This window comes from Nicotiana attenuata, chromosome 7 (genome assembly GCF_001879085.1).
Source record: "Nicotiana attenuata strain UT chromosome 7, NIATTr2, whole genome shotgun sequence".
NCBI classification, from domain to species: Eukaryota; Viridiplantae; Streptophyta; class Magnoliopsida; order Solanales; family Solanaceae; genus Nicotiana; species Nicotiana attenuata.
Window position 1 is genome coordinate 53,208,980 of NC_031995.1, and position 72,089 is coordinate 53,281,068.

The window sequence follows — 72,089 nt, forward strand, 5'->3', positions numbered from 1 at the left end:
TGTAAAGGAAGGTGGGAAGTGGCAGAATTATAAATGGTAGGTTAATATAAACCTTGCAACTTAGGCTTCATAAGTAAAACACTTAATCCACGTAGCTGGCTTTCAGATAAGTTTCCTTCTCTTACCTGCAAACCTGTTTTCATCTTTTCACCTCCATTGGCGATACAGTGTGATGTTACAACTATGTGCAGCATAAATGGTACAAAACAAACCTTAGCTAAAAGGCACATTCATAATACCAAAATGTTAGCTTTTGATCGTCAAAACCTGTTCCTCTAACTAGGACACTTATCAGCATCAACAACAAGATTCATACCCTTCCTATCCCATGTTTATTGTCTTACTTCGACTAGAACAGGTAAAGGTTGAAGAAAAATACATCTAAAAATAGAGAAAACGATTTTCAAATTATTTTTACAAGAATATATTTGAAGTAAAGTAATAGATGGAGTAATAAATACTGAACCCAAAAGGTTTCCATGTCGAGTTTTGGAACAAGAGTTTCTCAAAATGTAACTCCTGAATAAAACTTTTATAATTTCGAACAAAGTAATTAGAAGATTGAAGTTTCCTATTTGATTATGATAAATTAATACTGTGAGCTTCTCATTCCAAAAAGGAAGGCCCCATATATGATCTAACAATCTTCTCGACTATGATTATCCAGCTAAGTTGCTCGGACACGGGTGCGGATCTAGAGGTTGGATCATTTGAGATGTAAATTCTAAGACTCGGGGATGCGGATCCTAGTATGGTTACGGGTACAGGGATCCGGCTAAAAATAATTCAAAAAACAAATAAAAAATATCTCTAAATTATGAGAAAATTTTGTGGAATACTTAACTATAGCTTGTGAAGTGTGGATATTTTTCACGTTGTAGGCATGATTTATTGATTTTCGTCATTCTCGGATTCTCCTACAAGTTAAATTTTTTATAGTTATCTTTCGTTTACAATTAAATATTAATTTTCATAATTTGGATTAGTTCTTAATTATTATTATAAAAGTCAGATTTAGTGTGTGTCAAGCTTTCACTACAAAGGGTACAATATTATTAAGTATTAAAAATATCCAAATAAAGTCAAAGGTATGGCACTTTCCCAAATTGTCGAACGCTCTGTCTTCCCCAATCTCAATTGACACTTTTTGCTGCTCTTTCTGCTCGATCAGGAGGAGAAGCAGAAAGTAAGGGATTAATTTTCAAGATACGGTATGTCATTTTCTTCAAATTTACTCTAGTTTTGGTTCGTTTGACCAGATCCGATACGGATCCCATACCCACACCCACACTAGTATCGTGTCGACACGGGCGCGGCACCTAAATTGTCGTGTCGAAGCAACTCATTTATCTAGTAGTAATATAGTAATATACTCCCCTAGTCCCAATTTATGTGGCACCATTAGAATTTCGTGAGTCAAACGAGTTTTTCTTTGGCCGCGATATTTCATATACCTTTTAAATATTTTAAATTGTTAATTATTGTGACTTATAATACTTTCTAAATAGTTTCCAAACATGTAAATTTTATTGCATAAAACTGAAAGGTTCTATGTTCAAATTCACGGTCAAAATTAAGAAGTATGACTTCCGAAATCCGAATGGTGCCACATAAATTGGGATAGAGGGAGTAATTGATATCAGACACTAGTAGAAGATGTTCATAGTTTAAGACAAAAGCTACACACAGGCATTTATACCATGTAATAGAAGAACGTTCTAATTTATATTTTAAATTTTAGTGTCGGGTTCCATAATTCATATGGAAATAGTGCCTTTTACAATTACAGTACTTCCTAATATTGGAATTCTTTACACAGCCAAGTGGAAATACTTCCTTTCTACAGGAGATCATATGCAAACCTTCTATATATATTCAACACATCCCTTAAGAAGGGTTCTTTGTACACCTTTTCTATGAAAATTGAATAAATGTATCAAAGGATTACCATAATGATAATATTAATCTTACCGTAAATTTATTCTATTTAATCATCCATATAAAGGCCTGAGATGAATTTAAATGGAGAAACACAGTCAGTGATGATTCATATAACTAACCCTGAGGCTTAGTTGGTGTTGTTGTTGTTTAACCATGTATCCAAACATAATAAACTTACAAGATACTCAAAGCACATACATTTATAAATAACTTTCTAAAATAAAATCAAAAAATACACATACCTAATAGTTTGAGATTATACTATTAGTATCCTCAACGGGAAGTATTCCAGTTGAAGCTTTATGATCAGACTTGGAAACCAAAAGAAATTAGCGGTATAGATTTTCATGACTAACCATGTTCACAAAAGCAATGATTGATGAAAGCGACAAATATGTTCTCTTTGAACTACAATTTCTATCCCTTTGATTTCACTATTTGTATGTATTGTTTTGACAACTCATTGATTACGCTTTATTAGCCAAGTATTAACCATGTTAGTTACAAATTTTTGTATGATCACAATTATCTCAATTAAAGCCCATCTCTATAATGGTAGTCGCACTTGTTCAACTTGATTGAGATAATAGATGTCCCATAATCAATAAAGAATTCCGTCAGAGTACTTCAAAGTTCGGAGCAATTAAGCATAACAGCACCTGCTAATCTCTTTCTAGTCCAATATGTCAATAAGGTAAACTGTAGCTGCTGCGAAGAATCATTAACCTATTCCAGTCCTTCACATTTCCGTTTGGTTCCATTTCTTTTTGTTCTCCCACTTATTCTCCAAATAGATGAACCAACATTTCCCCTCCTTCGCCATCTATCACAACCATTGCACATTTTCTTCTGTCACCTTCTCATCTTTATCTTTTTGCTCAATTATCCATCCACCTAAAATTCAATGAAGCGGGTAGATATGTATACACAGACACACACAGAGAGAGAGACGGAAAGAGAGAGTTAAGGAAAGTGTTGAAAAGACTTGAATACAACCTAGAAAATTTCAGCATGAGGATAATACTTCAACTACCACTTAGCATAAAATCCTAAGCACGTCATATGGATCTTTGTTATACTAAAAGCTATCAAACCAAAGAATAAAAAAATTTCTAGTTAAGGGAAGTGTTTAATGGGGCTTGAATATAAAGCATTTCTTTCCATTCTGATAGACTAAAAAATGGAGAGAATTCCGAAGTGACATTATCTGCTTTACAAAACAACACATCACACATGAACCAAGGACCACCTACCGTATCAATTTTGATATACTTTACACTGGAAGAATAGTCATCCCCCTTCAAATTCTCTCTAGGTTTGCTAAGTTAGGACTTCCTTTGCACTCTAGAACTTAAAGATTGTGATTTTTAACAAATATTACATGTGGATTATAGTGCATACCAGAAAACTTAGGCACTAAATATAAATTAAATCATTCTGGTGATTCCATATACACATATATTTCATATCTGGTTGAAATTCACTGCTTTAATCATCTAATCATGCATTGTCACAGCAGATATATTCTTAAAAAACCCATCATGTAACAAACATTGGGTGTTCAGTTAAGAGAACGAGAGGGTGACCACGCCTCTCTACAGTGTACACTTCAATCAGTAAAGAGACCTAGAGGGTGACCATGCGTCTCTACAGCTCAAGGGATGCTTCAATCGGTTAAGATGCCTAGAGGGCGACCACGAGGCTCTACAGCTCAGGTACATATCAACGTATTCTTATTTTCATTTAAACAGTTACATTTCCACAAAGCTCCACAAATTTGGATTCGAACAATTACATCTATTTGAAGTGATGAAGTTTTTAGTACATGTTGGCATATCACGAGCATCAGAAGTTTGCAATTTGCATACATGGTAACGTGCCAATAAAGTTTTTCTATTAACCAATTGAAGTCCTTCTGCACTTTGACAAGATTGACAGGATGGTATCTTTTGTGGAACTTTCTTCACGCCTCCTAAAGAGCTAAACATGATCCTTTCTCCAAATTAAATTTATACACTTCGTTTCACTAGCCACACAGGATGTCAAAGTATGTTGTATTTCAAAAGAGAATCTAAGCCTAGACTCTAGATCTTCTTTTCTTTTTTTCTTTTTTGGGATTAACCATGGCATCCGGGCTAGCTTGCACATACCTCGACTAATTTCACGGGGTACTTGCTATCTCCCACCAGCGCAGGTATCGGACAACTCTGTTGACCAAGGCTTGGACACAGAGAAAAAAATCACCTAGTGTTTTTGCCTCCGCTGGGATTTGAAACCGAGGCCTCATGATTCTCAACCCACTGCATTAACCACTTGGTCACGCCCTTGGGTGCTAAAGTCGGGATCTTTTTATCTTTTCTTTTTCATAAACAATTATAGAGGTTTTCATTTACTGTCACAAAGGAGTTGCCTGCCCATTTACAAAGTGAAAACGTAACTATACTACCTCAACGGCCACAAGCAGGCTGTCCTTTACAAAGCATTTTGAGACTAACCAAACAGCTGGAAACATCTTCATGTATAACTAGTTTTTGCTCCCTCACAAAACAAAAAGATTTTGCATGAACCCATCACGTATCTGCTATTTGCATCTCTTAATCAGTTAATCCATAAAAACTCTATATTTTTTCCCATCCACCAACACAGTCAATGATCATTTCACAAAGTTTTTCTCTAGCTCCTATGCAGTATTGTTTCCTAGCCAACAAAAGATACTTGAAACAGACACATGACAGGAAAAACCCCAGCTGAGGAAAATTATGGACCAGCACTCCATTCATTCAAAATGCAACGATGTGATCGACTGCCTCCTTTGCCTTCGCAGACACCCTTTCATGAGAATCCTTTCTCTCTATCGTTATCACCTCTCAAGGGGGATTCCCAGGCTTCTTAGGGCTTTGCTTCTCCATATTATTTACACGGGAATCACTTCCCCGGAAATCGAGAGCTCCATAAAACAATCTGTGAAGAGACCACAGATTGTTATCACCTCTCAAGGGGGATTCCCAGGCAGCCTCTTATGAAAACACTAGTTCTTCTTAGGGCTTTACTTCTACATTCTTTTTTTTTTTTTTTGATGAAGTAAGATGTTATATTACTGGCATCAAGAAGATGCAAAACATTACAAAAGAGGTTGGTTAGCTCCATTTGCACAAAAATACAGTTCTAGTCAAGGAGCTAACCAAAAGCACCAAAAACCTAAGGTTGGCAATCAAGCCAAAGACAGAGGGGAAAGGTTGCTCCAGCTATATAGATTCCTAAGGCACTTTGCTTTCAGGAAGCTGTTGGGAGTTGATATGCCATCAAAGTATCTGTGATACCTTTCTTTCCAAATACACCAAAATATACATGCTGGGATCATCTGCCAGATCTTCTTGATGGTTCTGTCAACTTTCCACTGACTCCAACTTTCAACTGCTACTTTTATGCCTTGTGGGGTTGTCCAACTTATGCCAAAAACTGAAAGGAACATGTGCCACAAATCTGCAGCCACTCTGCAGTGCAATAGCAAATTGTTTATAGATTCTGAGTTGTCTAGACACATGTAACATCTATTCACCAACTGGAAATTCCTTCTACATAAGTTGTCTTGAGTCAAAATAGCACCTTTAAGAGCTATCCAGGTGAAGCACATGACCTTTGTAGGGAGTTTTGTCTTCCATATAAGCTTCCATGACCAAAGCTCAATTACTTCATTGCTAGCACACAATTTCTTGTATCCTGCCTTCACTGAATAACAACCTCTGTTCAGATTGCCCCACCTTAAACTGTATTGAGCTTGTGTATTCATTTGAAAGCTTTCCAGTAGCTGGAAAAGATCAAAGAGTCTTTGCTCTCCATATTATTTACATGGGAATCACTTCCCCAGAAAATCAAGAACTCCATAAAACAATCTGTGAAGAGACCATTACCAGTTGTGTTCCACACCATGATGCCATTTCCTAAACTCAAAGCGTGTAGGTTTATGAACTGGATAAAGGACTAATCTATTCGAACTTCCAGTCTTGTGATTCTCTTCTAGAATTCAGATTAAAGTAGTACTGGCCACTTTGGAGAGAAAGGGAAGCTTGAACCATGGCATTTTTGTGTCCTGCCAGGATACAAACGACAAGAGAAGTCTTCCTTCATTTATATGTCATGCCAAAGAAATAATGGCATATCATACCCAGCTTAAAGCAATATGAGGTAGGAACATACCGCATCCTTTTCTAATACTACCAACAAATAACATCCATAGGAATTGCCGTTACACTTGGATATTAATCCAGCCACCAAAACTCCAAATTTACTAACAATCAACTCTTTGTCATTGTTTACCTTCTTCTCTTCTAAACCCAGAAGTGCTCAGTTCATAAGACCATATCAGCGGATCTTCCATCTTGTAAATAAGGCATATCTGTCTAGGCAAATTTTGGAAATGATACGGGGGGATTCCATCCACAAATGCAAAGTTTATGGGTGACTGATATTGCCCGTCACCATTTAGCTATTGCATTTATTTTTCTCGTTGCTTGTAAATTCAAATTTCCTTGGCCTCCCCGATCCACCAGGACTCTATCGGTCCGAACCAATAAAATCTACTTGTTTCCTCAACAAAACCCTCAGACAAGGGGATCTAAGCGTAGAGTTAAAAGTTACTACTCTTCTTAATTTCTTTTATTTTTGGGTACAAGGAGAACTGTTTTGATGTGGGCGCAACAGAGATGTCAACATTTTACAGATACCATATAACTTTCGAAGTGTATAATATTCAAAATATGATAAATTTATGAAAATGGTTTAAAATAGAAACCAGAAAGCTTAGGACAGAAGAAAAGAGAAGGCAATATAATCTTTTTGGAACAAGTAAAGGTTACTTTGATTTATCAAAAGAAAGAATAAGAAAATAATCTTTTTGGAACCAGGAATTATTACAAGAGATAGTACATGTGGGCAACACTGTAGGCAAACCATGACAATTTAGCATGATTACTAACATCTACTAAGACATATCCTACATAAAGTTATGAACAAAATGTTAAGATTCATCCTCATAAAGTACTGTTCATATTCTTAAACGACAGAGTCCTTGCATGCACATTTATGGTGCAAGGAGCATATAAAGTAAGAGAGAGAGAGAGAAGAGAAGAGAATGTTGGCAGCAGCTCTGTGCACGTGAAGGAAAGTAAAAGGCCTGTGTTTAGTTAGAAGACATGGATGATTATGTTTCTTTCCTTGATACACTGGAAGAGTGAAGACAACTTAAAAACATATGAAACATTAAATTGAACATATAAAAAATATGTTTTCTTTTTTCTGCTCTATTTCTATTCTCTAGTTATTAAGAGGAGCCTTTGGAATTGCTTCTTTAACAACTATACAACAGGAGTTTCTCACACGCAATACATACTGCTTGCCTCCAATGAACTGTGCATGCAGAGGTCTTCACTCGCACAGATGGTCTCAAACAACAGGGAAAGATAGTTTGCAAATTCAAAGCTCCACTCAGATGGATATTCCATTTGACGACACTACTGGCATGTTGACCATCACAAAGAGAAAACTGAAACATTAACCATCAATATGGGGGACAATCTGAATTTAAGAGATTGTGGAAGAACATAGCAGATCCAGGTGCTTCAACTCAGAAAATAAACTTCACAGTAAACAAGACGCCATGGACGGCAAGATGTGATATCTTCCAGATACTTATAGCCCGTTTGGCCAAGCTTCTTTTTGGCCAAAAGTGCTTTTTTTTGGCCAAAAGCACTTTTGGCAAAAAATTGAGGTGTTTGGCCAGACTTTTGGAAGGAAAAAAAGTACTTTTGAGGAGAAGGATAAGCAGAAGCAGTTTTGGAGAAGCAGAAAAAAGTAGCTTCTCTCCAAAAGCACTTTTTTGAGAAGCACTTTTGAGAAAAATACACTTAGAAGCAGTTTTTTAAAGCTTGGTCAAACACTAATTGCTGCTCAGAAGTGTTTTTCAAACTAATTAGCCAAACACAAACTGCTTCTCACCAAAAATTACTTTGAGAAAAGCACTTTTGAAAAAAAGCACTTCTCAAAATAAGCTGATTTTTGCAGCTTGGCCAAACAGGCTATTAACCTCAAATAAGGAAGTTTGTACCAGGGCAGTGAAAGTACGCTTTAAAATTATTTCTAAAACCTCGTTGCAAATGGAACAAGGTAAGATTGAAATCTTACGGTCATCCTTTACAACTCATACCGTAAACTCTTGCATCTTACCGACTTCTTTTCTCAATCATTCTAAGACTAATGCCTCCCTGAACTACTGCATTTCATTTGCAACATTGGGCTAATTCTTCCAACTTTTGCCTAGAACCAGTGATGCATACATGTGCTAGATATTTGATAAAATTGGTAGTCCTGATGGATGCAGTTCTCTCAAGAATATTGTTTGGTCTCTGCAACTGTTCTTGAGTTTCTCGACAGTTTCAGATTTCCTATTTTTGCAACATTAGTGTTACTGCAATACTCATTTGATGCTTTTTTCCTACAGCTTGAAATCCAGTACACCACAGGATGACTTAGGAGCTGATAACATTTTATTAAACTAAAACAAACCAAACAGTGCTGCACAAGTAGCTCTTTGAGTAACTCTAAGGAGATAGTATAAGAGAATCAGTTCATTTATCTGTACTCCCCTTGTAGCTCATGGTATGTTTAACTGGGAAATAAGAACCTGGGAAATGAGAATCAGTGATTTTCAGAAAATCACTTGCATGGGATTTGGTTAAGACCTACTTACAACATTAGGTTCTCTTTTTCATAAGCAAAGTAATTTTCTTAATAAAACTACACCAGATAGTGCAGGTAAGACTACAGCGGAGGACTAGACTGACGCCTTTTATGACTGCAAGGAATCAATAATCAAGAATGCCATCTATCATGTTTACACTTTACAGGACTCAACTTATACCAAAAATGAAGATTTTGAAGACATTTCTACTTTATCACAAGCTATCGTACCCCCTACTCCATCAAAACATCTATGGTTTTTTTTTTGTTTTTTTTTTTTGTTTCACTACACCTCATAGTTGGATTGAAACATCATCGGCTAAACATCTATGGTTCCTGAAACACAAAGGGGAATTGTTCTCAAACCTAGTCTTTGGCCTTGTCAGCTGCATAATGTTTCTCTCAAGCTTCCAGGCATACGCATATCCGCCAGATCTGATTGTCGTGTAGGAAAAGGTGATTCACAGTCTCTATTGAAGATTTACAAAATAACACCTGTTATATAACCTGAATCCTCTTCTCAGCGGATTATCCTGTGTTAAGCATGCATAATGTAAACCAGTCCATCCAAAATATACCTCATTAGTGGAGCTTTTGTTCTCCATGACATTTTCCAAGTCCACTGTACTTCATTCCGTAGAATTCAGATTTGACAGCTGCTCCTAGCATGAATTCACTGAAAACTTCGCACCTGCCTTAGCTGTCCAGAACAATGAATCAACCACATCATCTTGAATCAACACAGGTTCCAGTTTCTCAAACAATAGATTGACCCTTTCAACTTCCCAATCACAAAAAATATCCTCCTGAACTATATATACCATCCTCGTGGACTATATATTACCAATACCTCCTTTGTGCTGAGAATCAGCAATAAAGTACCTTCCTCTTCTTTTCCTTTGTCTATTTTATCATTTCAATTACTGAAATTCTCTCTGTCATAGTTCTGCCCCAACTTATTACAGCGCTTAACACTCGTGGTAATTGAGGTCTATTGACTAAAATCACCCTTCACCGGGTGAAAGTCGTTGGAGCAAATAAGTACTATAATGTGATATTGGGCATGGAGATGTAAGAAAATATAGAATCAATTAATCACCTACATGTCAATCCCACAGTTGGAATCGGTTTAGACGAATCCTCTATATCCATTCTGCTCAATTCAGTTCAGCAAGGATTCATCATAAACTAATTTTATTACTTGCCGTCAATCTATCACAACCACCTCTTTTATCCAGGATAGGAAGTAGGAACCGGCTATGCTTTGCAAGCTCATATAGACGGAGTTTCCAGAAAAAGAAGTTTAAAATTATAAATAAATAAATAAATAAAATAAAAACTGGTAACTTTCTTTCACTCAGTTCAAACTAACAAATACACTATAGTGACTCTGCATCTTAACTGGCACAGAACAATATGATCTTTATCAAACTCAAGGGAATACAACAAGAAGTTTTAACTCCTTAATTGTCATTAAAAAGAAAAGCTTATATACATTCATTGATTTTAAAATACTTATCTTAAACACTTAAATTGACACCACCCACCAATCCGACCCTTTTGGGTAGGCATAGAATATGATCATAGCCGCACCCACTACCTTTGACTTAAACCATATATATTGTTAAACAATTTGGGGGGAAAAACAAAAACTAAAGTTCACGCCAAACCCCACAAATTAGTAGTCCAAATCATACTCTTATCTTTTTAATTAGTTGGTAAAACGATAACGTATAATACCGAAATGCGATGCAGACAAGAAGCAAACCGTCGATGGACCCATAATAATAATAATAATTATACTTGCTTGAAATTTGTGTATGTAGTATAATATACATGAGAGGAAAGCAGTACCTGTGAGATTTATGAGCTCTTCAATCTTCTACAGGATATAGCTCAATGAAGAAAATCTCTGGGCATAACAAGCTAATTTGGATTCTTCCTTGGCTAATTGGCTTGTCTTAACTTTCTTTTTCCTTTTCTTTACAGTCGTATTATTATGCGTTAGCTAACAATTAGTAGCACCTACCACTGGGGGAAAATGGCGCATCTGATTTTCTTTTATTTTCTTTTTCTTTGAAATATATTTTTCTAATCAACGTAAGAAATAATAGAAGAAGGAAGAATTAAACTATCATTGATCCACGCCTGGCGTTTGGTTCAAAAAGTTATTCACAAACAAAAAGGAAATAGTAAATTGATCCATGTTTTCTCAACAAAAATAAATTTTAATTTCTTTTGGAATATTGTGAGAAAAATTTGTATTAAAACATTAATCAAAAGGTTACGCATGTTTGGTTGCTTATATAGAAAATTGGGTTTTTGACACAGTTACCCACAAAAACAAAACTATTTACCTTTGTTCACTTATTTGTTTTTCTACCCATAAACTACACAGTTACCCATAAAAACAAAACTATTTACCCTTGTCTACCCATTTGTTTTTCTACCCATAAACTGATTACATTTCCTACCCATGGTAGGTTTTGTGGGGAATTTTTTCTTTATTCTCCAATTTTTTTTTATTTCTATGCTTCTTTTCTTTTCTTTTTTTTTTTTTCTTTTCTCCTTTTCTTTTATCTCGTTTTCTTCTTATTTTTTTCTTTTTTCCTATTCTAATTTCATTTAACTCTTTTTGTTTCTCTTCATAATCTAATTTCATTTACTATTTTCACTATTTTTTATTATTCTTTTTTTTTATATTATTACTAAAGAAAAATCAAATTGTGTATATAGTTATACCAACAGGGTATACAATTGTACGCAAAGAGTTAAAAAAGTTTAATTCAATTATTAAACTGAAATAAATATCAGTTGTCAATAAAGTCAAAAAATTCTAAAAGGATCTAATTGTAAAAGTATACCGTTACATTATATAGCATACTATAATATTTTATTTTTATTTTTTTTGCATTTTCAATTTGCCTCTCACGCTGGGTAAAAGCTTAAAGCAAATTAAAAGGGAAAGGGCAAGTGAATTTACGGGTAATAAGTATACTATTATAGTAGATTGTATACTACTACAGCACATTGTTACAGTATATTGTATACTATACTGTTGCAGTATAACTATATACTCTTTTAGTATATTGTATACTGTAGCGGTATACTGTTAGGTAACTGTGTTTGCAGTATAGCTATATACTCCTACAGCATATTGTATACCGTAGCGGTATACTGTAGCTGTGTTCTTCTTCGATTTTCAACTGAAAATTTCAATCTCAATCACCTCAAATCAGCTACAAATGCTATCAAATTTCAGTATGAACTTTCAGAAGGTACTATAAGCAATATTTAACAGCACCCACTTTGAATCAAACAAGAAATCTTCAAAAATAAAATTGAGCTTCAAGCCCAATAATGGTGGATATTCAAATACACACAAAAATTTAGATCTGGGAAGCTTACTCGAAGATACTATAAGCAATATTTATAGCGCCACATCGAATCAAACAATAAATCTTCAAAAAAACTATTTTCTTCCTTAAAACTTTACTATAACATATAAATTGGAAGTAAATACTATTGAAAAAAGAGATAAAGACAGAGGGGGGGTTGAGAGTGGGCAAGAAGTTGAACTAATGTTTTCGGAATGGAGTTTTGACTCAATTGGGGAGTTGAGCAAAGAATTGGAGGAAGGTAAAATGAGTAAGAAGAAGAAGAGGAACATAATAAAGGCGGGTAAATAGTTTGGGGCGAATGGGTAGGAGTAGTAAATAGTTTGGGCATGGACATTAAAGGGTAAATAGTTTGAAATTAATGGTATAAAGTGAAATTTTCTCAACTTAGTATTCTAAAGCAAAAGGCTAATACTCTGACATTTTAATTTCGATCTTAAACATGATTCAAACTTCTAGCTTTTAGAAATGAGTGAGTTTAACTAGAAAAGAAAAAAAAAGTTATACAAAAATAATATACTACAGAAGTGTGATTAAATTGGGTTGAAAATAATTAAAAAGTGTTGTGAACTAGTTCGTGATTTTTCTAAATTCAAAATAGATCATTTTATATTAAAATACTAATTTGTAAAAAATTTGTTGCATTTGTTTCTGCATATTATTTACGAAGAATGATTACAATGTTATGGGTATGATAACTTAGAGCTCTTTTTGGGTTAGTTAAAACGTGACTGATAAGCGTTAGGTGTTAAAAAATATTTTTTTGTAATTAAATTAATTTTATAAATAAATAGTTACGTGATTGAGTATAAGTGCTCAAATTTTCTTTTCTTTTTTGTGATAATAAATGTGAAATATTATTATTAACAAAATAAATTAATACACCTAAAGAACACCTAGTGGCATAACCACCTTCTAGGAATGGTGCTACGAACACATAGGCCTCGAACAACCTAATTACAAATCTTTTGAACCAAGTAATTACATTATAAGATTTTCCAGAACCCCTCTAAAAACCTACTCTTTCTTTGATCTCCTTTTGTATCTGTGGCACAACAAAACTTCTATTTACGGTTATCTCTTTAAACAGCTTTCAATTCATTGTTCACTAAGTGTAATAGACCATAACACCCCAAGCAGCTGTAACGACCTCCTTCTGAAACTTCTTCTCCTGTTTGCTTTTAATCCCTTCCAGTATCTGCTCTATTCTTTCATGTTGGACCTGTACGCCTAGCCATTGAAATAGATTATCTCGCACCTTAGTTATCTAGTTACATCCTTGAAAAAAGATGGTGGTGAGTTTCTACGGTCAATCCACCACACAAGCAGCAATCATCATTTCAACAGGAATGTGCATTCTGATTAATCTCTATTTGGTCAGCAATTTATCTGGTGCAACAAGCCAGACAATAAACATGTGTTTATGTTGCATTATTGCCAAATAGCTCTCTGCTGACATTCTATCTAAGTCTCTCAGCATTGCATCGTAGTTGTTAGTTACAGAATAAACGCTAGAAGATGTTAGCACATACATGTGATATCAAATCTCATTTCCTCTTTCAGTGAATTTAACTTCTTCCAATACCAACTGCAGTTCATTGGATATCAAAACTAGATTTCATATATAGTATATGCACCCATTTTACACACAATACATCCTTCTTCTCAGCCAATTTTTAAAATTGTTTACCTACAGAAGCAATATTCTACTTGTTGCAACCTTTTGATATTTCAACCCAAAAACTTCACAGATTTTGTCCCACGCTATCAAGGCCACCTTCCTTTTCTTATCAAACTTTCTCATAAGTAATCTCTGCATTTTTTTATCCACCTCTATAAGAATACTCTAGGGTCATATTAATACAGCCCCCAAAAATTATGAATAGAGAATAACACAACGTTGATGATATGCAATCTGGCGCATAAGATAGCTGCCTATAATATGTTGTAGTGATTGTGCTAATAATTTATTCAACCAACTGCTGACATTCTATCTTACTCCGCTTCTTTGAGGACAAAGACAGACCAAGATATCTGATTGGGAAAGACCCTAATGTAGTTCCCATGTTTGCTCAACCACACCAGCAAATAATGTTGGATTTATCTAAGTTAGCCACCAGCCCTGTAACATTGCAAAAATAATCAAATCTCGCTATTACTTTACTCACTAATTCAATGTTAGCTTTACAGAAAATTAATGGACTATTTGCAAAGATAAGATGAGTTAGCTTGAGATGTTTATACATACGATGAAACTTGAAGTCCGACAATCCGCCCGTACTCTTCAAAATTCTGGATGGGTACTCCATAACTAGCACAAACAGCAGAGGAGATATTAGGTTCTCCTGCCTTAGACATCTCTTCCCTGCAAAATAACCACGCCCTTTCCCATTTACTTTGACTGAAAACTTAGTAGAAGAGATGCAAGTCATCACTAGATGAGAAATTTATTAGGAAAACTAAATTCTATCAATGCTTTGCTTCCTCAACAAACTCCGAACTCACCGTGTAATATGCTTTCCTTAAATCAGTCTTCATCAAACATCTTGGAGAAGTCTTCCTGTTGTAGTGCCTTAGTAGATCATGGCAGATCAGTATATTGTGCACCAAGGATCTTCCTTGAACAAATGCAGCTTGATTATCTACTATTATGTGATGGATAACACTCTTCAACCCTTCACACATCATCTTGAAAATACACTTATACAATACATTACAACATGAAATAGGTCTAAACTAGTGTCACGATCCAAAATCTCACTTTATGGATCGTGATGGCACCTAGTCTCCAAAACTAGATAAGCCGATCACTCATAACAATTAAACCAATTAAACATAATATAACAAAGCAGCGTTTAATATGAATATGGAAATAAAAGTGATACAAGCCTACACGGTGATAATCACAACAAATCCCCCAAGACTAGGTAGTACAGAGTCACGAACTCTAGCTGAATACATAGAAATATCTCAAAACAAAAATATAATACTGTTCGGATAGAAATTTGATAGTATAATTTAGATGAAAGGACTCCAAGGGACTGCGACGATCAAGCAGCTCTACCTTGAATCCTCGCGATCAAGAATCTAACTCTGCCTAGGACCACTGCCTCGACCACCTGTATCTGCACAAAAATATACAGAAGTGTTGTATGAGTACACTACGATCACTACCTAGTAAGTATCAAGACTAACCTCGGTAGAGTAGTAACGGGGTTTAAGTCAAGATACTCACTAATCAAATAACATGTGCAGAATATCAATATAAATCTAACAACAGAAAGCAAAATAAATAAATAGCAACAAAGAGTAATCATGTGATAAAACAACAAAATAATCAAGCCACAAATAAAATACATACGAAGACAATTAAGGAAAAACAATGCCAATTCTAATCGTCAAACCGTTCTGACACAAGATTTATAACAAGAATCACCCCGAGATACCACACCTCATAATCTCAAATCACAAATCATATATATAGCACCTCGTGCCCACATTATTAATCATCCTCGCACAGCAAGACCTCGTGCCACAATATAAGTCACAACCGCATAGACAAATTAAGTGCTGCACAGACAACTCACGTGCCAATATCACAATCCGCCTGCCGTGGTCACGGGCTTAATATCACAATCCACCTGGCGTGGTCACATGCTCAATGTCACAATTCGTCTGGCATGGTTACGGGCTCAATACCATAATCCGCACAGCATGGTCACGGGCTTAATATCACAATCCGCCCGGCATGGTCACTGGCTACCAGTCCAACCATATAGCAAAGAAAGCAGATATACAAGAATACATGTATATGATCAATGAACATCAAGTTTCATACTCCTGTGATTGGTATAAATGACATGTTAAGGTGTATGCATGTGCAAGTATACTATCACAACTCAAATCAACACGTTGTCACGCCCCAAACTTGGGGAGGCGAGAACGGCACCCGGTGCCTCACTTAACCGAGTGTACCAACATGAGACTAAGGGAATATAAACATACAATGTCATACTTTGGCCATAGGGCCTCATTGCAAGACAATTTGTGAAATAAAATATAAAACTGAACGAAGGCTAGCTTTGACTGAATATCAGTATAAAGCTGGGCCGACAAGGCCATCATAACTACTATAGCTGACAAACCAAAAATTATATACATACAAGGCATACAAGCCCAACATACTGCACTGACTGACAGGATATGTCTACAAGCCTCTATTAATGGATGATTGGATGTACTATGGTCGGAACATGGCCCCGACCTACCTATAATGTATGTATATGTATATATATATATATATATATATATATATATACACACACACAATATGTACTCAAAATCCTAGACCCGGCAACTCCGAAGGACGTGGATCTTACCAATCAAGCTGAACTCGGACATCACCTACTGAGGAGGTTTACCCATCTGTCTATTTGGACCTGCATGCATGAAATGCAGCATCCCCAAAAAAGGGACGTCAGTACGAAATAATGTATCGAGTATGTAAGGCAATAGAATAACTGAAAGCTGAAACTGAACTAATAATATAATGACTAAAAGTAATTGGGAGTCATAGATGATCTAGAGATATACTTACTTGCTGATACTAACTCAACTCTCTCAATATAGTAAGTAAAATAGTTGTCCGGCCCTATAAGGCTCGGTACGTGTTACTGCTTGGTCATAGTAGGCTCGCTCATAGGCGCTCAGCCATACTAGGGTCAGTATCTCGGCCATTCTAGGCTCGCTCATAGGCGCTCGGCCACAGTAGGCTTGGTATATAACTTACCATCTGATCTAGGTTGCCCAATAGGGGCCTGCCCACCGATTATATCTCGATGGTGGTGAAAATACTGTAATACTATAAATATATAGACCCTCTGCTCTCTTGACTAGAAGAAGACAATACTTATTGAATATAAAGTCTCGATAAGGGAGAGTACTATAACTTATGAGACTAAGATAATGTATTAATTTAGGAGTATGAACTTCTCTTTATGTCATCAAACACCAATAGTTACGAAATAATGCCAAAATTAAGTCACGAAAGGTACATCTATCGCACAATGAACGACAAGCTTATTTTAAATAAAAACGGGCAGCATCTTCCCTATATTCCGTACTTTTGAGACAACACCAACAACACAAGAACACAATAATAACAACATATATACATTATTTTATAACTTTATATCCATCACAAAATACCACAAAAAAGCCCAACATACCCCAATGACTTCATACACAAAACAACAACCATAGTAGTGTCAATCAATCTGAAAATATTACGACCAACGACCAGCCCACCACCCCAAATTTATGTGGTATTTCCCCACACCCTTTCTCCTCCAAAACTCCATAAAACAGTAGCAAAATACACAATGCAACAACAACAAAAAATAGCCCACAAAACAGTCTGCTACAAGTTGAATAACTCGAACTCACGACTTCTGATCACCGTCCTGTGAGTTCTTACAATTATAGAACGAGTTTCTATACTTTTCTAGCAGAAAAATAGATGAAGGAGAGCAGTATAATTACCTTATTTGGTGAATATATAAGCTCCTATATTGGTCTTTCAACCCTTAAGTTTTCATCCAACTAGAACTTGAAAAGTAGAGAAAATCAATAAGGGTTTATGTTGAATTTTTGGGAGAATTTTGCAGGGGCTTATCTCTGGGTTTTATGCTCTATAATGAGTGTGAAATATGAAGGAAATAAGCTCTTAAAAGGGATCTTTGGCCGACCCGGAATAGCCTCTTTTGGACATATTTAGTCCTCTCATTTAAGCAAGTAGGTGACACGCCTACTTGTCACCTATGCAGTCTGGGCAGTCTCCCAAAACCACATATTTCTCTCTACTCTGATGTCACATTGACAAACGGTTTAATGTGTTAGAAAGTAGAAACTAGACTCATAGATCTTTAATTTTATAGGTGGATCACCCCGTAACTCTAAGTATATTGGTAGAAAAGATCAGTGACATTTGACCCAAATTTCAGTAAAGCTTATGAATGTAACTTGTTATGACATTCATCGACTTTTGTTCATAACTCACTTGACTTCAAAACTTGCAGATGACTATCATGTAACATAACCCTCTTATCATGTTAAGAACCCTAGTCTTACCCCAAAGGTACGGGTTATAACATTCCCAACTTGTCGACTTTTGACGAAACATTATTTTCTTCAGTTCCTTTAGCTTCTAAACCTTTCAAACCTCTTTGTACTTGTTTTTCATGATATTCAATATTTGTAACCTCCAAGGTAACATGATTAAATTACTTTATATACTTTCAAAGATGATCTTATTCTTTTTCTTACATCAGTTTGCTTACGACGTACTTTTACGTACGAAAATATGGGGTGTAACATCATTCCCCCCTTTGGAACATTCGTCCTCGAATGTTGACTCTTAGAAACTTGGGAAAATTTCATTAGAGTCTCCTCCGTACACTAGACTAAAACCAACCTGCACGCAGCCAGAAACCATACTATACATGCCACACATGGCCAATGTCTATAAATAGCAACACTTGGCCTCACATGGCCATCAATCATAAATACTGCAAGTCAAAAATAAGAGCTTACCTGATGACCTACTAGTACGAATCGAGCTGTGCTGAAGTATCCCCTCTTGAGCCATATCTTCAGCTTGAAATTGGTGGGGGGTATTTAGACTTTATTTCTTCCTCCGCCTCCCAACATCATCTCTTCCACGTTTCTCCATAAAACCTTTATGAAGGCTACCTCCTTATTTCGTAGCTTGCAGATTTTTCGGTCTAGGATGGCAACTGGAACTTCCTCGTACTATAAGTCATCCGTGATCTGTACATCATCAGTGGGCACCACTCGGGTAGGATCCCCAATACACTTTCGTAACATAGATACGTGAAAACCCGAATGGACAGACTCCAATTCCGAGGGAAAATCTAACTCATAAGCTACTCAACCCACTCTTCGAATAATACTATAAGGCCCAATATACCGTGGTTTAAGCTTGCCTTTCTTGCCAAACCTCATCACGCCCTTCATAGGTGACACCTTTAAGAATACCCAATGTTGATATCCAATTTTTCCCTATAATATTTTTTGAAATGCATATATACCTTTAAAACTATGTATCAGCATCAATGGGTATTTTCCCATAATTTTTACATCTTTAGATTAATTTATTTCAATATTTTCTTCATATAAATAATTATAAAATTGCATCACAAATGAATTTAGAACATGTCTTGATTTAATATTACTATTATGGTCCTATTGAGTCCAAATTATTTCATAAATAGCCAAATTGGCACCTTTTGGCTATAATTGCAATAACTTTTTGCAATTATAGGCCATGCGTACATTTTTGCATTATTTTACCAGAAATTAGTCATTTGCATTTTTAAATACTAAATAACTATTTTTAAAACATTTCTATGCATGAAATTCATTTTTTATAATTAGTAATTATTTTACAAATTATTTTTTAATTAGTTGTTTGGGGTATTTAACAAATAACCTCTTTTATTTCAATTTTTAGCCTAAAATCTACCAGCCCAATACCTTATAAAAGCAAACCCAAAATCTACCCAGCCAAATTACCCCTACTCGTTCGACCCAAACCCAGACCCAAATACCTGGTTAATACGTTCAATCCTGGCCGTTGATCTCAGAAGATCAATCGGCCCTAAATCAACCAACCCTTTTTAATATAGCAAAAACCCCTAACCCTATCCATTTCTTCCAAACCCGCCGCCCTCATATGCTCTCACCTCTCGCCCTCTCTAACCCTAGCGTCGTCACCTGTTATCTCCTCCGATTCCGACCTAAAATGGAATCAACCATGGATTCCCTTACATTATCGGTCTCTCTCCACCGCTGGTTACTTGTCTACGACCCTATTTAGTTACTTCTTAACATGGCAAAGCAAATTTGGCCAAGCTCGAGCCAGATCTGGTTCAAAATCTTTTATGCCTTGACTATTTCCGCTTATGTTCACCCTAATACCTGTGAGTACGAATATCTTCATATTTTAGGGTTTAAAATCTCCGGTCTAAACCAGATTTGGTTCAACCTCTGTTTATTTTATGAATCTGGCCAATTTTTGGGGGAATCTATTTAGATCTTCTCAGATCTGAAACAGTTTCATGTTTATTTTGGTTTTTCTTCTTTAATTCTTCAGTACTTCCACCTCGATGTCTTCTGATCTTTCCCTATTTTATTCCTAACTAATTTTGGTTTACCCTAAGATTGAGGTCTTGATTTCAACGAGTTTTCTGCAAATATTTAGTTTTAAAATGATTTGTCTCCAAAGTACCTGTTAGGGTTTCCTGATTTATTCTTGTTTATTTTATGCTTCTGTATTTCTACCTAAAAGTCTCTTATAGTTTTGATTATTTAACTAGTTATTTTCTACTTCTGCCCGTTTGCATCGAACTCTATCGACTAATTGATTAATCAATTTTACTTACTTAAATTAGGGCTTGAAATTGGGTTTCCCTTATTAGATTTTACCTTTTTGCCTTATGTGTAACTATTAATTGATACTACTAGCTTGATTTTATGCTTTGATTGTTCAGAACTAACTTCTGATTAATTTCGGAATTGATTCTTGCCTTACTTAGCCAAGCCCTTAATTACTGATTGATTCCATATATAACTTTCCTTAAATTAAGTAATACTAGTCTGATTTTGTGGCTAATTTGTTCATGACTGGTTCCACTTGATAGATTTTCTGATTATTTCTTACCTTATTAACATGGTTTTGATTTACTAAAGGGATTCCGTGTGAAACTTCCCTAAATTAAGTACCAGTTATGGGATTCTGGCCCCTTAATTGATTCATGACTAACTGTTAATTGATTTCCCAAACCTTATGTGCATGTGATTGGCTCATTACCTTATGTGTACTACTCTATTGCATACTATAAAACTCTCCCCCCATTGTTCTGGTTCTGAGACGAACACTAGTTCTTCCACACTCTCACACTCACAAAAGCTCTCTATTCTCTTCTGTTACTTGCAATTCTCACTAATCCAGCCGGCTGTAAGCCAAGGCTGGCTATTTGCACCATCTCTGCTCTATACTCTGTATTCTCTCCTTGACTGGTGTGTCCTGATTCAATTCACATTCCAAAACTATGTGTTTTCTTTGTTGCTGTAGTTCATTAGTTGTGATTTCCAGTTCTATTTGCTATTCTACTGTCATATGCTCAATGTGTAACCAGCATGCTTAGATTACACTGCCTAATTACTGTATCACTCAGCATGTTTAAGTTTGTTCTGTTAAAAGCTATAACTAGTATACTGTTTAGCATGCCCAATCCTGCTTTAGATAATTGTATGAATCCTATTTGTTCACTAGTATGTCCAAGCTGCATTGTTTGTTTACTGTTTCACCCAGCATGTCTAAATTCTGCTTGTTCTATATGTGATTATTATTTCTAAAACTTTGAATGCTTCATGAAGTGCTTGTCTAGTTTGTTCATCTAAGTCTTACCTACTCTACTTCACTAATGAGATCCTGTTAAGACATCTAGCCCTTTCAAAGGTACTCTAGTTGTGTATATTGGTCATGTCTAAGACCTATGTGTTCTCAACATATCTTTGTTGTAATCTTTGTAACTAACTTGTAAATTCCACAACTTCTTGAGGAATCTGTGTATTAGTTTGCTATCACTAAGGTGCATTCTATGTGTCCCCTACCCCTTTCTCCTTGTGTGAAGTCTGTTTGCCAAAGTGTTTTCTGAAGCTGTTCTGGGACTGGTATTCTGATTTCAAGATGTTCTTTTTCATGCTTTTCCAACTACTGTTTTACTCAAACTAGTACTGGTTTTCAAAAAGTCTTCTCACTCCTAAGACCCTTCTCTACACTGTTAAAATTATGCACTCCCACTTACTCTTAGTTCATTAAGTCCTGCCCCTCTGGTATGTGTACTGCCTTGAGACCCTTGATGTCTCTCTGAACTCTGGCATATCAGGGTTGGCACTTCCACACTGCACATAAATCAGTTCTTACTTGAGAAAGGTCTGGGTGTGAGCACTGTTTGGGATCCTTGAGGTCCTTAGGAAACTTTGACACACATAGACATGAAATTGGCTATGGAATTTTGGGCACTTGAGACTACTGAAGGCTTGGAAATTACTTTGGGCCTACTTCAGGCTCCCTATAGTTTAATGTATATTTATATTTATGCAATTCATTCAATTCTTGGTCTGTAATAATTAATTGTAAAGAAACATTGGGGTGACTAGTAAAAAGGGAGAGTAGTTGTATATTGTGGGTAAAGTTGGGTAGATAACATGCCTATAGGGTTTATTTTGATTTACATGTGCTGTGTTAGACAATCTGCCTATAGGATTTCTTGGTTGAAACGAATTCTACCTGCTCCATTTCATATAATTAGATATCATGCCTATAAGATCTAAATCGGTTTAATCATAGAAATCATGCCCATAGGATCTTAATCAGCTTTAATTAGATCTAAAATCAGTTTAACTCACATTTGTAGGTCTGAATCAGTTTAATTAACTAATCTATTCATTTCTTTAATAAGTTTTCAACGCGGCATTAATTAATATTACTAGAGAGCATGCCTATAGGATCCAAATTGCCCGTTTAAAACTGTTTACTATTTTACTGCATTCCTTATCAATGATTAAATACCATGCTCATAGGACATCACTATTATACGCCTAGGAAAGCCTGTAGGGCGACTAAAATTCTGCAAACTATAACTACGCCTTGTTATATGAGACTGCTCATATTCAACAGGTTTACAAAATCAGTAGGTAAATGGATTCAGTTCTTTTACACTTTGGTCTTAACTCAATAATGCATATTCTCTGCTCACCCAGATATCCTGTTCTAGAGTTCCTCTTAAATATCTGAAAACTGTTGTTTGAGACGTGCACTTACTTGTTCTATTTGTAGAGGTAAAATGTGAGCCTTTAATTGTTTCCTCTTTAATGCAGTCCTAATTGTTTTTGGTTGACGCCTAGATTTTTCTCCTTTAAGTACCTTAGGATGGTCTAGAACTACCTAAATTAGAGGTCCTAAATACCTCCAGGGCCACAAGGAAGGGACGGGTAATGCACACATAGGATATCTTTCAAGGTTGCTAGAACGTTTTAGACTATGACTAAGGGGAGGGAATTGGGTAGTAAGGATATGATGACTGCGTGCTAATGTCACGTGTAGCCCCTCATTGAGGAGTGATTACCGGACATTGCGTGGGTATGATCTTGTAGGCTAATCAACCTAGACTCCCCTTTCCCAATTCTATATGTGTTTAAATTTTATAAACTTCCTTCTCTTTACATATACATGTGCAAATTTTTCAAATCTCTCTCTTGCTCCCATTACCTGAATCGTACCTGTATTTAGAATATGAAAACATGACTTTATTTGCAAATACGTGTTGAAACTGTCTACTTGTTCAAAATGACTAATTCATATAAGTTCGGCCGGGACCCGCCGTTGTGGACCGCGAGGGGTGCCGAACACCTTCCCCACAAGGTTATTTCGAGCCCTTACCCTAATCTCTGGTAATGCAACTAGTTACATGAGTTAATTACTTTAGGTACCCTAACGCACCATAATTCGTTAGGTGGCGACTCTTCAAACACCCAATTTCCAAAAGGAAACGAGTCGATTCCCCATGAGTGTCGAAACCCGGACTTTTCCCACGAGGAGGAAAAAAGGGGGCGCGACACCCAATCATTAACCCCGAAATCTAAGTCTCATCGCCGCACGTCAGAATATGACTTCTAACGACTCTAATCTGTCAACAGTCGCTCCCGGATAAGCGTTACCTTCTCTACGGCCTACTGAACCAAGTCTGGCCCATGTAACTCAGATTCTCCAACATCAAACCACCCTATAGGAGATCTGGACTTATGCCCATACAAAGCCTCATACAGAGCCATCTGGATACTGGAGTGGTAGCTGTTACTGTATGCAAACTCGATAAGAGGTAAATGTTCATCCCAACTTCTTTTAAAATCTAACACACGTGCTCGTAACATATCCTCGAGTGTCTGTTGTGCGCTTGGCTTATCCATCGGCCTGTGGATGAAAAGCTATGCTGAGATTCACCTAAGTCCTTAGACCTCTCTGAAATGACCTCCAAAAATGTGCTATAAACTAGGCCCCACGGTCAGATATAATAGATACTAGTACTCCGTGTAGCCACACTATCTCCTTAATATATAACTTCGCATAATCTTCGGCTGTATATGTAGATCTGGCCGATAGGAAATGGGCTGATTTTGTGAGCGTATCAACTATCACCCATATAGAATCGAACTTATAACGAGAACGACGCAAACTCATGATGAAGTCCATGTTTATCGCCTCCCATTTCCATGTCGGGATCTCTATAGTCTGCATTTGCCCTTTGGGCTTCTGGTGCTCTACCTTCACCTGCTGGCAACTAGGACATTGGGCGACAAACTCAGCAATGTTCTTCTTCATATCGCTCCACCAATACACATCCTTTATGTCATAATACATCTTCGTCGACCCAGGATGAATGGAGCACCACGAATAATGTGCCTCTAACATAATCCTATCTCGTAGCCCTGCTACATCTGGGACACACAAATGACACCTATATCTTAGAACCCCATCTTTCTTGAGCTTCTTCTACTGTGGAACTCGCTCTCTCAACTCGACCAACTCTGGGTCCTCGTACTGCCTTTCCTTTACTTCATCTGTGAGAGATGATTTTGTAGTGTTTAGGAGTACAACTCCACCATCATCAAAATCTACTAACCGAACCACCAAACAAGCCAATTGATGAAACCCTCTAGCTAATTCTATTTTCTCAGCCTCTACATGTACTAAGCTACCCATAGATCGACGACATAAGGCATCACCTACAATATTAGCTTTCCCTAGATGGTAGAGAATGTTAACGTCGTAATCTTTCAATAATTCTAGCCATCGCCTCTATCACAAATTCAACTCCTTTTGCTTGAAGATATACTGCAAGTTTTTATGATCCGTAAATACATCCACATGAACACCATATAAATAATGCTGCCATATCTTAAGTGCATGGACAACCGCAGCTAACTCGAGGTCGTGGGACGGATAATTCCTCTCGTGCTTCCTCAACTGCCTTGACGCATACTCAATTAACTTTCCATGTTGCATCAAGACACATCCTAAACGGACACTTGAGGCATCACAATACACGGCATAACCCTCTGGACCCTCTGGAAGTGTTAGAACTGGCGCCGAGGTCAACCTGTTCTTAAGCTCTTGGAAACTCCTCTCGCAAGCCTCTGTCCACTGAAACTTAGTTGATTTCTGAGTCAGCTTCGTCAATGGTGCCGAAAGGGAAGAAAAACCCTCTACGAACCTCCGGTAGTAGCCTGTTAAGCCTAGAAAGCTACGACTCTCTATCGAAGTGGTAGGTCTAGGCTAGGATTTCACGGCCTAAATCTTCTAAGTGTCTACCTTTATACCTTCATCGGATACCATATGCCCCAAGAATGCTACAGACTTCAACCAGAACTCACATTTAGAAAACTTAGCATACAACTTACATCGCAAAGGGTTTAGAGTACCGCTCGCATGTGGTCTGCATGCTCCTCCTCTGAACGTGGATAAATCAGAAGATCATCAATAAATACTATCACGAACATATCTACAAAATGGATGGAATACGCTATTCATCAAGTCCATAAATACGGCAGGTGCATTTGTCAATTTGAAGGACATGACAAGGAGCTCGAAGTGGCCATATCGGGTCCTGAAGGCTGTCTTCGGAATATCTTTCTCCCGAACTCTGACATGATGGTACCCCAACCTCAAATCTATCTTTGAAAAGCATCTAGCCCCCTACAATTGATCAAACAAGTCATCGATCCTTGGAAGTGAATACTTATTCTTAATAGTTACCTTGTTCACCTGCCTATAATCGATACACATCCTCAACGAGCCGTCTTTCTTCCGCACAAACAGTACCGGTGCACCCCAAGGTGAACTACTGGGTCTGATGAAACCTTTCTCTAGCAAATCTTTTAATTGCTCCTTCAACTCTTTCAATTCGGCAGGTGTCATTCAATACGGAGGGATGGATATTGGTTGAGTTCCCGGAAGCAAATCGATGCTAAAATCAATATCTCGCTCTAGAGGAAAACCTGGAAGATCATCTGGAAACACATTTGCGTACTCTCTGATTACTGGAATAGACTAAAGTGTAGGTATCTCAGCATCTGCATCTCTAACTCACACAATATGATAAATGCACCCTTTTACGATCATTTTCCTCGCCTTTAGATAGGAAATAAACCTACCTCTGAGTGTCGATGTATTACCTACCCATTCAAGGACTGGCTCACTCAGAAAATGAAATTTGGCTGCCTTTGCTCGGCAATCAATTGTGGCATAGCAAGCTGCCAGCCAGTCCATGCCCATGATAGCATCAAAATCCATCATCTCTAACTCAACTAGATTGGCTGAGGTCTCACGACTACAAACTATCACCGTACAACCTCAGAAAACCCATCTAGCAATAATCGATTCTCCGACCGGTGTAGATACCACAAAAGGATTACTTAGTATTTCAGGAACTATACCAAACTTCCCCGCGGCAAACGGGGTAGTATACGATAAAGTAGATCCTAGATCTATCAAGGCATAAACATCATGAGAGCAAATGGTCAATATACCTGTCACAACGTCTGGTGAAGACTCCTAGTCCTATGGACCCACTAATGAATAGATACGGTTCTGCTTACCACCCAAACCGGAACCTTTACCTCTGCCTCTGCCTCGACCTTTACCAGCCGAAGACTGAGACTCGCGCCTTGAAGGACGCATAGACATAGATGATCCTGCTGCTAAACTCGTTGGTTGTGACATACCGCTAGAATCTCTACTTGGGCAATCTCGCATCATATGCCCCATACTCCCACATATATAACAAGCTTCGGAACCTGCTCGACATTGGTCCAAGTGTCCTCTACCACAGATGTCACACCACTACAAAAATGACCATGTGTGCCCTAAACCTCGTTGTTGCCGCAAACACGACGCACGTGAGCTTTCACCTGGTCCTGACTGAGCATATCGGTCAAACCTCTAACCCTGTAACTGAGGCGTTGGAGGTCTAGGTGGCCTTCCGAAGTGCTGGGACCTATTACTACCCTGAGACTGCTCCTGAGACCTAGCAAATCTCATCCTCATACACTGCCCTTGCTCACTCCTCTCTGTACCCTACTTCTGATTTATATTCTAGGCGAATGCCTGAATCCTGGAGATATCCATACTATCCTACAATGCAGCGGTGGCACATGCCTCGATTAACTATGGGGCTAACCTTGCTATAAACTTGTGGATCCTATCTTGCATAGTAGCAACTATAGATGGAGAATATCTGGCAATGAGTCAAAATGGAGGCTATACTCTCGAACGCTCATATTGCTTTACTTGAGAGCTATAAATTGATCGACTCGAGCATGTCGGATCTCCCGCGGTAATTATCGGTCAAGGAAGGCAGCTGAAAAATTCTCCCAAATAGCTGGAGGTGCATCACGTCCCTTGGAACTTTCCCATCCCTCGTACCAAAGGATGGCTATATCTCGGAGTCGAAAAGCTGACAGCTCAACTACCTCTTTCTCTGTGGCATGCATAACCCGGAAGATCCTGTGAAGTTGATCTATGAAATCCTGCGAGGCCCTCCCTATAATCTGTCCCTGTGAACTCTAGGGGACTCAAGGAAATAAACTCTTGGACACTTGAACTCCCAGACCCTTCAGAAGATCCTGTACTAGCTGGTGCCCTAGCCTATTGCTGGGTAGCTACCAACTGTGTCAACAAATGCACTACACTCCTCAAGTCCTGATTTGATGGAAGTGGAGGGGGAACTGGATGTGCGGTATCCCTAGGAATCTCCTCAAGTGGTGGAAGAGCCGATAATGGCCGAGTAGGGGTCTCGCCTTGGTCCTCAGATTGGGCCCAATCTATTGGGGGTACCCTGATGGTCCCCTCACCTGCTGTTGTATCTCTCCTCTGACTAGCCGTAGTCTTCCTAGTCACAGTCATATCTGTATGCAAACACCAATACGTAAGTTTAACTTAAATTTCCTATGACTTAGTTTTACAACATGATTTAGATTTGAAAGAAGGGTAACCAACTCCTAAACGTCATGTAGTTCCCTGCTTATATAATGTGATGCACAACACGTCTATAAACAAGACCATACTAGACACGGCTTGTAGATTCCCTAGGATAGAACTGCTCTGATACCAAGTTTGTCACGCCCCAAACCTGGGGAGGCGAGACCGGCAGCCGGTGCCTCGCTTAATCGAGCGTACCAACATGAGACTGAGGGACTCTGAACATACAATGTCATACTTTGTCCATACGACCACATTGCAAGATAATTTGTGAAACAAAATATAAAACTGAATGAAGACTAGCTCTGACTGAACATCAATATAAAGCTGGGCCGACAAGGCCGTCATAACTACTACAGCTGACAAACCAAAAAAAAATTACATACAAGGCCTACAAGCCCAACATACTGCACTGACTGACATGATGTGTTTACAAGCCTCTACTGATGGATGTATTGTGGTCGGAACAGGGCCACGAACTACCCATATATATATATATATACATAATATGTACTCAAAACCCTAAACCTGGCAACTCCGAGGGGCGTAGAGCTTACCGATCCGGCTGAAATCGGACATCACCTATTGAGGAGGTCTACCCGTCTGTCTATCTGGACCTGCATGCATGAAGTGCAACCCAAAAAAGGGACGTCAGTACGAAATAATGTACCAACTATGTAAGGCAATAAAATAACTGAAAGCTGAAACTGAACTGATAATATAATAATTAAAAGTAACTGAGAGTCATAGATGATTTGGAGATATACTTACATGCTAATACTGACTCAACTCTCTCAATATAGTAAGTAAAATAGTTGTCCGACCCTATAAGGCTCAGTACGTGTAACTGCTCGACCATAGTAGGCTCTCTCATAGGCGTTCGACCATACTTGGCTCAATATCTCAACATTCTGGGCTCGCTCATAGGCGCTCGATCACAGTAGGCTCGATATATAACTTACCATTTGATCTGAGGTTGCCTAATAGGGACCTGTCCACCGATTATAGCTCGATAGTGGTGAAAATATTGTAATATTGTATATATATAGAGCCTCTTCTCTCTTGACTGGAAGAAGACAATACTTAATTGAATATAAAGTACCGATAAGGGAGAATACTGTAACTTTTGAGACTAGGATAATGTATAAAAACGGGCAGCATCTCCCCTATAATCCTTACTTCATCCCAATTTGAGACAACACCAACAACAACATATATACATCATTTTCCAATCTTATATCCATCACAAAATACCACAAAATAGCCCAACATACCCCGATCACTTCATACACAAAACGACAACCATAGTAGTGTCAATCAATCCAAAACTGTTATGATGAACTACCAACCCACCACCCCGCATTTATGTGGTTTTTCTCCACACTCTTTCTCATCCAAAACTCCATAAAATAGTAGCAAAATACACAATCCAACAACAACATGAAACAACCCACAAAACAGTCCACTACAAGTTGAATAACTCGAACTCATGGCTTTCGATCACCGTCGAGTGAGTTCTTACAATTATAGAACGAGTTTCTATACTTTTCCAACAGAAAAAATGGATGAATGAAAGCAGTATACTTACCTTATTTGGTGAATATCTTAGCTCCTATCTTGGTCCTTCAACCCTTAGGTTTTCCTCCGACTAGAACTTGAAAAGAAGAGAAAATCAATTAGGGTTTGTGTTGCATTTTTGGGAGAATTTTGTAGGGGCTTATCTCTTGTTTTTATGCTCTATAATGAGTGTGAAATATGAAGGAAATAATCCCTTAAAAGGGCTCTTTGGACGACCCGAAATAGCCCATTTTTGGACATATTTAGTCCTCTCATTTAAGCAAGTAGGTGATACACCTACTTATGACTTATGCAGTCTGAGCAGTCTCGCAAAAACACATATATCTCTCTCTACATTGATAAACAATTTAATGCATTACAAACTAGACTCATAGACATTCAATTTGATGGGTGGACCACCCCGTAACTCTAAGTATATTGGGAGAAAAACTCAGTGACATTCGACCCCTATTTCAGTAAAGCTGAACGTAAGTTGTGATTAGGGGTGGGCAGCGGTCGATCCGGTTTGGTTGTGAATGTTATTGGTTCGTCATATCGGTTATCAATTTTTAAATATACTAAACCGATAACGGAACCGATAGGATATCGGTTATCGAGTATCGGTTAGTCGGTTATCAATCCTTATCGTTTCGGTTATCGGTTTACCCGATAAGAATAAAAACTATCCAAAAATTTAAGTTTTTATTACAGAAATAGTGATCGAACTATTTAGAGAAAGGAATTAAATTCTTACTCTTAAGATAAGAGGGATTAAATTTCAACTAGAAAATAAAACTTTCTTTGCATTTGAAAATCCCAATGAATGATCTCAATTTTCAAAGTTATAAGTTAATAGGAGTAAGGGATAAGACATTCAACAATCTAATCTTACTAACTATCTCACTGCGAGCGGGCATAATTCACAGGAAAATAATAAAATCCTAATCTTGTAAATACTAAAGAATCAGTGCAACAAAAGAAACAAATAGAAAAACTAAAAATCTGAATAATTAATTCTTTAAAGTTTAAAACTAAAAATCTTAACTGAAGAATTAAAATGAGAAATTCAGATAAGTTAAAACTTACTCTAAAGATTAAGGTCAGAAGATGAAGAATAACTACCGAGAGAATTGAGAGAAAAAGAGAATGAGAGAATGAAGCCATAAGGTGATTTTATATATTTAGTGGGTAAAATTATAATTTTATTAAAGCTTATTGGGCTATCGGTTAAACCGTTAATAAATTGGGCAAACCGAGACCCAAACCGGGAACCCATTAGTTAAATAACATTAAACCGTTATCGAACTATTTACCCAATAACCCGATACCTATAACCCAATAGCATTTTATCGTTCGGGCTATCGGTTATACTCGATATATGCCCAGCCCTACTTGTGATAGCTTTCATCGACTTTTGTTCCACAACTTGCTTGACTTCAAAACTTAACACATGAATATCATGTGACTAAAATAACTCATAACATAACCCTCTTATCATATTAGGAACCATAGTCTCACTCCAAAGGTGCGGGTTAAAACATTCCCAACTTGTCGACTTTCGACGAAATATTATTTTCTTCAATTCCTTTAGCTTCTGAACCTTCCAATCCTCTCTGTACTTGTTGTTCATGATCTTCAATAGTAACCTCCAAGGTAACATGATTAAATTATTTTATATACTTTCAAAGATGATCTCATTTTTGGTCTTACATCAGTTTGCTTACGACGTACTTTTACGTACAAAAATATGGGGTGTAACACAAGTAATATAAGAGACACCGAGTAGCAGATTGAAAACAACACAACAAATCACGTAATGTGCATGACATATACAAAGAAGTCAAAAGCAACAACCAGAATACTCCTCTTTCGTCAACAACACACCCCAAGCCATCACATAACATCCACATATAGCCACCATTATCTCACCGCGTTGACAATATCATAATATACACCCGTATCCCTTTGTCCAGATAATATATCAATAGCCACCCGTATTGCTCCGCCCTAACAATAACACAATAACCACCCGTATCAATCCTCCCAGATAATAACAAAATAGCCACTCGTATCACTCTGCCCAGACAGCATATCAATAACCACATGTATCGCGCTGCTTAATCAGCAACAATGAAATGCCACCCTTATACTCCGCACAACAACAATCAATCCCCACAACTTGTCCACATATACCACAATATTGCTAAAATAATAATACCAATATCACAATAAAGCATAGCCACAACTCATCAACAAGGTATACAAGAATTTCAACAACAAAATAAATCAGAAAATAACTCGACAATGAAAGATATTTCATATAACAATAACTTCAATTTAAAGCATATTAATAACCGAAGAGTCTAAACCGGTTAGTTTTCACATATAAGCCCGGGGACATACTCGTCACCTCGTGTACACGTCTTTCACATAATTCAAATAGTGCAATTAGATCAAATCATACGGGGTAATTTATCCCACACAAATTTAGGCAAGATACTTACCTCAAAGAAGCTAAATCAATATTCCGACCTCAATTTAGCCTTCAACGCATCAATTTATGGATTAGAATTTTTTTTTACTAAAATCTCCAATTTCTCCAATTCAAATCATCAATCAAACACTAAAATCGAGGTTGGAATCATGAATTATAAAGAAATATGAGTAAAAATTACTCACCCCAATCCAAATCGTGAAAATCTCTTCCAAAATCTCCCAAATTCAAGTTATCTAACTCAAAATGTGATAAAATAACCAAAACCTTCAAAATAGAGTATTAAATGATCTGCCCAGGTATACACATCGCGATTGGTGAAGTACATTCGCGATTGCAAAGAACAAAATGCCCAGTTTTCAAAAACCTTCTTCGCGAACACGACCCAACAGTCGCGAACGCGATGCCCAATCACTATGTACCTATGCAAATGCGGCCTAGCCTATGCGATTGCGAAGAACAATGCGTGTCACTCCAAGACAGATCTTCCTTCTACGTGAACGTGACACCATGCTCACGATCGCGAAGACTTCGCCTCCCCAAGCTCCGCGAACGCGTCCACCACTTGCAAACGCGAAGGGCAAAACCCACCTGCCACCAGATTACCCTACGCGATCGCAACTTCCTCTTTGCGATCGCGATGAAGGAAACCAGACACCAGTTGGCAACAACCCAAAACAAAAGGAAATGGTCTGAAACTCATCCGAAACACAGCCGAGGCCCCCGGAACCCCGTTCAATCACACCAACCAATCCCAAAATATAACATGGACCTACTCGAGACCTCAAATCACACCAAACAACATCAAAACTACGAATCACACCTCAATTCAAGCCTAATGAACTAATGAACTTTCAGCTTCCAAACTCATGCCGGACCATAACAAATCAACTCGGAATGACCTCAAATTTTGCATGCAAGTCCCAAATGACACAACAGACATATTCCAACTTTCGAAACCCCAATCCGAACCTGATATCAACAAAGTCACCTCTCGGTCAAATTTGTCAACCTTCCAACCCTTCAACTATCCAACTTTTGCGAATTCAAGCCAAAATAATATAGGAATCTCTAAATCCATATCGGACATACGCCTAAGTCCAAAATCACCATCCGAACCTAACAAACCCATCAAAACTCCGATCCGAGATCAAATACACAGAAGTCAAACTTGGTTAACTCTTCCAACTTAAGGCTTCTAAAATGAGAATCATTTTTCCAAATCAATTCTGAAGCGCTCGGAAATCGAAATCAATCATGCACGCAAGTCATAGTACATCATACGAGGCTACTTGCGGCCTCGAACCACCGAATGAAAATATAAATGATCAAAATGACCGGTCGAGTCATTACAACTGGCTAGCATTATCTGGTACAAATACTTTTGGGATCAGGATATTATAATGGATTTTATTTACTTCAATAATTTTTCAGTGTGGTTATATCCCTCCTCACAATATCCCAAGCAGCTTGAAAGAAGCCACTACCATGGCCATCAGGCCCAGAACTCTCAGTGGGCGTTTGGACATAAGAATTATAAAATTCCCAAAAAAATGTGAATTTTTTTTCAAGTGATAATGGTTTTTGAAATTTAGAGTTTTGTTTGGACATGAATATAATTTTGGGTTGTTTTTGAAGTTTTGTGAGTGAAAATTTTGAAAAACAGTTTTTTGGAGTTTTTTAAATTTCAGAAAATTTCTAAAATGCATCTTCAAGTGAAATTGAAAATTGAAAATTTTATGAACAAACGCTGATTTCGGAAAAAAGTAAAAAAAATTTAGAAAAAAGGAAAAAATTTCTTATGTCCAAACGGGCTCTTAGTGTAATCTATATTGAGTATAACATTTTTTACCACCCTGTCCGAATAATGTTTCAATATGTCAATATGTTGTTCTATTATATAGTAGGTCTATTTTTCAGAAATCCACCAAATGACTTAATTCTTGATCCCCCATCTTTACCAAGCAACTCCTCATAAAGATCCACAAAGATCTTTGCTATAATGCATGCTCAGTTTGTAGTGTGCCCTGCCTATCATATATATGTGTTGTGGTCTGATTCAATTTTATCTATATATTATTAAAAGGAGAGGAAAAAACCCTCTCCTTAAGCCAAGTGGCAGCCTAAATAAATGCCACATGGCATAATTGGTTACTAATTAGTTATTGGTTACTTATTTTTGAATTTAAATACATATATAAAATCTATATATTATCTATATATTATTAAAAGGAGAGGAAAAAGCCCTCTCCTTAAGCCAAGTGGCAACCTAAAAAAATGACACATGGCATAATTAGTTATTTAGTTTATAATTAGTTATTGATTATTATNTGACAAGCTGAAATCTAAGATAACCCATTCCCAATCTATATATTATTAAAAGGAGAGGAAAAAGCCCTCTCCTTAAGCCAAGTGGCAGCCTAAAAAAAATGCCACATGGCATGATTGGTTACTAATTAGTTATTAGTTTATAATTAGTTACTGGTTACTTATTTTTGAATTTAAATACATATCAAAAAAGAAAATAATAAAATACAATAAAAAACTACCATATATATTAATTGGTTACTTTATTTGGATTAATAAATATAGATATCATATAATTAAATATAATAAAAAAACCAAAAAATAAATATATAAAAAATAACTACACATTCAAATTGGGTGAAAGTAGTTTCAAGTTTGAGTTTTTAAATTATTTTAAAATAAAAAACGAAATTAAAAAAAATAATGAATTACCAATTCAAATTGGGGAGTAGTTTCAAATTGGAGTTTTAAAATTATTTTAAAATTAAAAAAATGAAAAATCTATTTATATATAATATACATATAAAAAACGAAAATAATAAAATAAAATAAAAAACTATAAGGTTACTTTATTTGGATTAACAAATATAGATATCTTACAATTAAATATAATAAAAAAACAACGAAAAATAAATATATAAAAAATAACTACCCATTCAAATTGGGTGGGAGTAGTTTCAAGTTTGAGTTTTTAAATTATTTTAAAATAAAAACCAAAAAAAAATTACCAATAAAAAAACGAAAAAAGAGAAGAAAACTACCCATTCAAATCGGGAAGTAGTTTCAAGTTGGAGTTTTAAAATAATTTTAAAATAAAAAACAAAATTAAATAAAATAATGAATTACTAATTCAAATTGGGGAGTAGTTTCAAATTGGAGTTTTAAAATTATTTTAAAATAAAAGAACAAAAAATCTATTTATATATATAATATATAATATAATATAATATAATATATGTATAATATATATAATTGGAGAGTCAAAGAAATCTATATCATCTATATATATATAATAGGAGAGGCAAAGAAATGTTATAATGACAAGCGTCATAATTTCTATTAACAATATAATTATACTAAATATTGGATAATATAATAAATAAAAATACGTAACGAAAAAATTATTTGATGACTATATAAGTCCCTTTAATTTAATAGAGATTTTATTTATTAAAATTTAGAAAATATCTATTCTATTTATATAGAATAGGATAATCAAATAATTGTGATAATTCCAAATGTAACATCAAAAAATTAACAAAGTGACAAATATTTTTTTAATATTGACCGCGCATCGCGCGGGTACGACTACTAGTTATATTTAATAACATAGAAAAAGTACTTAAACTAAATAATAAATAATTGGTATGTTTAATAAAATTGGAGTTGAGATTTGCTCCAGTTTTCTTCAATTGAGTATTACACGTGTCCCACTTAAATATTAATGGAGAAGATAAGCATTTTTGTGTTAGGACAACTAGGTGCACAATGCATTCGCATTCACGCAGGGGACGCACAGCTTACCCTAATGCAGCATTAGGGGCTGCTTCCGCAGCTCGAACCCGTGACCTATAGATCACAAAGAGATAACTTTACCATTGCTCCAAAGCTCCCCTTCAAGCATTTTTCTGTTAAAATAGTTGAAGTAACTTTAAAGCAGTTTACAAAAAATATAATTTTAAAAGTAATTTTACACAAAAAGAACGAATGATAGAAAACAGAATGGAAAGAAAACTAAAAGTGATATGTTTTAAGAAGAGTGTTTTGGAAATTACAAAATATATATATGAATAATATTATAAAATATTTGGTCAAACCAAAAGTACTTATAAATTGCAAAATCATAAGTTAGGGACTACTATGTGACGACCGACGAATTTTAACTAATTTTAACTTACAAACACTTAGGCTTGCGCTTTTGATGTTTATCAAATGCGCAAATAAATCAAAAATAACTTATAAACTAATTTAACCAATTAATAAGCTTAGTCAAACATGCTCCTACTAAGATTTCTCTCTGCTCATTGCCGTGGATGACGTTGAATTATTAACGAACACTACACAACAGCTACTCGTGGGAAAAATAAAAAATAAAATAAAAAATTTACATTTTCAACTAGAACTAATTTACACAGTTTTCCTTGGTCGTCACAAACAATAAGAGAACCAGACCTCATAGTACTACTAGTTAGGAAATGTAACTCTAAACATTTTTATTTGTCTTCATTTTAAAATTTTCAAAATTATCACTTCTTTTTTGGTTTCTTTTATTCATCTAGTGGGAAAAATAACTACTTTAAATACCACATTTCAAATGTAGTGATATATTCCTAATATTAATAGCTGAAAGTAGAGCAATATTTTATACAAAAATTTCATTTTGAGTTCCTACTTGCATGTATTTCTATAATAAATATTATAGTATACTCAATGTCTTCAATATCATGAATTCATGATCTAAATCCGTACGTTGATTGGTGCAGCAGAAGTTAGAACTCCCGACAAGCGTGCCTCTATAACTTTTGAAACTTAAGGAAGCATGCATCACTATAAAACTGTCATATATGTATATATACACAGACACACAAACTTATCCATAACAACCTCAAATGTTCTGATATTGTTGGGTTGCTATAATGAAGCAGTGTTATATAGAACATATATTATAGCATAATATGAAAAATTGGTTTCAAACAAAACTTGACTGCTATAGTGAATTGTTGTTATAAAGAACGATTGTTATAGAGATGTCTCACTATATATATATATATATATACCCACGCGGTGTCCGGTACTCGCATTGGAGTACGACTATATCCGGATTCGAGCCGAGTAGGGCCCCATTCGGCGGGAAGCGCTCCCTACCAAGGATTTTTCCATACCCAGGGCTCGAACTCGAGACCTCTGGTTAAGGGAAGAACAGTCCCATCCACTGCACCCACATCCTTTGGTGGTAATATATATATATATATATATATATATACGCGCACATAAAGCTCAAAAACGACAAATATAATAAAACATAGCACTAAACTACTAATTACATGTTCTTGGCGATATTAAATAAATTTTTGTTAAAAATGTACCACTTTAGAGTTAATAAACTCAATTGCATCTTCGAAAGCTCTGATCTCCTCGTACTCATATTGTTTAGAAATCATTAATTCACCGATAAAAATTTATTCGCGCAGAGTGTTTACTCTAAATCATATCATGCTAAATTAATTTAATAAAGTGAAATAGATATTAGTAACACATGTCATGCATCTATTAAATTTGTACAAATATTCAATTCGAGTAAGTTTTTACCTTGACTCAAACTCATAGCTATTTATACAAATCGTACGAAACTTATAATTTGTTGATAAGATGGAGCCTGTTTGGAATAGCTGATACGTTTGAAGTGTTGAAAAATATTTTTAATTGCTAAAATTAATTTTTTTTAAAAGCATTTACATACTTGGATAAAAGTGCTGAAACTGATAATAAACAGTTAATGTATTTGCTAAAATAATGACGTGAAGTTGTTCTTTTGTCAAAATGACTAAAATACCCTTTAAAACATTACAAAATACTACTATAAATTAAAAGTTTCTTTGTAAAGAAAATGATGAATAATGAATATGGAATGGAGAGAAAGTTAGAAAATTTATTTTGGGAAAAGTATTTTGTGAATTAGAAAATATTATCAAGGATAAACTAGTAAAAGCCTTGGTTAAACTAAAAGTGCTTATAAGCTTAAAAGCAATAAGCTAGGGGTGACTAATTTATGATATGGCTGATTTAAACTTATAAGCACTTTGAATATTTATCAAATATGTAAATAAATCAAAAGGTGCTTACAAGTCAGTTTAATCAGCTTATAAGCTTAGCCAACCACCCTCGCAGTCTTCTACGTGATAGGTGTTAGTTTGATTTCCAATACCCCATTTCCAACTCTTTATTCAATCCGGGTGTGGTGAAAAAAGTTACTTACAGTAGAAATTCCTGTGCAATCATAATAATTTTAAAGTATTACTTATTCCATCTCAATTTATATAGTATATTTGATCAAATATAAAGTTTAAGATTTTTTTTTTAAATTTGTGATCTAAAATAACTTATAAGTATTTATAAGGTTATAAATTATTTTATTAAGGAGAAATTAGCAGTTTACAGAACAGAACAAACCCAGTATGATCCCAACAGATGGGGTCTGGGGAGGGTAGTCTATACGCAAACCTTACCCCTACCTAATGCAGGTAAAGGGGCTGTTTCCTTTAGACCCTCGGCTCAGAAAGGGTAAGAAGAATAAGAGGAAAGCAAGGAAGGAAGAAAGAAGGAAGAGAACAGAAAAAGAAAAGGGGAGAGATAAATGATAAGTAGTACCAAATAATAACAACAGGGAATACAATACCTGAGGCGAACAAAACCACATAACGTAATAACTAAGAATATGAAGGGACATGCATGCTACTAAGACTATCGGTGAACAACTAAAAACTACCCATTAACCTTCTACCTTAATCCTAGACCTCCACACCCTCATTTCAAGGGTCATGTCCTCAATGAGCTGGAGCAGCACATGTCCTGTCTAATCACCTCTCCCCAGTACTTCTTAGGCCTACCTCAACCTCTTCTCAAACTCTCCACGGCCAACTTCTCACACCTCCTGACAGGAGCATCAATGCTTCTTCTCTTAACATGTCCGAACCATCTCAGCCTCGACTCCCGCATCTTGTCCTCCACGGAGGCTACTCCCACTCTGTTCTGGATAGCTTCATTCTTAATCCTATCTCTCATGGTACACCCACACATCCATCTCAACATCCTCATCTCTGCTACTTTAATCTTCTGCACGTGGGAGTTCTTGACTAGCCAACACTCAGCCCCATACAACATAGTCGGTCGAACCACCACTCTATAAAACTTACCCTTAAGTCTTGACAATACATTCTTATCACACAAAACACCGGAAGCGAGCCGCCACGTCATCCATCCCGCTCCGATGCGATGTGCGACATCTTCGTCAATCTCCCAGTTACCCTGGATAATAGACCCAAGATACTTAAAACTCGCTCTCTTGGGGATAACTTGAGCATCAAGCTTAACCTCTACGTCTGCTGGGTCCCGTCACTGAATTTGCACTCCAAGTATTCTGTCTTGATTCTACTCAGTTTGAAACCTTTAGACCCCAAGGTCTGTCTCCAAACCTCCAACCTCGCGTTAACTCCGCTTCGTGTCTCGTCAATCAACAGTATATCATCAGCAAATAGCATGCACTAAGTCACCTCCCCTTGGATGTGTCGCGATAGTACATCCATCGCCAAGGTAAATAAAAATGGGCTAAGAGTCAATCCTTAGTGCAACCCCATCACCACAGGGAAATGCTCTGAGTCACCACCCACAGTCCTCACCTGAGTCTTAATATCATCATACATATCCTTAATCACCCTAACGTACGCTACCGGAATGCCTCTAACCTCTAAATACCTCCACAGGACCTTCCTTGGGACTTTATCATACGCTTTCTCAAGGTCAATAAACACCATATGCAAATCCTTCTTCCTCTCCTTGTACTGCTCAACTAATCTCCTTACTAGATGAATCGCTTCCGTAGTCGAACGCCCCGCATGAATCCAAACTTATTCTCGGAAATAGACACGCACCTCTTCACCCTGGCCTCCACCACCCTCTCCCAAACCTTCATAGTGTGACTCAACAGCTTGATACCCCTATAATTATTGCAATTTTGTATATCACCCTTGTTCTTGTAAAGCAGAACCATCGTACTCCACCTCCATTCTTCGGGAATCTTCTTTGTCTTAAAAATAACATTAAACAGCCCAACGAGCCACTCCAAACCTGCTCGCCCCGCGCTCTTCCAAAATTCCACCTGGATTTCGTCTAGCCCCATCGCTCTGCCCCTGCGCATCTTACGCATCGCCCCTTCCACCTCCTCTACCGTAATCCGCCTACAGTACCTAGAATCCCGCCGACTCTCGGAGTACTCCAACTCACCCAACACAATGCGTCTATCCCCTTCCTCGTTTAATAGTCTATGGAAGTATGTCTGTCATCTTCTCCTAATAAGTGCCTCCTCCATCAACACTTTGCCATCCTCGTCCTTGATGCACTTGACTTGGTCTAAGTCGCGGGCTTTCCTCTCCCTCACCTTGGCCAACCGGTAAAACTTCTTATCCCCGCATTTGCCCTCGAGCTCCTCGTACAAACGAGCAAATGCCCATTCTTAGCCGTCGTAACTGCTAACTTCGCCTCTTTCTTTACCTTTTTGTAACAATCTCGATAAGACCTTTTTTCCTCCTCGTTTGTACTCTCCACTAGCTTCAAATAAGCAGCTTTCTTAGCTTCCACTTTACCTTGAACCTCTCAATTCCACCACCAGTCCCCTTTATGACCCCCGGGAGAGCCCTTCGTGACCCCTAAGACCTCTCTAGCAGCTACCCTAATGCAATTCGCAGTCGTGAACCACATACTAGACGCGTCCCCCTACTCATCCAGGCCCTCATAGCCAACAACTTTGCCCCTAACTTCTGAGCTTTGTACTCGGTCAAGTTACTCCACTTGATCTTAGGTGGCCTGCACCCTGCCCTCTTCCTCCTACTCCTCTTGATCTCCAGGTCCATAACTAGGAGCCTATGTAGGGTCATGAGGTGCTCACTTGGGATGACCTTGCAGTCAGTGCATAGACCTTTATCGCATTTCCTATAGAGAAGATAATCAATCTGAGTCTTGCTCATTGAATTCCGGAAAGTGAACAGGTGCTCTTTCCTCTTCGGAAAACTCGAGTTAGCTATAACAAATCAAAAGCTCTAGCAAAATCCAACAGTGAATTACCTCCCTTAGTCCTATCCCCAAAACCAAACCCGCCATGCACATCATCATAATCCCTAACACTAGCCCCAATATGGCTATTGAAATCTCCGCCAATGAATAGCTTATCTGTGTGCGGGATACTACGCACCATCTCGTCCAAATCCTCCCAGAATTGCTTCTTGACCTCTTGGTCCAAACCTACCTCAGAATCGTATGCACTAATCACGTTTACAGTAAACCCACCAACTACCAGATTAATACTCATCAACCTATCATTTACCCTCCTAACCTCGACCACGAGCTCCCTGTCAACTAAAATACCTACGCCATTCTTACCCTCAGCGCTTTCTGAGTACCATAGTTTAAACACGTCTACGTCTCGTGCCCTAGTACCCTTCCATCAGTCTCCTGAACACACGCTATGTTGATATTCCTCTTATGAGAAATGAGCGGTTTAAAATTAAATATTTTTATACAAAGATTAACTCTTAAAAAAAATTGTAGCACATAATATTGGTTCAATAAATAACACAGAGAAATGAGAGTACGTTGCTTTAAGCATAAGCCGCCAACAACCGCTAAGCACTGTGTCATCGTTTGTTAATTGCAGCCAAATCCAGTACTTGCACCACACGCTTCACAGGCGCGTAAAAACCAACATCGTCACCGTTAACCGATTTAAAATTTCCGATATCCTCTCTCTCTCTCTCTTCACTCTAACCTCCACCAACCTTGCCGATCTATTCTCTCTCCTCTCTCTCATTTCTTCGCCTGGCTTTGCGCCTTCATCCATGGGCACTACTATTTCAGTTCAATGCTTACTCACTGTACTAGTACAGTTACTACTACTATCAGTCTTCAGATCAGTAGAATCCTCAATTCACATCTACGACAGGGATCCGTTTAGAGAAGTCGGAAATGCTTACCTTGTCTCCGGCGGCAGTGAAGGCGTCGCCGCCTCCCGCTTCATTCCTCCGCCGCGTCGCGCATTTCGATCCTCTGCCCACGACGGACTGTCTTATATCAGGTAGCCAGTAACTGCAGATTAGTTGAGCTCGGTCACCATTTTTTATTAAAGAATATCTAAAGAAAAATTTAAAATAATGTATACTAAGAGGAATATTGCACTGTTTTAAGTCCTGGATCCACCTTTGTAGCTGGTTGATTCATAATCGCAAATGTATATAGTATGTTATATACTCTGTAACTACTGACCTGGTTGATATATAGTCAGTGGCGGAGCTAGTACTTTCACTAAGGGGAGTCAAAATATAAAGAAGTAAACACATGAAAAAACCAGAGGATTCAACATATAGTATATATACATTAAGAAAAAATTGACCTATCTACTTAGTGTAACTTTATGGCGAAGACGTGTCAATTGACTCCCCTTGGACAAGAGTAGCTCTGCCCTTGTACATTGTTGTAATGTATATATGTTAGGTACATCGTAACCACTGACTTTAAATCCTAGATCCACCTCCGGTAGCTGGTTGATAAGTGATTGCTGGTTTATGTATGTATATGAGAGATTTCCAGTAAATATTATGGAAAAAATGGTCAGATCTAAACTGATATTTGGTCTGCATGTTTTTTTATCAAATTTCCTGATGATCTATTGTGATGTTGGAGCGATTTAAGGAATGAAACTGAAAGATGACTTTTTGAGTTGTCATGCTGAAGGCACAATCTTGCAAATACAAAACTCCAAGAGATGCCATATCAAACAAGCTGGTCCCGTGGTGCCAGGATTTCTCTCCTTGAATCTGAAGTTGGGAGGTTGAGTCAAGTTTAGAGTTAATTCAAAATTGTTTTGAGCAAATTAGCTACTCCCTCTGTCCCGAAAAGAATGACATGAAAAGGAGTATGAGAGTCCCAAAAGAATGTATAAGAGTCAAGACATACACATTTTTGGTGTGAATTCAGATGTTAATTCCCCCGCACACAAAAAAAAATCACTAATTAGAAGCTATATAAAAGTACTAGAAATCACAGATCTCTATAAATCACAAATCTCTATAGTTAAAATATTTAGAAATGTCTAAAACATCATAATCAAATGTAGAAATTGTTTGGTTCCTAAATAGTAGGAGTGCCTTATAATATGGGACACAGAGAGTATCTTATTTTAAAGTTAGCTATGGGCTAGTTATTGAAGTTGTTTGACTGGATTGATCAGTGCTATATTAGTAATGCAGGCCTAATATAATGGCTTGAGTGGGAAAGCTATGCTGTCAACGGGAAATATGATACAATACAGTAGAATGGTTTTTCTAAAATATATGTCTGAGAGCAAGCTGAACATAGTGAACTGCACCAGCTTTCTGTGATTAGATTGTGGGAAAACTAAAACAAGCCACAGTAATCACTGTTAGTTTTTTTGGCTCAGTGACATTGTTTGTAACCTATTGCTTTAGTATCTGATAATTTGAACATATATAGGTTTGATAATATCACATTTTGGAGGAGCAAAGCAGCTGCAAACCGAAATCCAACTATGGCATATAATAGTGGGTTAGTTCAGATCATAATATTTGAGGCTGCAGACCGTGACAATATTGGTGGTTCACCATATGGTGGACAAAGGTCCATTTGTTGCACTGCTGATCTTGCTAAACTTGAAGGTTGCAAACAAGGGGAAGTCATTAGAACACCTTCAGCAACAGATGCTAATTGGCCGATGGTGTTGAATGTTAACTTTAGAGGAAGGCAGTTATCAGCCCAATTGAAGAAGAAGGAGGTTTACATAAAAAAGACTGGGATGTATAACCTCTTCTTCATCTCATGTGATCCTAAGCTTAAGGGAATGAAGGTGTCTGGAAGGACAGTGTGGAAAAATCCCGAGGGATATTTGCCTGGTCGAATGTCACCCCTAATGAAGTTTTATGCTATAATGACCGTAGCATATATACTTCTCGCTGGAATCTGGTGTCTTCAGTATGTCAGATACCGGCAGGACGTTCTGCCGCTCCAATACTGCATCACTGGGGTTATTGCCCTTGGGTTATTGGAGATGATATTTTGGTACTTTGATTATGCTTATTTCAACAACACTGGTACAAGGCCTGTGGGACTCACGACTTGGGTTGTTATAATTGGAGCTATAAGGAGAACTTTTTCACGCCTTCTTATTCTTTCTATCTCAATGGGTTATGGTGTTGTTCGTCCTACCCTTGGTGGTCTCACCACAAAGGTGCTCCTTCTTGGAATAACTTATTTTGTGGCATCTATACTGCTAAACATTACCGAATACGTTGGTACAATAAATGACATTGCAGGGCGAGCAAGAGTCCTGCTGGTCCTTCCTGTTGCATTGTTAGATGCATTTTTGATCTTATGGATTTTCACTTCTCTTTCCAAGACACTGGAGCAGCTGCAGGTATCATCTTACTGTTTGTATTGAATTTGTGTACACATACATTTTGCATTTGTTTCATCTCCTTTTTCTCATAAAATATCTGATTCTCACAAGATTTTGTTTTCGTCAGGCAAAGAGGAGTTCTGTGAAGTTGGATATTTACAGACAATTTTCAAATGCATTAGCAATCACTGTCATTGCTTCAGTTGCATGGATAGGATACGAGGTTTGTATTTGATGCATGAACTTTATTAGTTAAATCAATAGGGTCTGTTTAATTTTGATCGCCATGAGGCTTGTTCCACAATTTTTTTGTCTTTTCTGAAGAGTAACTTGTCACAATTTGGTAAACTTGTTTCTTAATGCTTTAAAGTGGCTTGACATGTGCACATATATATATATATACCCTTGAAAGACTTTCATGGATTGAGGTGCGGTCCACTGCGATGAGGAGTTTAATAGGTATAGAAATTGGCTCTATTGTGTTTTCCTTGCTTAAAAGGGTCGCTAAATGTCTTGCTGCAAATAAACTACTATCACAAAATAAGGAAAAGTATTTTAAAAAGTTCCTGAAGATATTACTACATAGGGAGAAAAACATCTACTGAATTCTCTTAGAGTTTTTTGCATTCTGCAACCCAAATATTTGCACCCGCTGCACTTTTACCTCCTATTCTCGTTTTTCATTCCATTTTCCCATAACCTCTTTTTGCTTGCAAAACCACGATTATGTTATATATCTGCTCAAAATGTTGACAAGATTAACGTGGAAATACTACCCCAGAAAACTAGTTTCACCACATCTATACCCAGATCATCATCTGTTCTCTCCGCGATTACCCTTCACTGCATTCAAGATCCAATTGGGAGAAAAGAGATAGAAGACATGGATTACTTTTGAGATGCTATTAGAGTTACGGAGAATGATATTTGTTTTTGGATTACTGACCCTTCTTGTCTTTGGGAAATTTTTACATGTCAAAACCTACCATTTAGTAGTTGTGCGACAAAATAAAGAGGGTGTGATATTGTTAAAAAAAGGACAAATGATTTTGTGAAAAGTACAAAAACGAGTGCATACCTTTAGGGTGGGATCTCGTTCACTAGAAATATGTGATATCACAACACTCATCAATGTTTCTCTTTGTCCGGGAATGATTTTAGATTTAAGTAATAAATGAAGTGTATGGTTAATGCTTAAAAAAACTTAGAGATTGTTCTTACTCCTGACTAATCAGACTACCGCTTCTCTGCTGCGACCTCCTGAAATCATCAAGTCAGTATTTTCATGAAATCGAGAAGAATATTAATGACACTTCTCTGCTGTGATTTCCTGAAAATATCAAATTGATATTTTTCGTGAAATCGAAATATTAATGACATATGTCTTGTGACTTTTTAAAATAAATAAATAAATAACTCTTAAGACTCGTTCATTTCTTCTCTGCTTATTTCTGTGAGTTACAAATACAGCAGGAGCAAACTCCTTGCGCTGCGTCACTGTCTGTGCATCCTCTAGTTTCATTCCTTATCCAAAATTGAGCACAAAGAAGTCGTAAAAGTTTTCTCGTCTATGCAAATGCTGTTTCTGTTTCTGGCATCTGTTCACAGAGGTGAATGATGTATATGTTTGAGGAAAAGACCTCGTGAAATTGAACAAATGTTACATTCCAATAACACATCACTGATAATCCATCTAGAAATATAAACTGACATAATTAAGTAAATAAAAATATGCTCTCTCTAAAAGTTTAAGTTTTTAGATGAGATGGTCACACACTTCAACATAGATGAGAGCTAGGCCCATCACAATTCTTGGTTATGAGATGTTCGGCCCGCATATTATGTTGTCCGCGCTCCAATTGGTAGGGTTGGGCGCTGAGGGGGGGGGGGGTTGTGGAGTTCCCCTACATCGGTTGTGGAAAGTGGATTTGGTTTCCTTTTATAGTCTTGGGCAATTCTTCAACTTATGAGCTAGATTTTGGGGTTGTATTTGACTCAAAGTTCATTTCTTATCATAGTATCAAAGTAGGCAGAGGTCCTGAGTTTGCATCTCACCACCACCTATAATCAAAAACACTTCCCATGCTTACGCGCAGGGTGTTGGGGGCAGGGCGGGGTGTGGGGAGTTGAAGACATAATTAAGTAAATAAAAGTGTGCTCTCTGTATCAGCTTAATAATTTAGATGAGATGGTGACAAACTTCATCATAAATCAACGCAGAAGTGAAATTTGAACTGTGTGGTTATTTTCAGGGTAGTTGCTGAAAATTATATAACACAGGAACCCCTCTTTAACAAATCTCTTGTGCTTTCGACATAATGCCACCTAAGAGACGAATAAATTGTTTCAGATAAGTGAACAATTATTGACTTATCTCTGGAAGATATTCAAGTCATAATTTCTCATAGGGAATGGTGCATTTAGAACGTGATTTCGAGCATTCTAGGCTAACTAATTTAGGGAAGCGGAAAGGAAAAGCTAGAAATCTCTTATACGGAAAAATATGATCCCGTTGTTTTGATTAAAGCTTGCTACAATCAGGCTCAGTTGGCTGTGATTTTGCCTGGAAAAGGCTTGGGTAGGGTCAGTTTGTTTGGCGCTGCGAGGCTGTCATCGACTCTGAAGAATTGCAAGAGACGTTGTAAAATCAATAATAGTCAATAGAGCTAATATATTTCACCTGAATTACTAAGACTTTTTATCTTTTGATAGCCAGAGAGTATTGAATTAGAAGTAACCAAAGATTTCATTATCGTCTCGTTGTTGCTCTCCACTATTTTACCTCTTTACTATGAGCATTGAGCTATGCAACTTTAACATAGTAATTAATTCTAAAGGGGGGTTCTCAGTAATTTTTATTTTAAGGGGACTTGGTAATGTTGTTTCAACAGATCTGAAATGTGTGCAGGTTTTGGGGTAATTTCTTGATTAATGAAAGGGGGAAAAAAAGGAAAAGAAAGAATATACTGTTCCAGGTAATCCAAAAAGAATTAGTAGTTTTCTTTAGTCATGACTACTTTGTACCCTAAGTTTCTGCTTTCAAATGTATTTTGTTTAGGGGAAAAAAGAAACCGGTTCCATAGTATTTCTTCTGTCAGCCAGCTAATTGGAAGTCCCTTATTAATTTGCACTACAATTTGCTCATTAAAGATGCATTACCAAGTAAGCTGTAAGTAGTGTATGCCCTTGTGGTTGCTATTCTTCTTCATGGAGGGAAACTCATCATTCTGTCAGACCTTCTCCTTGAAGGCTCCTTCTATGTCCAGTTGACAAGAGAGGGATAGCCTAGTTGAAAAAACCCTCCACTTACAACCCTGAGATTGGGGGTTTGATTCTCCACGTGGAAAAAGCCACTGTTGGCAACTGGAGAAATGGGGGCTTTATGTGTTCGGATTTACTGTATCAATAGAAAAGAAGTACTGATTTGTTTGATCTATGGCACCAGTAATCGCCTGGGAGACAGAATTCGTTTTAGACGAAGCTTTACTTCTGTTACCAGCTCCATTTGGTTATATTCGCTTTCATTTTTCCCCATCATCATATCCAAGTATTCTGAATAATATGCTGAATGTTGACGGCCTTCTCTTTAATTCTGGATGAATGTTGTAGGGATTCTTGCAACCTGCAAAATCTTACTTCATCTAGTTCCTTTCCTGTAGGTCTACTTCAAAGCAACAGATCCCTTCAATGAGAGGTGGCAGGGAGGTTGGATCATCACTGCTTTCTGGGATATTCTTGCATTTGGACTGCTGTGTGTCATCTGCTACCTATGGGCACCATCTCAGAGCTCACAACGGTAGGTATTCTGGAACAATCATAAGTAGCCTTTGGTCTTTTATCTTGCGTAATCAAGTAAAGCATTTGGTGAAGCAAGAGAAAATATGGTTAGATATTTATTGCCTGAAAGATTGAATGCAACATACAAGTTAGTTTGAAAAAGAGAATGCATCCTATTGTTGAAGTGTGTGACCATCTCATCTAAAAGCTTAAGCTGTTAGAGAGAACACTTTTATTTACTTAATTATGTCTTCGACACGCCCCCTCACGTGCGGGCTTGATTCTTTTTGATGAGCCAAGCACGTGAAAATTCTTTTTGATGTTGGGTGGCGGTAAGACTCGAACCCAGGACCTCTGCCTGCTCCGGTACCATGCTAAAGTGTGTGACCATTCATCTCAACGCTTAAGCTGTTAGAGAGTACTTAATTATGTCTTCAACACCTATTTCCAAAAGCTCACAACTGCTCCATGTTTTTCCTGACACGATATCGATTTTGGATCTTCCAACTGTTACCAATCTCTTAAACTTACCATTTCTCAAAAGTTACTAGTCTTTTAAACTGTGGCAATTCATCAGGGTAACAATACAGTGAAGCTAGTTTTGCATGTTGTTGGAAGGCAGAAAATTTCTTTTCTCAAATTACAGTCAGACATTTTAACTAGATGCGAAATGTTTTAGAGTGTTTTTAAGATCCAGTTTTCTGGATTTTTATACCCTTCAACCTTTACCATTTATTGCTTTTGACTGACACACGAAGTTTTCATTCTAGTTATGCCTACTCTGATGTGAGGGGTGAAGAGGACGACGAAGAAAGTGAATCCTTATGCAAAGAAACTCCAAAAGGTGACATCAGTCTTATCAAAATGGATAGGAAGGAAGGTAGCGACAGTTCAGATGTAGAAGATGATATTCAAGAGGGTAAAAGGGAATGACCGGTGAAGTTGTTTGAAAGCTCGCTTTAAAGAGATCAATACCAAGATGAAGATCCACTAAATGGAATGATTGGCTCTGCTAAATGCATACTTCATAAATTAATTCATTGAATTTTTATTGAAGAGTGTTGCACGATTTTTGACAAACCACAGAAAAGAGAGATGTGTACATGGTCTGAATTGTCAAGATGTTCATTTGAAAAATGAAAGCTGGAGATGAGTAAGTAGTGTCATACTTCGCATTGTAAGTAAGTAGTGACCATTTTCACCTCACATGTGAACTTCAGATGTGGTGTTCATTTCTGGAAGAATTTGAAAAATGTTTTCCAAAAAGGTCAACTATTTGAGGGACCATCTCATATTTAGTGGCAGTTTTGTTCCGTACATTCTATCTGAAACTTAAGGGTGTGAATCAGTTAAATGTAGTTGTTTAAATGTTTGTCTTTTCTTTTCTTTTGTTCCTGTAACATTGAAAAATAAGTTGATTATGCAAAACTCCTGTATATTTGTAATATAAACTTGTATCTTAATGTTTTCCACACATAACTTGACATTTTAAAGTAGTTTAAAGTTTCTTTCCTTTTCATTGAGGTGTCAGAACCAACTTATGTGTGCACTTCAACTATTGGTACTTGCTACCTTCTACCAGCATAGATACTGAGTTACTCTTGCATTAATGCTAAAGTAGATAAGATAAATTACCTAGCATGTAGCTTAAAGTTTGTTTTTTTACTGTCAAAGAATAATGGAGAGAGAATTTTATCTTTGATTTTAAATGGGGAACTTTCACAAATGACTATTGTTTGGAGGCTTATTAATGGACGTAGCTGTAATTTAGCTAATTACATTCCGTAGCTACTAATTGTTTGTCATGAGATGCATGTCGCTGTATTCAATTCGGTTGTATACTCTGTATTTAATTCGGGTATATTCATTCATATATATTTTATATTGTATTCAATTTTACCGTATTGAATTCAGTTGTATTCAAACAATAAAAAAATCAAGAAATAGGGTGTATATCGCTCTATTCAATTCGACTGTATTCACTGTATTTAATTCGGCTATATTCATTCTTAACTATTTTACATTGTATTCAATTTCACTGTATTCAATTCGATTGTATTAAAACGACAAAATCACAAAAACAGTGATATTCGGCTGTATTCAATTCTTTGTATTCATTCATAGATGCTTTTACACTGTTAATTTACTGTATTTAGGCTGTATACAAACAACAAAAAATCCAAAAAATACAGGGATCTGCCACAAAAAATAACCTCCGGAATACCATAAATACAAGCAAAAATACAAAAAAAACAGTATTTGCATTGAAAAATATAGAAAACACTCAAATTTGAATGTATTTGTACAGAATATAATGTATTTGTATCATTGTATGTGACTCAATTGCAAAGAAGAGAAGAAATTTCGCCGGAGATGGCGTCTCTGGCCTAGCAAAACTCCGTGTACATTGTATTAAAACTAAGAAATGAAGACGAACAAAAATCCGACCAGATCTGAGAATAAACTATCACAATGTACCAATCAAAATCCGGGAAGACGAACAAAAATCCAGCCATAATGTGTATTTTGTTGTATTTAATTGGCCACAAAAAATAAAATATACTAAAATATGAGAAATACACTCAATTCTAATATTTCCTTTTGGATATAATAACTTGTAAAAAAATGATAAACGAAAAAGAGGGAGAGGGAGATCGCCAGTTTCGGCTTTCAACAGCGACGACTAGATAGTTGAAATGGAGCAACAGTAACAAAAAAAAAAAAGGAGTTGTTTCAATCTCTTATTGTTTTGTTTTTATATGGCTGTTCGTAGATAATTGAAATGGAGCAACAATAACAACAACAAAAAAAAACCAGTGTAATCCCACGAGTGGGGTTTGGAGAGGGTAATGTGTAAGCAGACTTTACCCCTACCTTTGAGGGTAGAGAGGCTGTTTCCGATAGACCCTTGGCTCAAGGAAAAAAAAGAAAGCAGTAACAACAACAATACCAACACAAGATAATAAGAAACAAGCGGTAACCATGACAGGATAATAAGAGAGCATGCATTACAAATCAATAAGAAAACATGTAGTAACCAAGGCTGATAATAACCGAAAAACAAGACTGACTAACTACTACTACCTGTATGGGAAGACACACACTCGACTACTTACTAACCTTCTACCCTAATCCTCGACCTCCACACTTTCCTATCAAGGGTCATGTCCTCAATGAGCTGAAGCAATGTTAAGTCCTACCTAATAACCTCTCCCCAATACTTATTTGGCCTACTTTTACCCCTCTTCAGACCACCCAAGGCCAACCTCTCACACCTCCTCACTGGAGCATCTATGCTTCTCCTTTTCACATGCCCAAACCACCTAGGCCTCGCTTCTCGCATCTTGTCCTCCATTGAGGCTACTCCTACCTTGTACCGAATGTCTTCATTTCTAATCTTATCAATCCTGGTATGTCCGCACATCTATCTCAACATCCTCATTTTCGCTACCTTCATCTTCTGGACATGAGAGTTCTTGACTGGCTAACACTCTGCTCCGTACAACATGGCAAGTTTGACAACCACTATGTAATACTTAACCTTAAGTTTAAGTGGCACATTCTTATCACATAAAACACCGGATGCGAGTCTCCATTTCATCCACCCCGCTCCAATACGATGAGTAACATCCTCATCAGTTTCACTATTTCCTTCGATAATAGACCCAAGGTACTTGAAAATAGCTCTCTTATAGATGACTTGTGTATCAAGTCTCACTTCCACGTCCGGATCCTCAGTTTCGTCATTGAACTTGCACTCCAAGTACTCAGTGTTGGTCCTACTCAACTTNGAAGTACCATGAGAGACCTGTGGAGCTGACTGAAAGGGCCTCGGAGGATGGCCTCTACCATAAGAATCTCTACCTCCAGATGAGGTACCACTGAACCTACCTGCATGACGGGGCCTCTTATCCGGCCCATGACCACCTCCCCGTGCAAGAGCCATCTCAACTCTACGGGCCGCATTGGCCGCCTCCTGAAAAGAAATCTCACTCCCGGCTCCCATAGCCATCTGGAGACGGATCGGCTGAATCAATCCATCAATAAACCTCCGCACCCTCTCTCTCTCGGTGGGGAGTATAACAGTAGCATGGCGTGCTCGATCAATGAACCGGGTCTCATACTGAGTGACTGTCATAGAGCCCTGCTGGAGGCGCTCGAACTACCTGCGAAGAGCCTCTCGCTGAGTAACTGGGAGGAAATTCTCCAAAAACAACTCTGCAAACTGGTCCCAAGTCAATGATGGCGACCCTACTGGTCTGGATAAACAATAGTCCTTCCACCAAGTCTTGGCGGATCTTGCTAGTCGAAAGGTGGTGAAGTCGACCCTATTGGTCTCCACAATACCCATAGTCCGAAGAACCTCATAGCAGCTAAATAAGAAATCCTGGGGGTCCTCTGTAGAAGCACCGCTGAATGTGGTGGTGAAGAGCTTGGTAAACCTATCCAGCCTCCACAAAGCATCTGCGGACATAGCCGCTCCATCGCCGGTCTGAGTCACAATACCCGGCTGAACTGCCACAGCTGGCTGAACCACTGGAACCTGAGCCTGGGGAGCTACCTACTCCGGAGTACGTGTAGCAGGAGTCTGAGCTCCTCCTCTAGCCTGAGAAGTGGCTGGTGCTACTGGAAGCAAACCCGCTCGAGAGACGCTCTCCATGAAGCCTACCAACCTGACCAAGGCGTCCTGAAGAACTGGGGTGGCTATAAACCCCTCTGGGACCTGAGTTGGGCCCACCGGAGCTGCTGGGGCTAGAACCTCCTCATCATAATCAACATGAAGCTGAGCTCTGCCCCTCGTAGGAGCTGGCTAGGGGCTCGGGCTGCTGTGCGGTAGAAGAGGAAGCACGTGTTCTCGCTATCAGCGAAAGAACAGAGTAGAAAGACAATCAGTATTTGAGAAACAGAATCGCACGACAAGAAAGATTAAAAGTGAAGTTTTCCTAACTCTGTAGCCTCTGGGGATAAATACAGACGTCTCCGTACCGATCCCTCAGACTCTACCGAGTTTGTCCGTGAGTTGTGAGACCTATGTAACCTAGAGCTCTGATACCAACTTGTCACGATCCGGATTTCCCACCCTCGGGAGTCGTGATGGCGCCTACTAGTAGGAGCTAGGCAAGCCAAATTAATTCACTTCTTTTAGCAATTATCGATCATTTCATAAAAAAAAAAACGTAATATGATAAAGCGGAAGTCTCAATATATAACTAACTGAAAGAAAATGTGGAAGTTTAACAGAATCCTCTACCCAAGAACTGGAGTCACGAACTCACGAACGNTATAGTCGGTTTTTTCCGGTTATTTTTTTATTAAAACTAAAACCAAACCAAATTTGATCGGTTTTTAAAATTCAAAACCAAAACCAAACCAAACCTAAAAAGTATCAATTTTTTTGGTTGGTTTGGTTTGGTTTTCGATTTGGTTCGGTTTTTCGGGTTTTTATGAACATCCCTAGTCTCGTCAATCACAACAATATCATCCGTAACTAACATACACCAAGGCACCTCCCCTTGAATGTGGCTCGTCAGTGTGTCCAATGCCTAGGTAAATAAGAATGGGCTAAGAGCTGACCCTAGTGCAACCCCATCACAGCTGGAAAGTGGTCCGAATCCCCCCCCCCCCCCCCCCCCNGAAAAGTGGTCTAAATCCCCCCCATAGTCCTCACTCGTGTCTTGGCTCCATCATACATGTCCTTAATCACCCTAGTGTAAGCCACCAGAACACCCCTAGCCTTCAAACACCTCCATTGGATTTCCCTCGGGACTTTGTCGTATGCTTTCTCTAGATCAATGAACACCATATGTAAGTCTCTCTTCCTCTCCCTATACTGCTCCACCAGCCTTTACAAGGTGAATGACTTCCATAGTCGAACGTCCCGACATGAATCCGAAGTGGTTTTCGAAAATAGACACGCTCTTCCTCACCCTCACTTCCACCACTCTCCCAAACTTTCAAAGTGTAGCTGAGCAGCTTGATACCCCTGTAGTTGTTACAATTTTGGATATCTCCCTTGTTCTTATACACCGGAATCATCGTACTACACCTCCATTCCTCATGCATTTTCTTCGTCCTAAAGATGGCGTTAAACAACTCCATGAGCCATTCCAAGCCAGCTCTAGCCACGCTCTTCCAAAATTCTACTCGAATTTCAGCTAGCCCAGCCGCTTTTCCCCTGCACATCTTACGCATAGCCCCCTCGACCTCCCCATTTTGATATGCCTACAAAAACCAAATTCACGACGACTCTCGGAGTGCTCCAAATCATCCAACACAATACCACCCCTATCCCCCTCTTCATTTAGGAGTTTATGGAAGTATGACTGCCATCTACGTCTAATATGCGCATCATCCATCAATACTCTGCCATCCTCATCTTTGATGCACTTCACCTGATCTAAGTCATGGGCTTTCCTTTCTCTCACCTTGGCTAGCCTATACAACTTCTTATCTCCACCCTTGTCACTAAGTTCCTCATACAAACGTCCAAATGATGCCATTTTAGCCGCCGTAACCGCTAACTTCACCTCTTTCTTGGCCCTCTTATACCACTCCTTTTTCGTCCTCTTCTCCTCTTCATCCTTGCTCTCCACCAGTTTCAAGTACGCTGCTTTCTTGGCTTTTACTTTTCCTTGGACCTCGCCATTCCACCACCAATCCCCCTTGTGACCTCCAGAGTAACCTTTCGAGACCATAGCACCCCTCTAGTAGCTTCCCTAATGCAGTTCGGTGTCAAAGTCTACATACCACTCGTGTCCCTACTCCTCCTCCATGCCCCTATAGCCTCCAACTTCTCCCCTAGCACCCGAGCTGGGTCCTTAGTCAAGGCTCCCCACTTGATCTTGGGTAGACTGAACAAAACCCTATTCTTCCTCTTACTTCTGATCTCCAAATCCATCACTAATAGCCTATGTTGCGTTGAGAGATTCTCGCTTGGAATAACCTTACAATCGGTGCAAAGACCTCTATCGCACATTCTTAGGAGTAGGTAGTCAATCTGGGTCCTGGCAACCGTACTCTGAAATGTCACCAAATGTTCCTCCTTCTTCCAAAAACCCGAGTTAGCTATCACCAAATTAAAAGCCTTTCCTAAATCCAACAGTGAAGAACCACCTCCGTTTCTAACCCCAAAATCGAACCCGCCATGCACATCATCATAACCCTCCGAAGACAAAAGCTCCCTCCTATAAATAACTTCTCGTAAAGCGGGATACCACAAACAACCTCATCCAGCTCATCCCAGAAATGTCTTTTGACCTCCTCGCCCAATCCTACTTGAGGAGCGTAGGCACTAATAACGTTCAACGTAAACCCTCCAACAACTAGCTTAATAGCCATCAACCTATCATTACCCTCCTAACCTCAACCACTAGATCCCAGAGTTCTCTATCCACCAAAATACCTACCTCGTTCTTACCCCTCACCCTACCTGAATACCACAGTTTATACCCGTAAGTCTCCGGTGCCCTAGAATCCTCCCACCCAGTTTCCTAGACGCAGGCAATGCTAATCTTCCTCTTCTGGAGGATCTTTGCTAACTCTATTAATTTACCTATCAAAGTACCTATGTTCCACGGCCACACTCTCAGTCTCGAAGCACTCTTGCCACCCTCACCCCCCGCCCTACGCTTCACCTGAGGACAAGACCTTACTCCTCCATCAACTACTCCAACCACCAGATTCTATGGGGGACAAATCCAAACTTATCACTAATACAAGGTAATAGTCAAACTAAAGAAGTAAACTAATTTTTTTTTTGCTTAGAGCACTAATTATAAGTGAAGATAAGAAAAACTCACACAAGTACAATTGAACACCCACAGAATGGAAATAACTCAACTAATCAACAGGTAAAGGTAAACAATCCGAAGAAGACAAATAATTACTAACAAGGAAGGGAAATAAGAAAATGTAATTGGATGTCTGGAGGTACCAACTCTAGAGGGGAAGAACCTGGATATAGTCGGGGAGTCGAGGAGTTGCTGAAGAATTAGACGACATCGATTACCGACACGCGCTGCCACTGCCGCCGCCGCTAGCTGAAGCAGCTGAACCGCCGCTGCGAACCCTACACGCTACTCCGATTAACCTGGACAATGGAAGAAGAATAAGAAACGGGGGCCCCGCCGCCGCTACTGCCACTGTACATTGGTAAATGAAGGTGAACGGGAAGGCAAGAGAGGGGGAGTAGAGGGCTATGTTCCACAACCCTACTCTCAGTCTCGGAGCACTCTTTGCACCCTCGCCCCCCACCCCCGCCTCACCTGAGGACAAGACCTTACTCCTCCAACAACTACTCCAGCCACTAGATTCTAAGGGGGACAAATCCAAACTTATCACTAATACAAGGTAATAGTCAGACTGTGTCTTATCGCCTCTTTGTGTTCATCGCAGTATATTTTTCCACTAAATGTATGTGGGTATAGTAAGGAATGAGAGAGATGGCGGCTAGGGTTAGAAATCCCCTTAGAAAAGGTATTTGCTATAAAACCGAAAACGTAGCTATGTATTATAATTATTTTAAAGTATATTTATTTATAATAAATATAGTTTATAAGTTAGTTATACCATATAAATTTCTCATTTTAAATTAATAAGATTCCCAGAAGTATTTTCTATTCTAATTGGGTTAGGCCATCAGGATGCTCGAATTTTCTATCCTTATTTTTTAAAGTTGTTCGAACATAGGCCCATTCGGCAGAATTTTTCCTTCTTACCTCCATTTTCTCTTTGAATGCCACAAGCGCTTTCTCCTCTAAAACCCAACTCTACAGCCACCTCACAAATCCAACATGACGGCTCTAGTCAACCAATGCATTTTGATCCAGACCAACAACTAACAAAGACAAAAATGACACAGTCAAGCCTAGTGTAGAGAAGTGGTGTGAGAAAATATCAAGAAAATACTAAAACTATAGGAACTTTAATTTCAGGTGATACTCAATTAATTCTCATGCAAATTGATAAAACAAAACTTCATAAGTAATTGAGTCTTCCAATAATAAAAGATTCATATTCGAGCACTCTGATAAACTTGAGCTAGTAGCAAGTTTTGTCAACCCACCAAAACTTATGAGCAAAATAACACGAGATAAATGTTGCCTATTTTGTAGAATGCAATTTGTACCAATGTTATGCTCGCCAAGAACGAGTTACATTAAAGTCATACCCGCCCGTCATAACTTGTGAACAAGGAAAGTTTTGCCCGTTTGGCAGATCTTTGTAAAAAACTTGTGCTAAAGATATGATCCACCCGACATAACTTTTGAACAACATAAGTTGTTCACAAGTTATGTCCAACAAGACTTGGGTACAAGACTATTTTTGCATAATTTCCTCAAATGGGGACAATTTCAAAGGGAAATTGATACTGGGTGACAAATTATAATAGAAATTGGCAATTTTTTTTCTTTAGATTATGTTGGCAAAGATAGACCAAAAAATTGGCATTGTATAGTCAAATCCAAAAAAAATTTGATTCCCTATTTATTCTCTCTCCCCATACTCGTTTTTCACTATTCTCGTTGCCATCTCTCTCCTCTTCAAACGATTTTATCAAGGGTAAATCTCCACTGATATTTCATTACTACCTCTATTTTTAACCAGTAAAGCAACCCCCATTTACTTCTCTACAATCGGCCACGAGCCATTGCCACGACATGTTGCTAGATATTCCCTTTTTTTTCAAGAGGCAGTTTTTAGTTTTCTTTTTTTTCTTCCCTCTTGTTCTCTTTTTTATTTTATTTTATTTATTGTAATGGTGTTTTTGTTTCGATAGAATGATTAGTGGCTATGGTATTTTGTGGTAGTGATGCTGTAGATAATGTGTGAAATAGAAAATATGGGTGTTTGAGGCGGTGTACATCTGTGTATATCACCATATATACTTGTATGTATATCATGTAGTATAGCGCGATATACATTATTATATGTGTGATATATCCTATATACAATGTGATATATATTATCAGAAATTGGTTGGATTGTGGACCATTTTTGATATACATTTTTCATATATCACAAAAAATATTTTGATATACATTTTATTATTATGTTATACACTGTAATATACAAACAATATAATTTTTTTTATGTTATACACTTGGATATACGATAGATAATGCATATACGACAAAATACATATTGTTATATATATGGGGATATACACTTAGATATACAATAGATAAACGTATATACAACAAAATATACAGTGATATATACATGGGGATAAACCCCTCTTGGATGAAGATTTCTTTCCATCTTCTTCCAAGTTTCATCTAAAAAAATATCGCTCATAGTTTAAAAGTAAAAGACCCAATGCACATTATTACCTAAAAGAACGATGCCAATAAAACCTAATAAAGTGATTAATGAAGGAGTAAAATAAGATAGTGATTTGGGGTTAAATTGAAATAATATGGAGAAAAACATCGGGAAGAAGAGAATAAAACCGTCAGAATAGAGAGAAAAAGAGAGAGAGGTGGGGAGATATGTACGTTGATGAGCTGTAATTTCAGGCTAAATAAATTTGGCTATAAAATATCAAATAATTCTATTAAAAATTTAAAGTTAGGCTAAAGGGTGTCAATATCTATAAGTATGACTTTTTTTTTCTTGTTAGTTACTTAGGTGCACTGTCACCCGGTGCTAAATTCTCAAATTCAAACAGCAACATAAAAGTATTGAGAGCCCAAAAGTATTGATAGAACTTGCCTATAGCTTCATAACTTCAATGTACAAATCCAACCATCACAAAAAACAATAATATGTAAAAGTATATACATACTAGGTAAAAATTATGCTAGTGGATCTCTTTAGGATCACTGTTTAAATTTGACTTCAGTTATGTAAACTTCAACATATAGTGTATTAAATCTTCATCTCAGTTTCATAAATCTAAATAATAGTAGCTCATGACTTGTGCTATCAGTACTTGGGATAGTTGTACTGAATTCTTTCATAGTTTAATTAATAATATTTACGATTCCTTGTTATAGCTGTAACTTATACTATTTGACTTACCTAGGGGGTTGGGTTAGGTGTCATCACGACTTGGTGGGTTTTGGGCCATGACAGAGGCATATGCAGTTCCTCAATAGTTCAACCATTTGTGTCCTTTCATTTGAAAAGAAGATAACAAAAAATGTGTCTTTGGGCAACAAGCTATTGTCCCATCCAATAAAACACCAGGTGTTTAGCGTCTGCAATGACCCAAACAATCGTTTAGAATATTTTAGCCCCATTTCCTCTATTTGATACTTTATATATGTGTATTTATGGTTACGTGACTTGCCGGGGTGGTTGGTTTGGTTTCGGAAAAGTTTTGGATTGAACGGGGACACGTCCTTTGGCTGGAGGCTTAAGTTGTAAGAGTTGACGTGAGTTTGACTTTTGTGTAGACAACTCCTGAATGGTATTTTGACAGTTCTGGTAGCTTCGTATGGTGATTTTGAACTTAGGAGTATGTCTAGATTTGGGTTTGGAGGTTCCTAGCTTGTTTTGGCAAAAATTGAAAAGTTCATAGGTTTGACCGGAAGTTGACTTTGTTAATATCGGGCTAGGATTTCGGTTTCGGGAGTTATAATAGGTCCGTTTTATCATCTGGGACTTGCATGAAAAATTTGAGTCCATTCGGAGTTGTTTAGGCATGTTCGACGTAAGTTTTGAATTTGAAAATTTGGATTAGTTCCTTAGGCATAAATTGAGGTGCAATTTGTGATTTTGATGTTGTTTTGTGTGGTTTTAGGCCTCGAGTATCTTTGTTTTATATTTCTATATTGTTTGGTATGTTTGGACGGGGTCTTGTGAGCCTCGGGTTTGTTTCGGATTGTTTTCGAGTCATTTCGGGATATTGGTGGCATTGCTGAAGTGCGGAGTGCTGGGAGTAGGTGTGAGGTCGCATCTACGATGAAGGACTACAAATGCGGGTGCGTAGATGCGAATGAGGGACCGCAAAAAGCGAGGCATCAGGATTTAAGTGAATATCACAGATGCGGGTCTTGGAATGCAGAAGCGGAGCCGCAAATACGGCATATTGTCTGCAAATGTGAATTAGCTGGGCAGATTTATATTTCAAAGGGTTTCGGTTATTTCTCTTTTTTGGATTTGTGGAGCTCGGTTGGAGGCAATTTTTGGAGGGATTTTCATCACAATTGGAGGGATTCGTGCCGTCTGGAGGTTGATTCATGCGCAAGGACTTCCTAGAGTATTGATTTGGCTTGATTGAGGTAATTATCTTACCTAAACTTGGTTGAGGCACTATTTGCCTGAGTTATTTGCGATAGCTACGTGCTATGGGTAGCGCACATGTGTGGGATTGAGCCCATGTGCATGCACCAAGGTATTATTCATGCTCGGGGTAGTCCTTAGGCTATGATATGCCTTGAATTGATTGTCAAGCTTCATGTTGTGATGTTTCTCCTATTTGTACCCCTTTTGTGAGCTATTTGTATTAATTTGAGGTTAATCTCCTGATTGAACTTGATAATTGCTACTTTCGTGATGAAATTGCCTAATTTAAGCTATGATAACACATTTCACACATGCATGTACTTTAGCATGTCACTTATGCTAGTCCTAGAATATGAAATTAATATTGATCATGTACATGTAATCTTGTATATCCGCCTTCTGTTTGCATGGATTAAACTGGTAGCACATGTTTCACGATCCAAAATCCACTATAGGTCGTGATGACGCCCAACGTTGCCATTAGGCAAGCTAACGGTGAACTATCTAACTAATTATTCATTTTATTATTTTGATATCATAATTTTTATTAAATAAGTAAATTAATGCATTTGAAATTATAAGTGCATATTTTAGTAAGACATAAAAAAAAGGTGACAATATTAAAGCAAAACCATTAAAATCAACTAGAATATTCCAAAATCCGGTGTCACAAGTGCATGAGCGTCTACTAATTAGTGCAATAATAATACAACATCTATCTGAAATGTAAAATAGATAGGATAAAGTAAATAAATATGATAGAGATTCTGGGGGTTGAGGTGCGTAGCATAGAAAGGAGCTCACCATAAAGTCCCCTCAGCGGTTGTGCCTACGCGCCAAGATGCCCACCAAATGAACCTGTAAGATCCTGCACATTTAGTGCAGAAGTGTAGCATGAATACGTAAATCAACGCGTACCTAGTAAGTATCTAGCGTAACCTCGGAGAAGTGGTGATGAGAGGTCGACATAGACACTTACTAGTGGTCCAATAAAACAATATAATAAATCACAACCAGATAAGAAACACAACAGTAACAATGAGGTAAAAATTGTAAATCACATAATCCTCCAATATTTCTTTTGATGATATAAATCTCTCAAATCTCATGTGCTATCTCAATATATTAGAAATATCAAGTGCAATCTCAAACAAATAAGGAATACCATATAACTACCAGGTCTCAATCAAATGGGAATATCATGAATATTCGAACTCCTATTGGTATCACGCACGATTATGTCAAGGTCGTATGGCTCGATCCAGAGTGGTGAGTATACTGTCGAGGGTCGACCAGCCTGAATGAGAGAGGCATCTCAATATACTGCTGAGACATTCGGCGCAATCCACCTGAAAGGAAGAGACTTATCGAATTACGATCCATGCGCTTACAACACAGGAACATGAGCATAAAGTAAACATGACCTTTACCGTTTATGAAATATCTCGCCAAACAACTCAAGATGATAAAGCTCGGCCTAATATATTCTCAAATAAATTTCAATTATAAAGTCAATTAATTAAGCTAGCAAATTGAGTTCAAATAATTCAAAGATTACAAGATAAAGTCTTGAGTTTACCCGGACATAAAACATGCTTTTAGCTACATACAGACTCTCGTCACTTCGTGCGTACGTAGGATCCACAACTAGTAGCACATAACAATTTAATACCTATGGGGTAGTTCTCCCCTCACAAGGTTAGACAGGAGACGTACCTCATTCCGAAGTTCCATTATCGGCTTCAACGCCTCTCTAACACCTCAAATCAATGCCCATCATCCGAAGCTAGTCAAACTTCTTGCAAACCAATAAAAATACACTCCAAAACTCAATAATTAATCAATTTATAAAGGTTTGGCATGTACAATAACCAACTCTCAAAGTATACACAAAACTCTCTCAAGACCCGGAACACCATAAGTAACAAGCTTCTAAGGTTTTGTCTAACTGTTCTATACATCCGTATCTAAAAGAATTAAAGGATGAATCAACACAAACAGATAGAAGGGGACTCCGAGGTCTGCGGACGGGGACATATGTACCTCGAAGTCTCCGGAATAGCAGCAACTATGCAACTAAAAGCGAGGCTGGTAGGAGGTACCTGGATCTGCACACGAAAACATGTGCAGAAGAGTAGCATGCATACACCACAACGGTACCTAGTAAGTGCCAAGCCTAACGTCGGTCTAGTAGTGACGAGGTCAGATTAGGGCGCAACTGGTATATATTAATTTAATAAGGCAGAATAAAATATCACAGTATAATAAGAGATTGAAATTTAACAAAAAGGCAATTACAGAGACTAACACTACAATACACAGGAATAACAGCAGGGGATCTCCCGAGATACCTCTCATAGTCCCAAAAGAAAATGTGCAGGAGGATCTCCGGGGATACCGTCCCGTAGTCCCAATGTAAATATGCAGGGGGATCTCCCGAGATACCGTCCCATAGTCCCAAAGTAAATAAACAGGGGGATCTCCCGGGATACCGTCCCGTAGTCCCAAAGTAACTATGCAGGGGGATCTCCCGGGATACCGTCCCGTAATCCAAAGTAAATACGCATATCAAAAAAATGGAAATAACGGTTACAACAAGAAATCCTATAGTCTAGACTAAGTACAAGTCAAGGAAGAAGCAGGAATCCACTAAACATGCTGCACAGAGTTCAGATAAGCAATTAAAACACGTAGACATGATATTCTAGGCTAAATAGAATAACTACGCATTCTAGTATAACTCAATTCAGTAGAAACAGGTTAATACTCAATAAAAATCGGATTTTACAATAAATAGCCCGTGTACGCACTCGTCATCTCACGTACACGGCGCTCACATATAACAACAATACAAAATCCTAAGGAGAGTTCCCCCAAACAAGGTTAGGCAAGCCACTTATCTCGAGCCAAGCTCAATCGGTAACAATGCATTTTTCACGAATATCCGACTCCGAATGGACCAAATCTAGCCAAAAGCAATTATATACTATGAATATAACTATAAGAAACTAATCTAATTAATGAAATCAAGACTTAAGCAAGAAATTAGAAAATCACCCCAAAAGTCGACCCGGACCCATGTCTCGGAATCGGGTAAAAGTCACAATATGAACATCCATTCACTCACGAGTTCACTCGTACCAAAATTATCCAAATCCGATGTCAAAATCCAAACTCTTAGTTGAAGAACTTTTCCCCATTTTCCCCAAAATTTCAACCCAAATTGGAAATTAAAGATAGAATTAATGATATATTAGTGGGATATAACCAAAAACAAATGAAGAATCGTTACCCAATTGATGTCTCTGAAGATCCCTTAAAATCTCGTCCAAATTCGAGCTCTCAAACTCAAGTTTTGATTAAAATGGCCAAACACTCGTTTTTGAAATATAATCTGCTGCCTAGGTAATTCCTTCTTCGCGAATGCAGAATGTGCCTCGCATTCGCGAAGCATAAAAGTTTCTTCAGTCCAAAACCTTCTTCGCGAACGTGAGAGTCCACTCGCGAACGCGGAAGTTTACACTGCCTGACCCTACGCGAACGCGGGACCCTCTTCGCAAACGCGTAGGCTATATGCCTGTAGCCCCATCAGACCGTTCCTCTACGTGAACGTGAGGTCCATATCCCGAACGCGTAGACTCAATGTTCCACATCTACGAGAACGCGGGAACTACTTCGCGAACGCGAAGAACAAACTCAGCTGGCCTCCCAGATGCCTTACGCGAACGCGATGAACGAAACCAGCAACAGAAGCACCAGATTTTCTGCAATTCCAACAAGTCCAATTTTAGTCCATTAACCATCCGAAATCCACTCGAGGGCCCCGGGACCTCAACCAAACCTACAAACAAGTTCTAAAACATCATAAGAACTTAGTCGAGCCTTCATATCACATCAAAAAATGCTAAAAACACGAATCGCACTCCAATCCAAATTTAATGAACTTTGAAACTTCAACTTCTACAACCGATGCCAAAACCTATCAAATCATGTCAGATTGACTCAAAACTTTGCGCACAAGTCATATTTCACATTACGGACCTACTCAAACTTCCGGAATTGAAATCCGACCCCGATATCAAAAAGTCCACTTCCCGTCAAACTTCCCAAAAAATTCAACTTTTGCCATTTCAAGCCTAAATTAGCTACAGACCTCCAAAACGCAATCCGGACACGCTCCTAAGTCCAAAACCACCCAATGGAGCTAACGAAACTGACGAAACTCCATTCCGGAGTCATCTTCACACAGTTCCGACTATGGTCAAAATCCTAAGACTTAAGCATCCGTTTCAGGGACTAAGTGTCCAAAACACTTCAACCCCAAAAACAAAACCTTTTGACAAGTCACATAAGCAGAAACATATATGGGGGAAGCAGTAAATAGGGGATCGGGGCTATTACACTCAAAATGACCGGCTGGGTCGTTACACAACCCGAACATACACCGAAGTCCAAATTATCATACGAACCTATTGGAACCTTCAAATCCAGATTCCGAGGTCTTTTACTCAAAAGTCAAACCTTGGTCAACTCTTCCAACTTAAAGCTTTCGAATTGAGAATTTTCCTTCCGAATCAATTCCGAACTTCCCAAAATTCAATTTCGACTATGCGTACAAGTCATAAAACATGAAGCGAAGCTACTCAAGGCCTTAAACCGTCGAACGACGTGCTAGATCTCAAAATGACCGATCGGGTAGATGTACCTTGAAGTCTCAGGAGCAGCAGCAACTATGCAACTAAAAGCGAGGCTGGTAGGAGGTACCTGGATCTACACACGAAAACATGTATAGAAGAGTAGCATGAGTACACCACAACGGTACCCAGTAAGTTCTAAGCCTAACCTCGGTCGAGTAGTGACGAGGTCAGGTTAGGGCCCTACTGGTATATATTAATTTAATAAGGCAGAATAAAATATCGCAGCATAATAAGAGATTGAAATTTAACAAAAGGGAAATCATAGAGAATAACAATACAGTACACAGGAATAATAGTAGGGGATCTCCCGAGATACCGTTTCGTAGTCCCAAAAATAAATGTGCAAGGGGATCTCCCGGGATACCGTTTCGTAGTCCCAAAGTAAATATGCAGGGGATATCCTGGGATACCATCCCGTAGTTCCAAAGTAAATATGTAGGGGGATCTCTTGGGATTTCGTCCCATAGTCCCAAAGTAACTATGCAGAGGTATCTCCCGGGATATCGTCCCATAGTACCAAAGTAAATACGCAGCTCAAAACAATGGAAATAACGGTTACAGCAAGAAATCCTACAGTCTAGACTAAGTACAAGTCAAGGAAGAAGCAGGAATCCACTAAACATACTGCACAGAGTTCAGATAAGTAATTAAGACACGTAGACATGCTATTCTAGGCTAAACAGGATAAATACACATGCTAGTATAACTCAATTAAGTAGAAACAAGTTAATACTCAGTAAAAATCGAATTTTACAATAAATAACCCGTGTATGCACTCGTCACCTCATGTACGCAGCGCTCACATATCACAACAGTACCAAATCCTAAGGGGAGTTCCTCCACACAAGGTTAGGCAATCCACTTACCTTGAACCAAGCTCAATCAATCGGTAACAATGCCTTTTCCACGAATATCCGACTTCGAATGGATCAAATCTATCCAAAAGCAATTACATACTATGAATATAACTATAAGAAACTAATCCAATTAATGAAATCAAGACTTAAGCAAGAAACTAGAAAATCTCCCCAAAAGTCGACCCGGGCCCACGTCTCGTAATCGGGTAAAAGTCACAATATGAATACCCATTCACTCACGAGTTCACTCGTACAAAAGTTATCCAAATCGAATGTCAAAATCCCAATCAAAATCCAAAATCTTAGTTGAAGAACTTTTCCCCATTTTCCCCAAAATTTCATCCCAAATCCAAAATTAAAGATGGAATTAATGATAGATTAGTGGGATATAACCAAAAACAAGTAAAGAATTGTTACCCAATTGATGTCTCTGAAAATCCCTTAAAATCCCGTCCAAATCCGAGCTCTCAAACTCAAGTTTTGTTAAAAATGGCGAAACTCTCGTTTTTGAAATATAATCTGCTGCCCAGGTAATTCCTTTTCGCGAACGCAGAATGTGCCTCGCGTTCGCGAAGCATAAAAATTTCTTCAGTCCAAAACCTTCTTCGCGAACGCAAGAGTCAACTCGCGAATGCGGAAGCTTACACTGCCTGACCCTACGCGAACGCGGGACCCTCTTCGCTAACGCGTAGGCTAAATGCCTGGAGCCCCATCATACCGTTCCTCTATGCGAACGCAAGGTCCATATTGCGAACGCGTAGACTCAATGTTCCGCATCTTTGGGAATGCGGGAACTGCATCACGAACGCGAAGAACAAACTCAGCTGGCCTCCCAGATGCCGTACGCGAACGCGATTAAGGAAACCAGCAACAGAAGCACAAGATTTTTTGCAATTCCAACAAGTGCAATTCTGGTCCGTTAACCATCCGGAATCCACCCGAGGCCCCCCGGATATCAACCAAACCTACCAAAAGTCCTAAGACATCATAGGAACATAGTCGAGCCTTCAAATCACATCAAACAATGCTAAAAATACGAATCGCACTCCAGTCCAAACTTAATGAACTTTGAAACTTCAACTTTGACAACCGATGCCGAAACCTATCAAATCACCTCTGATTAACTTCAAATTTTGCACACAAGTCATATTTGAAATTACGTACCTGCTCAAACTTCCAGAATCGGAATCCGACCCCGATATCAAAAAATCCACTTCCGGTCAAACTTCCCAAAAAATTCAACTTTTGCCATTTCAGGCCTAAATTAGCTACAGACCTCCAAAACACAACCCGGACACGCTCCTAAGTCCAAAATCAGCCAACGGAGCTAATGGAACCGACAAAACTCCATTCCGGAGTCGGCTTCACATAGTTCCGACTACGGTCAAAATCCTAAGACTTAAGCTTCCATTTCAGGGACTAAGTGTCCCAAAATACTCCGTACCCAAAAATAAAACCTCCCGGCAAGTCACATAAGCAAAAATAGATACGAGGGAAACACTAAATAGGGGATCGGGGCTATTAGACTCAAAACGAACGGCCGGGTCGTTACATCCTGCCCCTCTTAAAATAATCGTTCCTCCTTGAACGAGCATAGAGGCATACCTGAAGTGGTGAAAAGATGAGGATAACAGCTGCGCATATCACGCTCGGTCTCCTAAGTTTCCTCCTTGACCGGCTGACCCCTCCACTGAACCTTCACTGAAGCAATGTTCTTTGAACTCAACTTTCAAACCTACTTGTCCAAAATAGCAACTGGCTCCTCAACATAAGATAGATCCTTGTCCAACTGGACTGTGCTGAAATCCAACACATGAGACGGATCACCGTGATACTTCCAGAGCATAGAAACATGGAATACCGGATGAACTCATGCTAGACTGGGAGGTAAGGCAAGCTCATAAGCAACCTGCCCAACTCGCCGCAACACCTTAAATGGACCAATGAACCATGAGCTCATCTTGCCCTTCTTCTCGAACCTCATAACGCCCTTCATAGGCGAAACTCGGAGCAAGACTCGCTCTCCAACCATGAATGCAACATCGCGAACCTTCTGATTCGCATAACTCTTGTGTCTGGACTGGGCTGTGCGAAGTCGATCCTAAATCACCTTTACCTTCTCCAACGCATCCCAAACCAAGTCTGTACCCAATAACCTAGCCTCACCCGGCTCGAACCAACCTACTGGGACCGACACCGCCTACCACAAAGAGCCTCGTACGGTGCCATCTGAATGCTTGACTGATAACTGTAGTTGTAGGCAAACTCCGTAAGTGGCAAGAATTGATCCCAAGAACCTCCAAAATCCATCACACACGCACAGAGCATATCCTCAAGTATTTGAATAGTATGCTCGGACTGTCCGTCTGTTTGAGGGTGAAATGCTGTGCTCAACTCTACCCGAGTACCTAACTACTGCTCTACAGCCCTCCAGAACCGTGATGTAAACTGCATACCCCGATCATAGATGATAGATACCGGCACGCCATGAAGCCTGACAATTTTGCGGATATAAACTTGAGCTAACTGCTCAGAAGAATAAGTAGTCATCACAGGAATGAAATGAGCTGACCTGGTCAGCCTGTCCACAATCAACCAAACTGCATCAAACTTTTGTTGAGTTCGTGGGAGTCCAACAACGAAAACTATGGTGATCCGCTCCCATTTCCACTTCGGGATCTCTAACTTCTGAAGCAATCCACCCGATCGGTGATGCTTATACTTCACCTGCTGGCAATTTATACATCGAGCTACATATTCCACTATGTCCTTCTTCATCCTTCTCCACCAATAATGCTGCCTCAAGTCCTGATACTTCTTAGCGGCACCCGAATGAATTGAGTACCGTGAACTATGACCCTCCTGGAGAATCAACTCACGCAATCCGTCTACATTAGGCACACATAGCCTGCCCTGCATCTTTAATGCACCATCATCCCCAATAGTGACCTCCTTAGCATAACCGTGCTGAATCGTGTCCCTAAGGACGAGCAGATGGGGGTCATCATACTAACGCTCCCTGATAAGATCATAAAGAGAAGATTGGGAGACCACACAAGCCAAAACTCAATCCGGCTCAGAAATATCCAATCTAACAAACTGGTTGGCCAAAGCTTGAATATCCAATGCCAATGGCCTCTCTGTTACTGGTAAATATGCTAAGCTCCCCAAACTCCCCGCTCTGCAACTCAAGGAATCGGCTACCACATTGGCCTTCCCGGGATGGTAAAGAATAGTGATATCATAATCCTTAAGCAGCTCTAACCACCTCCGCTGATACAAGTTAAGATCCTTCTGCTTCAACAGATGCTGCAAACTCTGGTGATCAGTGTAGATCTCACAAGGGACACCGTACAGATAGTGTCGCCAAATCTTCAAAGCAAGAACAATAGCTACTAACTCAAGGTCATAGACATGATAGTTCTTTTCATGCACCTTCAGCTGTCTGGATGCGTAGGCAATCACCCTACGGTCCTGCATCAACACCATGCTGAGACCAATCCGCAATGCATCACAATAAATAGTATAAGACCCCGAACCTATAGGCAATACCAATACTGGGGCTGTAGTCAAAACTGTCTTGACCTTTTGAAATCTCTCCTCACACTCCTCCGTCTACCTGAATGGAGCACCCTTATGGGTTAGCTTGGTCATAGGTGCTGTAATAGATGAGAAACCCTCTATAAATCGACAATAATATCCCGCCAAACCAAGAAAACTCCGGATCTCTATAGCTGAGGACGGTTTGGGCTAACTTTGCTGCTTCCACCTTCTTCGGATCCACCTTAATCCCCTCACTCGACACTACGTGGGCCAAAAATGCCACGGAATCTAACCAAAACTCACATTTTGAGAACTTTGCATATAATTTCTTTTCTCTCAAGGTCTGAAGCAGAGTCCTCAGGTGCTGCTCATAATCCTGCCAACTCCGGGAGTACACCAGAATGTCGTCAATAAACACAATGACGAAAGAGTTAAGATAGGGCCAGAATACACTGTGCATCAAATGCATAAATGCTGCTGGGGCGTTGGTTAGCTGAATGACATCACAAGGAACTCGTAATGACCATACTGAGTCCTGAAAGAAGTCTTTGGGATATCTGGCTCCCGAATCTTCAACTAATGATAACCTGAACTTAAGTCAATCTTGGAATACACTCTGGCACCCTGTAATTGATCAAATAAGTCAGCAATACGAGGCAAAGGATACCTGTTCTTCATTGTAACTTTTTTCAACTGGCGATAATCAATGCACATACGCATAAAACCATCCTTTTCCTTCAGAAACAAGATAGGAGCACCCCAAGGTGACACACTGGGCCGAATGAAGCCCTTATCAAGCAATTCCTGTAATTTTTCCTTCAACTCCTTCAACTTAGGAAGAGACATACAATATGGAGGAATAGAGATGGGCTGAGTGCCCGGCAACAAATCAATACCAAAGTCGATATCTTTGTCGGGCGAATGCCCGGAAGATCAACTGGAAATACATTAGCGAAATCCCTCAGTATTGGGACTGACTCAACTTTAGGGGTATCAATACTAACATATCTCATATAAGCTAGATACGCGTCACACCCTTCTCAACCATTCGGTGAGCTTTAAGAAATGAAATAACTCTGTTGGGAGTGTAATCTAAGGTACCCCACCACTCTAACTACGGTAAGCCTGGCATATCACTGTCTTGGTGTGACAATCAAGAAAAGAATAATAGGGCGACAACCACTCCATGCCCAAGATAATATCAAAATCTATCATACTGAGCAATAATATATCGGCTTTGGTCTCAAAACCACTAATAATAACTAAACACGACTGATACATACCGTCAACAACAATAGAATCTCCCACAGGTGTAGACACATAGATAGGAGAACTCAAAGTATCATGAGATACGCCCAAATATGGGGCAAAATAAAGATACACATAGGAATAAGTGGAGCCCGGATCAAATAAAACCAATGCATCTCTGTGACAGACTGGAACAATACATATAATACAGAGTCAAAAGCAACTGCCGCTGTACGACCAGGAAGAGTATAGCATCTGGCCTGGCCCCCCTCTAGGACGACCTCTAGCTCCCCGACCTCCACCTCGAGCTGGCTGAGCAGGTGGAGTGGTAGCTGGTGTTGTAACCATAGCCTGAGGACCCGGTGGAGCACGTGGTGCCTGAGAAGTTTGTGGAGGCGCACCCCTCCTAAGTCTGGGGCAATCCCTCACCATATGGTGAATGTCTCCACACTCAAAACAAGCTCTGAGAGGGCGTGGCTGCTGTGGATGGTTCGGGCTAGGTCTGCTTGACTGACTGCTGAAAGCATCCCGTGTAGGAGGCACACTAGATATTGGCGATGTATAATAAGGCTCTTAGGGCCTAGGAGTAGCCGAAATACCACTGGCGGCTGGAAGTGCTGAATGAACAGGGCGACTCATATAGCCACTACCATGACGAACTGCAGTTGGGGCACGAGTACCAGTAAAAGTGCCAATCTCTCAAGACCTCTTGGCCTCCCTCTCCTCTCCCTCCCGAGCAACCATGCCCTACACGCTCCTAGAAATACTCACAACCTACTGGTACGAGATATCCATCTCCAACTCCTGGGCCATGCTAGTCCTGATGCTGGGTGGAGCCCCTCGATAAACCGACGGACCCTCTCTCGAACTGTAGCAACCAAGGTCGGTGCATGTCTAGCCAAATCATTGAAATAAACTGCATACTCTGACACAGTCATAGCACCCTAGCACAACTGCTCAAACTTGGCGCGCCATGCGTCTCTAAGGCTCTAGGGAACATACTC

General features: G+C 38.5%; 3 protein-coding genes across 4 annotated transcripts; 1 reads left to right on the forward strand and 2 right to left on the reverse strand.

Moving 5' to 3' along the window:
* On the reverse strand, positions 39,895 to 41,636 carry LOC109230049 (craniofacial development protein 2-like). The gene is made up of 3 exons (XM_019395584.1): positions 41,393 to 41,636; positions 41,032 to 41,348; positions 39,895 to 40,113 (listed from the first exon to the last, which is right to left on the reverse strand). The coding sequence occupies exons 1-3, from the start codon at positions 41,634 to 41,636 to the stop codon at positions 39,895 to 39,897; spliced, it is 780 nt and encodes a 259-aa protein (XP_019251129.1).
* Positions 41,934 to 50,003, forward strand: LOC109229105 (transmembrane protein 87A). Of its 2 annotated transcripts, XM_019394424.1 has the most exons (5): positions 41,934 to 42,398; positions 43,814 to 44,750; positions 44,860 to 44,955; positions 48,392 to 48,528; positions 49,280 to 50,003. In XM_019394424.1, exons 1-5 carry the CDS (start codon positions 42,163 to 42,165, stop codon positions 49,440 to 49,442), a joined length of 1,569 nt encoding a protein of 522 aa, XP_019249969.1. In that variant the 5' UTR covers positions 41,934 to 42,162; the 3' UTR covers positions 49,443 to 50,003. The 2 variants fall into 2 exon arrangements, with proteins under 2 accessions (XP_019249969.1, XP_019249970.1); XM_019394425.1 differs by lacking the exons at positions 48,392 to 48,528; positions 49,280 to 50,003 and adding an exon at positions 47,641 to 47,722.
* On the reverse strand, positions 54,294 to 55,204 carry LOC109230050. Its single transcript, XM_019395585.1, has 2 exons — positions 54,872 to 55,204; positions 54,294 to 54,731 (listed from the first exon to the last, which is right to left on the reverse strand). The coding sequence occupies exons 1-2, from the start codon at positions 55,202 to 55,204 to the stop codon at positions 54,294 to 54,296; spliced, it is 771 nt and encodes a 256-aa protein (XP_019251130.1).

What these genes read in the sequence shown, in the direction of transcription:
- LOC109230049 (XM_019395584.1), bottom strand. Translation starts at nt 41,636, where the DNA reads ATGAGTATTAATCTGGTAGTTGGTGGGTTTACTGTAAACGTGATTAGT. An exon ending in TGGGGATAGGACTAAGGGAG is followed by an intron (nt 41,349 to 41,392) that starts GTAATTCACTGT and finishes GATTTGTTATAG; the next exon opens with CTAACTCGAGTTTTCCGAAG. An exon ending in TGAGTAGGGGGACGCGTCTA is followed by an intron (nt 40,114 to 41,031) that starts GTATGTGGTTCA and finishes TTAGTTGAGCAG; the next exon opens with TACAAGGAGAGGAAGAAGGA.
- LOC109229105 (XM_019394424.1), top strand. Translation starts at nt 42,163, where the DNA reads ATGGGCACTACTATTTCAGTTCAATGCTTACTCACTGTACTAGTACAG. An exon ending in AGACACTGGAGCAGCTGCAG is followed by an intron (nt 44,751 to 44,859) that starts GTATCATCTTAC and finishes TGTTTTCGTCAG; the next exon opens with GCAAAGAGGAGTTCTGTGAA. An exon ending in CCATCTCAGAGCTCACAACG is followed by an intron (nt 48,529 to 49,279) that starts GTAGGTATTCTG and finishes TTTTCATTCTAG; the next exon opens with TTATGCCTACTCTGATGTGA.
- LOC109230050 (XM_019395585.1), bottom strand. Translation starts at nt 55,204, where the DNA reads ATGGTCTCGAAAGGTTACTCTGGAGGTCACAAGGGGGATTGGTGGTGG. An exon ending in TCAAAGATGAGGATGGCAGA is followed by an intron (nt 54,732 to 54,871) that starts GTATTGATGGAT and finishes TGGTTTTTGTAG; the next exon opens with GCATATCAAAATGGGGAGGT.